The sequence below is a fragment of the Equus przewalskii genome, chromosome 5 (genome assembly GCF_037783145.1).
Source record: "Equus przewalskii isolate Varuska chromosome 5, EquPr2, whole genome shotgun sequence".
In the NCBI taxonomy this organism is placed as follows: Eukaryota; Metazoa; Chordata; class Mammalia; order Perissodactyla; family Equidae; genus Equus; species Equus przewalskii.
The window spans coordinates 1,568,937-1,641,025 of NC_091835.1; positions in this window are offsets into that span (position 1 = coordinate 1,568,937).

Genomic DNA, 72,089 nt, shown 5'->3' on the forward strand with positions numbered 1-72,089 from the left:
TACACCTCCAATGAAAATCTATTACTATGGTGTTGCGTTGCAATTGGTAGAATCAAAGAGTGGAAGTGAGAAAGGCTCAGCTTACTATTACTTCCAGTTATTCAACTGGGGAACTTATGCTTCCCTTCCCTGAAAACTGAGGCTCTGTAAATGTGGAAGTCCTAGTTCCTAAATGGGGACTGCTTCAACCAGGGGTAGACTAAGAGTCCCGCAAAACTTAAACCTACTTCTGCCATCTGGTCACTGTTGGCTCCTCATGCCAGTATATCAGCAAGCAAAGAACAGAGTTATCATACTGGCAGTGCCAATCAGTCCTAATCAGGGTGAAGAGGAAAGACTCCCTCTACATAATTGGAGTTGGGAGGAATATGTTGGACAGCTGATCCACTGTGATATCTCTTAGTGCTCCTATGCCAAGACAACTACAGCAACCACTGCCTAATAAGGCTTGATCACCAAGGACTCAGAGCCCCTTCCCTCAGTGAGGAGAGTCTAGGTCATCCCATGAAGTAAGCCACCTAGACCTGCAGAAGTTCTAGCCAAGGAAGAAGACATATAAAATGGATGAAACCATAACAAACATTAGATTTAATAGTGAAATACTTAAAATGATCCCCCTGGGATTCGGGATGACACACAAATACCCAATATCACTTTGTTGTTAGTTGTTAGTGCTGTAGAGTGGCTTCTGACTCCTAGCGATGCTGTGTACAGCAGAGCAGAACACTTCCCAGTCTTTTGTGCCATCCTCTCACCTTCTGGCGCTATATTAGACAATGCTCCACTGCTATTTGTAGAGTTTTCATGGTCAATCTTTTCCAAAGTGGGTGGCCAGTTCCTTCTTCCTAGTGTGTCTTATTCTGGAAGCTCTGCTGAAACCTGTCCACAATAAATGACCCTGCTGGTATTTGAAATCCTGGTGGTATAGCTTTCAGCATCACAGCAACATGCAGCTACCACAGTATGACAACTGACAGACAGGTGGTGTGGTCTCTGACCAGAAACAAACCCATGTGGTGGGGTGAGAATACCAAATCTTAACCACTAGACTGCCAGGGCTGACTCCATTATCACTACTTCTGTGCAACATTGTACTGAAAGTCCCAGCTAGTGTACAAGCCAAGAAAGAGAAGTAAAAGTATGTAAATATTAGAAATGCAGACATAAAATTCTCATTTTTCACAAATGGCCTGGTTGTGCTTAGAGAAAACCCAAAAGAATATGCAGAAAACTACTATAATCAATAAATAAATTTAGCAATATTTCAGGATACAAAATTCATATGAACATAATTGTATTTCCATATTAAAAAAGAAAATATAACTTATATGAAATAATATAGCTCAAATAGCATAAAAAAGCAAAAAGTACCTGGGAATAAATCTAACAAAATATGTAGAAGACTGCTAGACTGAAAAATATAAAACATTATTGACAAAAATTAGAGGGCACCTAATTAAGTGGAGGAATATAACCTATCCATGGACAGGAAAATTCAATATTGAAAAAAAAATTCCAAATTTCTCTATAAATTCAAGCAATCTGAATGAAAATACGAGAAGTTTTGCAGAAATTCAAGATTATTTTAAAATGTTCATGGTAATGAAAATATCCAAGAATAGCTAAGGTAATCTTGGAGAAGAACAAAAATGGAAGACACATTATCAGATATCAAACCATATTATAGAGTTATTTTAGTTAAAGTAGAACTGTATTGTTGTAGGTATAGACAAGAGGCCTCATGAAACAAAATAGAGGGTTCACAAACAAATTGTCATTATTCAAACATCTAATTGATGACAATATGATACTGAGGAAGAGGGTGTAAATTATGGTCCTCTTAATAAATGGTTCTAGGTAACTTGTATATGGGAAAATAAATGAATCCTGACCCCTTCTTCATAGTATTCACAAAAATTAATCCAGAAGGATATAAATGTGAAAATTTTAACTGGAAACAAAAAAGTTTCCAGTGGACTTGAAGTAGACAAAGATTTTTCAAACACAATACAAAAAGTACTACCCTAAAGGAAAAAATTAATTAGACTACTTTAAAATTTACAACTTGTATTCATCAAATGTCTCCCTCAAGAGTGAAAGCCTTAGAGTGGGAGAAAACATTAGCAATACCTACAACCAACAAAAGACTCATCTTACAAACATATGAAGAATCTGTAAATTAATACCAAAATGACAGAAAACTCATTTAAAAAAAATGCATAAAATAACTGAAAGAACTTCACAAAAGAGCAAATCAAAATGGCCAAAAAGCGTGAAAATAGACTCAATATGATTTGTCATCAGAGAAATACAAAATAAAATTCCAGTTACCACTCCCCAGCTACCAAAAAATATACAGTGACAAAGCAGATAAGCGTTGATGGGCATGTGGATCAATTAGAACCACAAGCAGTGTTTGTAGAAATGTAAATGGTATGATTAGTATACCCACTTTGGAAAACATTTTTTCAGTATTCGTTAAAGCTAAATATACTCATATCTCAAAGCTTTCAAAGGAAGGAGTGAGACTAACTATGGTCTAAGTTCTCTTCATATAATGTCTTCTCTTTTTTTACCTGTCTCCCTTTAGACTTCTCTTCTAACTCAATCTTCTGCCCATTCTCCAACCTCACTCACCTCCTTACGCTACATTCACAGATCATTTCTCGTAGTTTTTGGCTGACAGTCCCCTGTTAAGCTGATACATTATCTTGGGGTTCATATCCTGCTTAAACTAGTATGGTCCAGTAAAACTTTCTGTGATGATGCTAATGTTCTCTCTGTGTTGTCCAACATCGTAGATCCTAGTCATAAATTTGAACACTTGAAATATGGCTAATGTGACTGAGGAACTGAATTTCACTAAATTTAGATAATTTTAATTTAAAAAACTTATTTTTTAATTTTATTTGGGGTATAATTGGTATGTGATAAACTGTGAATCCTTAATGTGTGCAATTTGATAAGTTTGGATGCTTGTCTACATCAGAGAAACCATCACCCCAACCAAGATAATGAACATATCCGTCACTCCATGAAAGTTTCCTTGTCCCTCATGGTAATCCTTCCCTTCTGTCACTCTCCAGGATAGAGGGAGCACTGCTTTTGACCATAAAATTATCAAATTAGCAAGAATTTACTTATTTGTAAATTAAATTAGTCATTGACACTGAGAGTTCATGTAAAGTTTCTTTAGTTCAAGGAGAAATGAGAGAAATCTATAACAAGAAGGAAGACTAATGATAGGAATCAAATATGAAGAATATTTATTGGAATATATATTATACTTGTAGCCATGGGTTGTTGAGGAATAGCATGAGAAAACTGGGTTGGGGTGATAAACGTGAGATGGAGAAAGGAGGCCATTGCCTTCTACTGGTTATCAAAGACAAACTGCTCATTCCCTAGGACTAGCCTTGACTGTATATTCTCTACATTGTTGTGGTCAAAATTAGATGTGTGCCTTTAGCTCATTAGAACTGACAGTTATTACCATTGAGAAACATCTGTCATGATTTATTTTCCATGTGCTTCACTTGCTGTCTTTCAGAGCTACTAATGAGGATGAAAATAGTCAATTCATGGACAAGTTCTTCTGCCCTCTTAACTTTTTGTGCTCTTTTTGGATGAACCACACCATAGTTAATTCCCATTAGTGATTCCCTGTCTACCAACAATGCGGGAATTTCATAGACATATGCCAGGTAAAGCTTGAAGGTTCATAATATGGAAGGCAATTATGATAGCCATTTTGCATTCACTGAATAGACACTGAAGTGGGAATAAAAGGAAGTTCCATTTAATTTTTCATTATCTCAAGGAAAAGACAACCAAAACAGTGTTTTTATCCTGGCTGTGAAGTCCTTTTGAGCACCTTGAAGCAGTAACTGCTTGTTAAAAAAAATGTTATTTTCAAGAATGTTGTAACTCAGTGTGACTAGGTGACATGGGGTTTGTTGTTTTCAGTGTCCTCAAGCAGTCACACTGTTAGACCTTAATCATTTGTATTATCCTGCCTTGTCATATTGTTAGGATATTTTTCTATCTGTGTCCCTAGGAATATAATTAAAAATGTTATTGCAACATTAGAAAGAAAACAAAAATCTCACCTGTTATTTTATTTGGCTTCAATTTTCAGAGCCAAATTTTCATTTGTTGGTTGTTATTAAATTTTAATCCTTCATCTTTCTGTTGCAATGTAGATGGAAAAAGATAAAGTAAATGTTGTAGATAAGTTTGACTTTGATATTTTCAATAACAGTCATCTTATAGCTACCTAAAATATGTTTTTGCAAATGCATTGCTTGAAAATATCTGTAGTGGATTGAATGGTGTCCCCCAAAAGACATATCTACCCAGAACATCAGAATGTGACCATATTTGGAATAAAGGCCTGTGTGGATATAACTAAGGTAAGAATCTCAAGATGAGATCATCCTAGATTAGAGTGAGCCCTAAGTCCAATGACAAGTGTCTTGATAAGAGACTCAAAGGGAGAATATGGAGATACTGAGAGAAAGCCATGGAAGATGGAGACAGAGGCTGGAGCTGTGATGTCACTGGTAGATGCTGGAAGAGTTTGGGGCATGTGATAGGATAAGTCTAGATGGTCTTGAAGTGACTGTTGGTAGAAATATGAGCAGTAGAAAGTATTCTGGTATGGGCTCAGGAGGAAGTGAAAGGCATGGAGGAGAAAGGTTTTACCATCTTAGACAATGTGTCACAAACAGAATGTTAGTAGAAATGTGAATGCTAAAGGTGTTTCTTGTGAGGTCTCAGAAGGAAATGAGGAGTATGTTATCGCAAATTGGAGTAAACGCAATCTTTATTATATTTATTAAGTGGCATCACCTAATCATATTCTACTGTTTGGTGGAAAGCAGAGCTTGTAAGTAATGAACTTGGATATTTAGCTTAGGAGCTTTCCAAGCAAAGCGTTGAAGGTGAAGCCTGTTTTTTCCTTGCTGCGTATAATAAAATGAGCAAGGAAAGAAATAAATTGAAGAAAAAATTGTTAAACAAAAAAGAAGTAACATGTGATGATTTGAGAGATTCTTGTCTATCCAGATTGCAAGATTGGATGTTAAAAATAGGAAATTCACTATTGGAAAAGTGTACCCTAGGGAAAGAATCAAGGTTGTGGCTAGATAATCTTTTCCTGTAGAGATGAAGTATGTGACTAATGGATCCAATCATCTATCTCAGCAGAATCCGGGAATAGAGAGGAGGTTATCCATGAAAGATCTGTGGAGACCCTTTTGTCTAACATTGTGGATTCTCATGACATATACAGGAGGCTTACAAGGTTTTTGAGAATGTTATACCAGCAGAAACACTGGCATTTTGGACTGAAAGGGGCAGAGTCTAGATTAAATAAAAGAAGGTTGTCATACTTCCATAATTCTACAGGCCAGAAACAGGTTGATAGAGCTAGTTGGCTGAAAACATTTGTTATCCTTCAAGAAAAACAGAGAACTGACTCTAGGGGCAGAGCCTTGAGTGCAGAGGCTTGAACCATAGATTCAGAGGCAGAGGCTGGCAGATCTGTAGGCCAGAGGGTGATGAGGTTGTTGCTGTCACAAGCCCTGTGAAGAGAAACAGAGGCAAGGGCCCAGAGTGTGAAACCAGGAGCCAGAGAGGACATACTGGATACAATATCTACTTCTGGAAATAAGTCAACAAAGTATCTATGGAGACTATTTCTAGTACATATCACCTAAAATTATGAATAAACTGTATATTAAAACTCTTTTTTGTAAACCAAGCCAGCTCCAGAGCAATAACCAAGCTGTGAAGCTGGCATTTCCGTGAGGGCATCTGCCAATCCACTGAGCCTAGACTTGAACAGATACGTGCAGAGTGCACAGGAGAGAAACCTTGGGAGCTACCGGGAAGCTGAAACAGAGGCACTCCTCATACGAAAGGACAATGTAACTATTGAGTGAACTAGGGGAGGGGAACGCTGCGCTGCAGTGGGACAGGTAAGGACACTTGCCTGTCTGCTTACAGAAGTAAACGAGAATACAAAAAGTGTTAGGAAGCAACTACAAACAGATGTAAAACAGACCAAATGCACGGATTTAAAAATGAAACAGAACAGAATTCCTAGAAATAAAGAAATATATAAATTGAAATTAAATTGATGAGCATGCTGAACCTAGCTGGATGGAGGATTCAGAGTCTTAGTGAACATGGACAAAGATCTAAGGAAGCTGCACAGAGGGATCAAAAAGAGGCACATATTAAAAATGAGTAAGGAAAGTTGGAAAACTGAATGAAGAAGTAAAACATACATTTAATTGGAGTCCTGGAAGAAGAAAATAAAGGGAAGGAGGAGCAATATTTAAAGAGAATATGACTTAAAATTTTCCAGAACAGATGAAATAAATACATGAAGCTTCACTTTCAAGAAGCACACTGAAAGCCAAGCATAAAAAATTAAAAATAAATTCACAAAGCACTGAACAATTGAGAAGATTTTCAAAGAAGTCAGAGAGAGAATGATTACCTTAAAAATTAATAAAAATAAGTTCATATGTAAATAAGCAGTGACAATATAAATCAATAGCAACTATGTCTAACTTAAGAGTTCAAAATTAAGCCAGAATTATAGTTTTGAACTAAAACTGCAGATATATTTGGAAATGGTAATCAGAATTCAAGTGTTTCACAATCCTTTGACATAAATTAACTTTAGACCCTCTATGGTAAGTAAGCAAGTTAAAATTGTTCAAAGTGTCCAAATTGTATAACTTCCAATCTAATGAGGGGAGAGGGGATAAGAGTTAGTACTTACATGATGCTTAGTATGTGTAAGATACTGTTCTAAGTAGTTTATGTGGTTTAAACGATCTAATCCTCACAACAATCTGAGGAGGGTGCTTCTGTCATCCCCACTGTCAGACAAAGTAACTGAGGTGGAGAGATTAATTCACTTCCTCAAAGACATAGAACTTGTAAGCGCCAAAGCTAGGATTTGAACCCCTGCGGTCTGACTCAAAGGTAATCTTAACCACCAAAGCATTGCCTCTCTATAAAAATGAGGCAGTTAGAAATAAAGCCAAATGTAATCATTCACTCACTCATTCATTCAACAAACATGTTTTGAACTCTTACTCTGTGCAGGGTACTTTTCTAGGCAGCGGGGGCTTCAATGAACAAAAGCAACAAAAGTCCATGATTCCAGGGACCTTATGCTCTAATGGAAAAATGTAAATGAAATAAACACTACCCTTAAAAGATAAAAAGGGTCCAACTTAAAGGAAAGTATACTATTTCTAAAGAATTAGTTATACATTCCTTAAAAGAATCATAAACAACTGTAAGGGCATAGAAAATTTGAAATAAGCCAACAAACAGGTATAGTAGACAAATGTAAATAATAGGTAAATAAGAATGAAAAAAAATCCAGTGCTTCTATATTAATATCAGACTAAATAGACTTTTTTGGCAAAGTAGTATTAATTAAGATAAAGAGGTCCACTCTGCTTTAATAAATATTCAATTTGCCAGGAAAATATTCCAATCCTTATGTTCTATGCACTTAATAACACAGCTTTAAAACATATCAAGTAAAATTGAAGGAATTAAAAGGAGAAACTAAAAAAATTGATTTTAACATACCTCTCTTACTTATTGATAGATCAAGCAGACAAAAAATCAATGCGAATATAGATTTGAACAATGCAATTAACAGGCTTAGTCAAATAGGACATCTAAAGAACATTGCAACCTAAAAACTTTTCAAGCACTTATGAAATGTTTATAAAATTTGATCACATTCTAGGCATAAAACAAATTTCAAAAAATTTTTTCAAGACTCGGCACAATGAGAGCCACACTTTCTGAGCAAAATGACATTAAGTTAGAAATCAGTACCAAATGAGTATTTTAAAAATCATAAACTTTATGTTAAAGAATTCTTCCAAATATCTGATGGACCAAAGGAAAAAATCTCAATGGAAATTATACTTAGAATTAAATGATAATGAAAAGACTTCTTAGAAAACTCATAGAACGCAAAAAGTAGTTCTTAGTAAGAATTACTAAATTAAATCCATAAATTAGAAAAGAGAAAAAAATGAAAGCAAATATTTTTCTAACAAGAATTTAGAAAAATAGCAACTGTATAGAATCAAATAAAATAAGATAAAAATGACTAAATTAACATCCAAAAATTAATAGGATTATTAAAACTAAAATGTTTTTCTTTGAAAATCCTAATAATGTTGACAAACCTCCAGCAAGAGTGACCAAGGCACTAAGACAGGAGCATCTCTGGATAACCGAAGACTAGTGTGGCTGGAGCAGAGTGGGCTGGGGGAAGGGCAGGAGAGATGATCCACACAGTGACTAAGGCTAGGTCACAAGGCTTTACAGGCCACTGTAAGGAGTTTACTCTGGTGCCATTGGGAGCCGTTGGAATGTTTGAAAAGTAATTTCCACCATGGATAGTGCTCCTTCAGATACAACTCTATTCAGAGAAACAATGCAGGAGACATGGAGATAGTTTATATAGGATGAGATTGTATACAAGAAGCTCCCATCATTGGGTATAGAACATGCTAATAAATCAATAAATGTTTAATAAACAAAAGTGGGGAAAAGTATATGATTACAAATTTAGCTTGAAATTTCAGCAGACAAATATTTGAGAGACAGTGTTGGACGGCAAAATGACCACAAAATCAGAGACCTGAGTCTGAGTCTCTGGGCTTATCCAGAAAAAGCAGCTTATTTTCTATGAGTTTGACTTTCTTCACCTGTATAAGGGGAATAACGCTGCATTAGCCAGATGTTTATTTCAATAATGTGATTTAAGAAACAACCCCCAAATCTCCATGGCTTACAGCAATAATCATACATTTCTCCCTCATAAGTCTGCAGGTCACCTGGGAGAGTTCTCTTTCAGCTGTGAGTTATGTTCAGTACTGCTCTGTGTCTCTCATTCTAGGATTCAGTCTCGAAGGGCATCAATGACTGGGGGCATTTTCGTCTCAGACGGGAGGACAGAAGCTCTTCAAAGGGCCAGCAGAAACACGTGACATCTAAGGCCTAAGAACCAGTACATCACCACCTCTGCCAACATTCGTTTGGCCAGAGAAAGACGCAATGCAAACTCAATATACGATGAACTGAAATTGGAGAAGGAGTAAAGATAAAGAGCAAAACATATAAGAAATAGAATAGATTTTGATAATCTAGGAATAAACAGTTAACTGAGATCGTAAGTAGCAATGAGGAAACTAGTCCCTGTGTGGATGAACCAAAATGCTGAGCCTGAAAGAGTGCCAGCCGCACCCCCCTAGAAAGTTTACGTTACCTAGGTTAGCGTACTATTATGAAAGCCAATTAAGAAGAGGATAGTCAGCAGTGTTATTCAGAAACAGAGAACGTGAGGAGATAGCATGAAGTTTTTTAAGGCAAGAATATCAGTCATTGGTGACCTTTGCAAGGAAAGTTTAAGTCTATTTTTGTGAACTTTGTATAGGTTTACAAGACAGAAAAAAGCTTTATTGTCTAACAAAGACACGGTGTTGAAAAATTCAAAGATAAATTAATTTATCTTTATATTTCTCTCTGAAAACAAATACATCATCTGTAAGCTTGGCTTTGCTTTTAGATGTACCTGTGTTCAGTAGTTCTGATATCTACTAAGCAGCTGCTGAAATCTCAGGTAATATAATAAAGCGTCAGATAACTAGACAGCTTGTAACAGGCACTCTGATTAAATCAGAAGCTTCTTTTATTTCATTCGTCATTGATGGCATTCTTCATAAATGCATGTATCTACTTTCTTGAGAATGGAGGAGAATGAATGTAATTTATCTTTACTTTCCATTTGATGTAGTAAGGTACACATGTGAGATAAGAATTTGAGTAGGATGTAAATTCAGCTTAGATCATCATTCAGATTGAATAGATGTAATAACCTCAATCTTTGAGGTCATTCTGAAAAACAGAGTAAGGCCAAATTTCAGAAAATTGATCTGCTGATTTGTTTAGTGGCTATTACTTGTTTTTATGCAATACGTATTAAAGATAATTATATTCTTCTTTAAAGCTCTGGAACACAGAAAGAAAAGTTCTTATACAACAAAACAATATGACATTATTTTCTAAAGCAAATCAGATTGGCATATTTTTCATAATATTCACAAATGATGCCAACCTCCAAAGAAAACTAAGCGATATGCTTCTCTTCACAAGAAATTTCTCTTTTGTTCTCTCTCATTTTTCGTGAATCTAAGATTCTACTTATAGCCTGTCTTTATATTCACTGCAGTTCTCAATTCTATGATACTGCTATTTCCCAACAAGTTGCAGGGGCTCGCCTTTGGCAAACATTTGAGGTGGCACGGATGGCGCCGAAGCAGCTTCGGGCGGGAGATGACCGCTGTGGTCTGTTCAGAAGGCCTGGACAAGCCTTTGTATGATTGCTTCTGACTGATCAGTCCCCCCAGACAACCGACCCCCTTCCTCATCTCCTTCACACTCGTACACCTGGCAAATGATCACCTCCTAAAAAAATCCAGAATCAGCGTCTGAAACATCAACCATCCGCTGGAGTCTTTGAATGCAAAATAAACCAGAAGTGAGTGTTAAGGATTTTAGAGTCTCACAGAAGAGATGCTTAGAAGATGGCTGAAATCAGCTAAAAGTAGTGAAGCAAAGGAAAAAGCAAGAACTTTTAAATTACTAAGTGGTGATACCAAAGGAGATTAGAACTAAGAAGGGTGTGGACCATTAAGAGCCAGAAGAAAAACTGGAAAGATTTGTGATTTATTGCCTCCTCTGAGGATAGTGGAGCCAGGAGATGATTTATTTTTAGTTTTTATTTATGGTCTTGGAGAAGAGAGACTCATTAGGTAAGTATGATAAGTTTAAGTAGAGTTTGTATTTAAGGGGAGTGACAAAACAGTTGTAAGTGCACCGATTGGACGTCAAACAGAATGGGAATGAATTCTGCTTCAAGTCAAACAGTGCTCTTTGTTTGCTGGCTGAGGTTGTGACAGAAATTCTCCTAAAAGCTCATACAGTTTAATGAGTGTGCCTTCCTACATTCCACGTGGAAAGGAAAGCAATAAACACTGAATCCGTTGATACCGCAAGTGCGTGTTGGGAGCAGACCTATGCTCTTTTCTAAAATCAATTTAGCATTCACCTTCTGCTCTCCTCCGCTGCATTTGTTTCAGCAAGTTGCATGTTATTTCCTTCCGTCTCCACTATTGTTCTCTCTCCTGCCTTTGCCAAAGTACATGTTACCCTGCTGTTTCTACCCAGAGATCCTGCAGCCCTTTAACCTTTCAAAACCCGAATATTCTCCCACATATATGAAGGCAATGGAAACAGGTTTTGAAATAATATGCCAGGTAGAGTAATAACTCTCAAGAGTGAGAGAGAAGTTACATTTGACAGTAACGAGTACAATATTTTAACATTAACTAGATCCATGCAATGTCTTTGTATAAATATTGAAAGTGATGTATCACAAATGTGTTCCCATTATAGCCTTGCCCCCAAATTAGGTTTTTTTATTTGTCTTCAGAACATATTGACTTGGAGCTCTCAGAAAAACGGAATTGAATTCACTCTCTCCTGCTTGTTACCAAGTACTCTGGGTTGGTTATAGAGCATGATTAGTATTGATCCTGGGGGAAGGAAACTAACAGTGCTCTTGTTTGTGGAGTGAAAGAGAAATTTATTTTTTTTTTATCTATAGCTATCAGTTTTTAAAGGTGAAAAATCCATGTCTTCAGACTCACATTGCACTTTTTCTCTGTCATGCCTTCTTGGTGGAAATAGTGAGCGAAACCCCGCTCTAGACCTGCCACTCAAGTGCACTCTGGCAATTAATGATTTATTCTCAAAAAATGAGGATAAGATTTTATTTATATTATGACTACAACTCTTAAAACAAAAAATTGGTTTTCCGGAAGGTTTGGGCAGTTCGAAATGTGTTTAACTGTTGTTTAAAGGCAATATGAATGCTGTGGAAATCCTGGGTCTCAGAAACAGTAAAGCTATTAATTTATAGAAGAGACAAAGGATAGTGTGCATTTAAAAATAGAATTTTGGGCCAAATTAACTTACTTCTGTACCACTTGTAAGCATTTGGGATATTTTTCTTAAATGTTCATGTGGAAAAACTTTTGTGTCGTTGGTAAAATTTAACACTTTAACTGCTTTTTGAAATTACACTGGTTAAAAGATGGATGAATGCTTTAAAGAGACATTTTCATGTTTGAAGTTCATGTTACAGGCTACTGTAAAATGAATATTTTTTGCTCAGCCTTAAATTACAGAGTGTTATAGGGAATTTGAAGAAAAATGTCTTATACATGAAGGGTGCAGGTAATGACTCTAACAGAGCAAGATTCTATGGTGTCTCCCATCGATTCTGTTCAAAGAAAAGAGAAAATTAAGAGTAGATAATGGGAATCAAGATAGTACAAATAAATCAGACAGGCAAACCCTTAGGGTTGAAAGACTGAAGTGTTCTCTCCGAAGCTCCAGAGAATAAATCAGTAGGTGTATTCAAATATCTGTAAACAGCCATTAGCTGATTAACTTTAAATTCCCTTGTCCTGGGAGTGCTAGAGAGACACAGCAGAGTTTTCTGAACTGGGAAGCCTAGTAAATTTTTGGCAAAAACAAGGGCTATCTTTGCCTTACATCTTTATAATATTTGCAATCCCTTGCAGGCTCGGTTCCTTTTTCAGTCAACCCGTGGAAGTAACTCTACTGACCGCCTCAACACCCTCTTCATTGACCAATGAAGACCACCTTTTGCTCTTCTTTAAAAGTTTTCCTTTTGACTCCTCTTTAAAATATATTATGCTGTTCTTTTAGAGAATCTAATTTCCTTTGGTAACTAAGTCTGAATTGCCTCCACAGACTCCTTTTCCTTTTGACATCTCCAGACTGTAGTATATGCCTAAGATTCTGCCCATGGACCTACACTCTTTTTTCTTATTAGTCTCTTTCTTGAGATCCTTTCTTTTCTTCTTCTTTTTTTATGTCTTTGTATCAAACCTCCCATACAAGATCTAGGTCTTTGTTTTCCAAGTATTATTTTTTAAATCTCAAAATGGGCAATTCAAGAGCAAAAACCCTTCACTAAACTAAGTATGTTTTCCTTTAAAACTACGCTTTCTCCCTTATATTACTGTTTCTATTAAACACAATAATATTCTGGTGTCTCATGCTCAGCAGTTCAGTGCCTCCACTCTCACAGACTCAAAGGCTCACACATCCACTGTACTGGATGTGGCTCCTAAGAAATAGAGTCTGAGATGGAGATTTGATGCTGTGACTTACTGACAGAGAGCTCTCAGTAAACATCTGTAAAGAAGTGAGCGAGCAAAACAGATAAGGGAAACGAGTGTAGCCAGAATGTGGTCCTTCTTAAAGGGAGGTGGCGAGGTGCTGAAGCATAACACAAACCATACAATTCTTTTCCCTTGAGCACAGGAGCTGGCTTTGTACCCCAGTGTCAATCAGTAACTGACTACAGGCACCTCCAGAGATGGGGTGGGTAACTTTCCATGCAAGCCCACTACCACTCAGTGGAAGGCAAGCCACCTGAGACATGAGGTAGCTTTGAGCCTTTAGGAGATCATACTAATAGCAGCTGATGGATGAGTGTACTGGCCAGGTAAATGGGATGTGAGTGAGCACAGTGTCTACTACACCCACATGCACACATCCTTCTTCAATGGTCTAGCTCCACAATGCGTATGATATTGATCATTCCTACTGCTACCACCATGGTAATGACCCTCATCACAATCACCTGGGCTTGTGTCATACTCCACTGATTGATTTATTCTAAACCCTTCCTATTTCTAAACACAATACCAATCACAGCTTTGTTTAGATCAAATGCCTTCAATGATTCACCATTACTTAATGAAAAAGTATATATTTTTATTTCTATTAGCCAAGGTTCACTACTTATCTCTAGTCAACCTAGCTTTCTAGATTTTCTATGAACACATAACATCTGTGCTTCTCAAATTGGATTACCTCTTTCCTAACTATTTTCAAGAATTTGCTTTATCTATTTATCAACCTATCTATTTCCGTGTGTGTTTTACTCCATTTGAAATTCTTTCCTCCTATACCTCATATTTTTAATGACATAACTTTGTCCTAATTTGATTAAATATCTTTTTATTTTTTAAAGATTGGCACCTGAGTTAACATCCGTTGCCAATCTTCTTTTTTTTCTTTTTTCTTCTTCTTCTCCCCAAAGCCCCCCAGTACATGGTTGTATATTCTGGTTGCAGGACCTTCTGGTTGTGCTATGTGGGATGCTGCCTCAGCATGGCCTGATGAGCAGTGCCATGTCCGCACCCAGGATCCAAGCCTGTGACACCCTGGGCTGCCGAAGCAGAGCACACGAACTTAACCACTTGGCCATGGGGCTGACACTTAAATATCTTTCTTGAAATATGTGTAATGTTTACTTGTACACCTCCTGAGACATTTAGTACTCACGTGAGGCAGAGTGGATATTCATAAACCCATTTTGCTCCCTACTAAATTATAACCTGTTCAAGGTGTCTTTTAAGCACCTGTAATGTCTCTCACAGAGTGGCACTCAATAAATACTTGTCTAATTGAATTGAAGCACCACAAAGGAGTCTGTTCTCAACTGCTTTGTATAATTGTTAAGATATAGTTTAGGATCACACAGTAGAGTATTCTTAGTTTTTTAAAAATGTCTCCTTAAATAATTGAAAATCAGAAACCATCTTCTAGAAATTATCATTAGAAATCACTTTAGCGAATATTAAAAATAATGCATTAAATATATTAATAGGAGATTAAAGTGGCAGATACCACTTTAACCATTGATCAGAGTTATCATCAATATTCAGAAAAATTGATATTATATGCCTCCTGATATGATGGACTATGGCAGGCTGGCTAATCTCCAAAATAGCTGCACTGTACACTTCAAAAATGTCAAGGTCAAAAATGACAAAGAAGACTGAAGAAATGTTCCAGATTAAAGAAAACTAAAGAAATATGACAAATAAATGCAATTTATTTGGATTCTTGACCAGGAAATAAAATAGCGTAGAACACTATTGGAATAATTAAAAAATACATATGAACTCTGGGTCAGGTAGTATTGTATCAATCCTAAATGTTCTGATTTTGATAATTATATTCTGACTAGATAAGAGAAGTGTCTAGTTTTAAGAATACATACTGAAGTACTTAAGAATAAAGGGGCAAAATATTTTCAGCTTTTCCAAATGGATTTCCTTTTACATGTATGTGTGTGTATCTTTATACAGATAGAGAGAGAGATCCAGAGATAGAAATAGAGAGGAAGGGAAAGAGACAGAGAGGAAGAGAGACAAAGCAAATTGGACAAAGTCTAAACCGTTGGTGAGTCTGAGTGGAGCATATGTGGGGGTTCTTGTATTATATTCTGTCAATTTTTCTGTAAGTTTGAAATTACATCAAAATAAGAATTTATTAAAAACATCTAGTGGTGTACAGATGGACTTACATGATAAATTGTGTCTCACTTGACTGAAGCTTCCTTCACATATTCCATATTAAGACTGGATGGAAACATTTAAATCAGATTTTCATTTTCATTCTTCTCTTTTGGGGATTTATGTTGACTTGTGCTATGGACTAAATGTTTGTGTCTCCCTCCCAAATTTACGTATTGAAGCCCTAATCTCCAATGTGATGGCATTTAGAAGTGAGGCCTCTGGGAGATGATTAGGGTTAGATGAGGTCATAACGGTAGAGCCCCCATGATGGGATTAATGCCCTGATAAGAAAAAGAGAAGACCAGAGCCCTTTCTCTCTCTGCATGCACAGACCTAGGAAAGGCCACGTGAGCACAGCGTGAGAAGGCAGTGTCTACAATACAGGAGGAGGACCCTCACCAAGAACTTAACCTGCTAGCACCTTGATCTTGGACTTCCAAACTCTAAATCTGTGAGAAATAACTGTCTGTTGTTTAAGTCACTCAGCCTGTGGTATTGTTATGGCAGCCCCAGCTAGCCACGAGAACTTGGTTACTTCCTAACTGAGGCAGGGTACTGGTAAAAGCACTTACTGCCTAAGCAACTGAGAGACTATTGGAGTTGCCATTTACTATGTTGGGAAGGAATGTAGATGGAGCAGGTTTGGGGGTAGGAAGGTACGATAAAAGCTTATATTGCAACAAAGCTGAAATGTTGATAGAAATTATCCATTTAGTTTTTCATTTTTATTTTTTTACCATATCTTTTATATTAGAAATGCCTATCTTAGCCTTTGCATCAGAAACAATTTCTATAAATAAACTGAGTTTATTTAGGTCTATTAAATGAGAGCATGTAGAAAAATTATTGCTAAGAGAGAAGTAATGAAGACTGGTTCTGATGACAGGAATCATCTGATATTTTCCCAAAATTTTAATCTTAGAATTCAATTCAAAATATTCTTCCATATGCAAAGTTGTTCAATATTCAAGATTACTTAATTTAACAAAATCTCTCAATACCTATTTTCATGTAAACCATGTGTTAAGATTTTCTGCTTATTTTTCTCTGAGGCCTCAACATGATTGTATTAATTCCTCATTTCCCCATCATTTTTAAGTTTTCTTGAAAAACAAAACCAGATTTTATTAGCTGGTGCCTCTCAGTAAGAAAGCTGAAAAAATAACTTTCTCTTTGGGAGAGTAACAGATTTAATGGAATTTATTATTTTTATCTCACATTGTTTTTACTCAGTACACATTTTATGTCATGTTTTATTACTCAAGTATATACTTTAACTTTCACTTTATGATTCCTGTTTTCATTGTCCACTGTCTTGCACATAACAGCATCCGAATATTTCCTGAACTACTGCATACACAAATAAATGAGTAAATGATGAATACTTTTCTAACTTCAGCTCAAATCCCCACATTTGAAAGTTAGGTCCAAGATGAACTTTAATTTCAGTGTGTTTGAATTTGTTAAAATGATTATTCATGAATGCCCTACAGTCCCTTAAAATGGATTTACCTTGGCTTTGAGGATTAGGTATATGGCCATGGCAGGCAGGAAAATGTAGGGGAGTCGTCCATGTCTCAGCACAGGCAGAGAGGGGAACCCAGGTCTATAGCGTTGTGGCCGAACATGATTATAAAAGCCAAAGGTGAACATCGGTCATGAAATCCAGAAAGCCCCCTTAAATTGGGAGTATGTTAATTTATGAAATTAGTTACAGGGAAAAATACAATGTTTGAACGTGGAGGAGCCTGTGTGTACTCTTGGTGAATACTGTGATGTTTGAAACACTGCTCTACCTTTCATGGTAGGGATGTGGATGAAAGGATTTTTTTCTTTCCTTTTTGAAAATTATGCTTTTTACGTATCAGTTACTGTTCTATATATCAGCACTCAATCATTTGGTGATTTCAAACTATTTCCAAGGTTATTTCTTTGAAAATATTCCTCTAAATCTTATAGGTCTTGCAAACTGTATAGTTTTAAAAAACCAATCTATCATAGGCAAAATATGCAATGATGACCTCACCCATAAGAATGGTGTGAGCCTGGTGGGTATTCTGTTTGTCAAGTATTACCAACAAAAAAATAATCTTTCTGTTTGACATATTTTTCTTCAAGATGCAAAGATAGAGGAGAGAGGCCTGGCTGTGAGGGGCTGATCCCATTGCCGTCCCCAACATCTCATGGAAATCTGCTTTCCTTTCCTCTGTCCACTGTAGTCACTGGTGCCACCATCCACCTATCTGCCAAAGGCAGAAAACCTAGTCAGCTGGCATTTCTCCTAACACCCATCATCCTGCTGATCTCTAAATGCTGCTTGTTATACGTTCTCTGCATATCTTCGAGCTTTGCTCTCTTCGCCTTCTATTCTGCTACTGCTTTTCTTTATGGCCTCCTCATATCTCAATGAAATTATAGCAATAGCACCCTAATCAGTCTCTGTGCTCCAAGTCCCGTTGAATTCATTCCCTGCAGGGCGGTGGGAGAAAGAGAGATCTTCCTAAACTACTGTCTGAAGCTGTCACTTAATTCTTAGATTGGTCATACATCGCTCTGAGAATGAAATCCAGACACTTTGATGTGATGTACAAAACATTCGTCATTTTTGTTACTGCTTTACTGAAGTGGACAACAATAATTTGTTTATGCTTTTTTCTTGACCACCGTTAATTGCCTCTCTTATCTCGTTGGTACCAGCCAACCCTCTTCATTGCAAGTAGTACTGATACTGTTGTCAATCAAGAGGTTCTTCTCTCCTTTAGCCGAGGGGTAGCACATGACCCAAGATAAACCAAATCAATCAGATTCTTTCTGAAAATGAGAATTTTACATGGCTGTGCTGAACAATTAGTGTGTCCCCGTATTCATTATGTCTCTTTGCATTTGGACCTACTTTTACTCATAGTAGAATAACCTCTCATCCCTGCACTTCAATTCAAATTTCGCCTTTTTGGAAGCTTTCTTAATTCCACTGCCCTGAGATAGAGACACTCCATTTGTACTTTCACTGCAGTTAAATCTCCACGTGCTATTTCTAGCTTACATCTCCATACCCTTCTCCAGAATATTAGCTTCTTGAAAGCCAGGAGCAACGGAAGTACAAGGAAATAGAAGAAAGGGCATAAACTCAGTGGCAAATTAGGAAAATGAGAAGCAACAAACAGTAGGATGCAGAGAAATACAGTGTTCTGAAAGATTCTAGTGAGTGCAGCAAACCATAGCAGCTGTCTTCCAGGACCCAGAGGTACTTTTGGAGAAATCATATGAGATAGTTATTAATATTATTACTAAGTATTTCTATATTGTTCTCCTCCCAGGAGTTTGATAAAACTGTACTTCCTGGAGCCCTTGTGCTTTTGACCGATGAGTTATGAACGGAAGTTATTTATGTCACTTCTAGGCCAGAGCAGTTAATTGCGGGAGTGGGAACCTCCACAATGCCAGTCTCTCTCATTCCGGCATTGACGTCGATAGGGAAGGAGGCCGTTCCATCAGGCGGGGCAGCTGTGATTAGCAGACACACAATAGGCATGTACTGTGAGGGAGAAATAAATCATGGCTGTTTCAAGCTGAGATTATGAAGCTGTTTGTTAGCACAGCATAACTCATCCTTTCCCGGTTTCTCCTGCATGAAAGTGACTAGAAACAACATGGGATGAGCATTTAAAAGGACAAAGAAGAGGAAAGGAACTAAGTTGTAGACAAGTTAGCAAACCTTCTCGTAAACTGCTTAAGTCCGATTTTTATTATCCGTCATTGGTAAAGTGCAAGCAGCACTAGCTCTTCTTTGCTCCATTAAGAAGGGACACTTCTTTACTCCTTTGATGCTGGAAAGGGCACAGACAACAGTATTCACACTTCTCAGCCAGCCCTGTGTATTGTAAAGAGGAGTCATTGCATACACAGACTGTGTGTACAAATCAAATCACACATTTTTCAGCAAAGGAGGAGGAGGCAAAGAGCATGAGAGAAAGTGAGAGCAGGAGGGAGGGTGAGAAGGGCCGTGGGTCTTTTTGCCCACATTTGGCCCAGCCACTCCCAGGCATAGAGCCACTTACACGCCGGTGGTATGTCAGGGAAATCTATCTACAATGGGGGCATTTCACTCATCAACAAGCAAGTAACAAAGGTGTTTTATGACAGAAGCTGATAAAATATTGTTCTTATCCATCCTATAATCGTATCACACAAGCAGTTTCATAAAGCTCTCCTACGAGGCTTTCCCTAAGAGAGAGTGGCAAAGTGCTGCTGACTGTATGTGTGGTGTACAAAGAAACGTAAAATCCAATTAACGTTTGAAGAAATGCAATGTCTGAAAAATAAATCTATCCCTCAAAGCAGAATTGTCCAGCATTAAAGTAGTCCAAAACACAACCAGTAAATGTGGATAAATGCAGCAATTATGTAACACACTGATTTTTCTCAAATTCTTTGTATTGCTGGATAAGCACAACAAAGCCATCTGATTACAGTGAACAGGAAAGTGGAAGCCTTTTTCAGCATCTAGGGGGTGTAATTAGATCTCCTGGTTTGTTTCCAATCAGGCACCTTTATGCTAGTGGTTTGAATAATACAACTGCAAAATTTAAGTAGTTGTATTTAAAATTATATCAAAGTATCACTAAAAGAAAATGAAAAAAATTATTTTAATACAAATACACATTCATTTTAATAAGCACTGTGTTAGGAACATTATACGTTATCAATACTGTTGATTGATTCATAACCTTAATCCCATATAGTCAGCTGGCAGTACCTACCACAAGAGGGCAGAGAGTGAATGCTAATTTTAAGTCCCTACATCTCTCTATAAATCTACTACACCTTCCTTCAAGACTAGGTTTTAAATTGCCTCTTCATATAAGCTTCCTTGATTTACCGCAAATCCTTTAACTTCATAACTGTTGAGCTTTTATGTATGTATTCTTGTTATAAATGGTTTTGCACGTTTGATAAACATGTAAGTTTGTTCGTTTGCAAACTGGCTCTGTACAAGGAGGGCAAGGAGAGACCGAAGAAAGAGGCAGGACACTCCAGATTGGTAGGTGGCAGTTTTAATAAGCAAAGGAACTTACTTAGCAGGCTTCTCTTGGGTGGCTGCATGACAGGGCGGGTGCACCTGCCTACCAGAATCTTAAAAGTGTATATAGAGGCCTTCAATAAGTTCAGTCACGTATACTGTCCAGATGGTCTCAACAACACGTTGCTCTTTCAAGTCTGCATCCTTGAAAATGGCTCCAGCTGTGGGAACAGTGGGTGGAATTTACATTCCAAGGACAAGGAGAGGGCGAGGAGCCTCTGGTTGCTGAGGTCCTGCTCAAAGGTCAACCAGCGGTCATGTCCTCTCGATGACCTCCTCCAACAAAGTTTCTAGGATGAAAGTTATATATGCATCCCTTTTGAACACTGTTTCCCAGGGGTTTTTCCCACAGAAGACATCCAACAAATGTTTATTGATTAAAATTTACATCAAGAATTTTAACTTGTACTGGAATTGTAGACCCCACATTTTATTTCATGAGATTCTCCATTAAGAACACTAAGTTCAGGGGCCAGCCTGGTGGCATAGTGGTTAAGTTCACATGCTCCACTTTGGTGGCCCAGGGTTCACAATTTTGGATTCCAGGCGCAGACCTAGCACTGCTTTCAAGCCATGCTGTGGCAGTATCCCACATAAAACAGAGGAAGATTGACATAGACATTAGCTCAGGAACAATCTTCCTGAAGCAAAAGGAGGAAGATTGGCAACAGATGTTACCTCAGGGCAAATCTTCCTCACACACAAAAAAAGAACCTTAAATTCAGTTCCCCAGATAATTGGATACTTTGTTTGTCAAAGAGGCAGAAAAATAATTGCTGGTGAGTGGGAAAAACGTTACTGATAGTAAATCAAATAAAATTAGTTCCAGAGTAGAACTGTATCCAGCCAGGCAACAAGTTGTCTTTGTATGAAAAAAAAAAGTTGATGCATTAAGCGTATTGAATGATAATCCATAAACTAAAACAAAGTTTAAAAGTTATCAATATTCTTTCATTAATTTTGCTTCTATAATTTATTATTTAATGTGCAACAGCTATTGAATTCCAACTTGTAGTCAACTATATTTCGCTGCTTTTATGATTTGTAGAACTTGATCTCAAATTTCTCATATTTTAAGACACAAGAATCATAATAAGTAATACTTTTGGTATGCAGTTTAATTTTAGAAGTTTTTATTAAGGGCTTAATATCAACCTAACTCGTTAAGTAAAATGGAGATAAAATTACAGTCCATAATATCAAGAATGTATAATCTTTTGGAGAAATTAGACTTACATAAAGTAATTATATATAAAACAAATAAAAATATTGAAAAAATATAATATAAGGTGAATTTTGGTGAAATTTAACACCGGTGATACAAAGCTGTTGCTTATGAAGGGGGGTTAGCTACGCCAGTAAGTAGAAGGGACGTGTCCTAACAATGACAAAACTGGACGTAGGGTTCTGAGTTTAAGTTTTGGAAGAGCAGAAAAAAGCAAGTATGTTAGGGACAGGATAATTGCAGGAGCTAAGCCCAAAGATCTGAATGATTGTGGTGTATCTGGGAGATAGCAAGGAGTCTGGACTGCTGCAGACGGAGTCGTTATGAGGAAGGGATGGTTCACCTGAGTGGGTTAGGTAACCAGGGTCAGAACACGAGGTCGAGAGCTACTGCTGTGCTGCATGAGCTGCGCAGCCCGGGGCCAACAAGAAGCAAATGGAAAGATTAAACTTTCCCATCCCCCATCTCCCCAGCTGTCAAAGCTTTAATAAGGGATTTCTGCAGCAAAGGGAGCAGCCTAAAGAGATTTATGGCTCAGAAGTGGGTATTTTTCTAATTCTGGAGAGAACTAAAGTGAGGAGGTGAGTTCAAAGTGGGGGATTAACTCTTCTTGAGATAATACTGTAAAGTACTAAAGTACTAACACTGTTGTTTAAGAGATGGCTTTAAAAACAATGGAACACTTAAGAAGGGTTTCTCTTCCTTATTAGGAGTTTAAGTACTGTGTCTGAGAATGAGTTTTTGTCCATATGAGGTATGTGCTCATGTGTGCAGACAGAGATAAAGAAGGGAGAGTAGGGGCTGGCCTGGTGGTGCAGCGGTTCAGTTTGCACGTTCTACTTCTTGGCAGCCTGGGGTTCACCAGTTCGGATCCCGGGTCCAGACATGACACCGCTTGGCAAGCCATGCTGTGGTAGGCGTCCCATGTATAAAGTAGAGGAAGATGGGCATGGATGTGAGCTCAGGGCCAGGCTTCCTCAGCAAAAAGAGGAGAACTGGCAGTAGTTAGCTCAGGGCTAATCTTCCTTAAAAAAAAAAACAAAAGAAGGGAGAGTAGTTTTGGAAACTCAGGTACACACCAAGGAACACCCTATGTAAAGCACTTCTCTCAGTGTGTTGCTGGGCCTGACTCCTATTGGCTGGCCAAAGCCTGTTCGTTGTGAGAGTCTCTTTCCAACTCCCGTTCAGTGTTAGTGCTGCGATAGGTTCAAATCGGTCACGGTGGGAGGACTTATGCCACAGATATGGGAAAACCTAACAAATCTGGGTTTCTTTATTTGGAGATCTGGTTGTTAAACATTTGCCATCATAACGCTGTTTCTTGGGTACTTTTTCCCTTGGAAGAGGTAGGGGAAAGGTCATATTTAGTGGATAAAACCATTCCCTTGCATATAGTAATTCTGTCATTTTCCTTAACATTCTATAATATTTGATACTGCCAAACAACTTGGAAGCTGTGTTGTGGATATATGTGAGAGACAGGGCAATGAGATGAAGCCTGTGATAACCAATACTAAAAGAATGAAGGAAGATGTTCTTGTAACATGCTCATCTGGTGTATCATGCGTCTGCCTCAGTGCTGGCATGATTAAACAAACCCTCAGACAGGCAGTGGATAATCCTGTCTTCCTATGCCTCTTCTCCCATCAGTTGTCAGTGTTGGCTGTTTGCTTCAGGATACAAAAGGAGAGAGCACACGTGGAAAAGAAATATCACCTGTTTTCTCTGCTCCTTGGAGCACTTGGTCATGGAAACCGAGGCAGTCATTACTGCTGTTCACGCACTATTTAAGGTTCTTCCCCACCCCATCTCACGTTAGGATTGCATTTCCCTGCCCCTTTGTGATTAGGGTCAGGCAATACATCCCTCGTTTGACTAGCTCTGGCCAATGAGTTGTGCACAGAGGTGACATATTTTACTTCCATGTTAGCACACATAACTATTAATGTGATCCTCTCTAGAGATTTCTATCCCTCTGGCAATGTTCAAGATGGTAGATAATCCATTACCCTGGATCCCTGAGGGGCTGTGTTGGGTAGAGTTCCTCTGCTGACCTGCAGTGGACATAAAGTAGGAGCGAGAACTAAAATTTCATTATGTTACTGAGATTTCGTGACAGTCTGTTGCTGTCTCATAATCTAGTTTATTCTCATTTGTGCTCTTGCCTGGAGATCTGCCGCATACACAAGATGCCAAGTGCTGGCACTACTCTCTCTGGGCAGTTCTGCTCAAGAGGAAAATGCTCAGTCCACAGAGAAAACAAGCAGTTAGTGAAAACAACCTAGTGATAAATGTAACTATGGCTCCCACTCACTCATGTACGAAGCTTTAAAATTACCTTTCACAGGAACTTGGTATTCTATTGTGAAAAATCTCCCTTTCTAATATTTAAAATGTTACCAAAAAAAGTCCAATAATTTTTACAGATGAAATGTAATATATTATTTGACTTTAGAAAGTTAAGTACACAGAAATAGCTCTGAGATAAATAACTAGAACAAACGGTATCAAATGTCCCCTCTCCCCAAACAAAACTACAGAGAGAAATTTTGGTTTCAATTCACTTGCAGTGCTTCAGCCGTTCCATTTCATAAAGGTAAGTATGAAATAATATAAAATAAAAGGGAATCTATGAAGAAATTAACAATTATATTTATAATAAAAAGAGAGTGGAAGGAAATGATTCTTCACTCTAGTAGGTGAAACATCATTATATATTTATGAATCTTATGGTAACATCTATTTCCCCTGTTAATTTGGGAATAGATGATCTTAGGTTCCAAATTGTGAAATATCTTGATAAAACACTAGACTTTTTTAAAATATAACCTCAGTAGGTAAACGAGAATTTCATTTATATACATAAAAATATTTAGACTAGGCAAATTTTCCAAAATTCAAAATATTTGGTCTTTTTCAGCTCTGCTGGAAATACAAGTGAACGAGATTGTTGTGACCGCATTTAATAGAAATAAAGGCTTATAGATTTCTGCAAGCATAGTATATAAAAAAAAGTGCATTATAAAAATTCAAACCTGTTCAGTTGGCTTAAATTATACAGTTGATAGCTGATATTTGAGATATAAATAGCTTTGATTCTCAAAAGTTGTATTGTCAGCTTCAAAAAGCATAGCTTACAAGAAAAATCACAAGTTAATAGTCAACAGATCCCCTAGAGTAAAAAAGAGTACAAAGTATATAAATGGGTAAAATAGTTTTAGGGACCCTTGACTATAACTCTAACATTTGAGGGAAAGTTAATTAAGAAGATGACAAAATCATTAAATAATAACAGTTCTTGCTTATTCTACATCCCTGACTTCAGGGAGTTCTCAGAACTTGACAGATTTTCGAGTGAAAAAACTACCGTAAATGATATTAAGGGCAGCAATTATTTTATTTAGTTTAAAGAAATCGATGTACTTGATAGAACTATGTGTGTGTGTATGTGTCTATATCAATGTATTTTATACTTACAAATGTAGATAGATAGATAAATTGATCCCCCCACGATGAGTCGATTGTCTACACATAGCAGATGCTCTTTTTTTTTTTTAACGGATAGACACTTTTATTCTCATTTTATATGAAAGAAAACAGAGACAAATACTATTTGCCTAAGATCAAACTGTGAAGTAAATGGCAGTATGTGGAGCAGAATTAAAACCTTCTGTCTCCAAAGTAGAATGGTGGTTGCCAGGGGCTGCGAGGAGGCGGGCCAACAAAGAGTTATTGCTTCACGGGGACAGAGTTTCCATTTTGGAAGATGAAGAGAGCTCTGGAGATGGATAGTGGTGATAGTTGCACAATAACGTGAACGTACTTAATGCCACGCAATTGTGCATTTTAAAATGACTAAAATGGTAAATTTTATGTTCTGTATATTTCAACACAATTTAAATAAATAAAAAAATAAACACACAACAAACAATTCTGCTCTCTCCAGTTCCAGTAATTTTCCTACTATATTCTACAGAGAACCACTAACAATTTTAGCTTGCATATGATTCCATGGCTCTAAATAGAAAAGAAAGTGATTGCTTAGTCCATGTCCTCTCATGCATGCGGATGACACTTTGCTCTTGTGTTTGTTGTTGATAACCAGATCTGGGTACATGCACAACTTGATGGGATAGGCAGCCTTAGCGAGCACTGAGTTCCTATCTGCATGCCATCTCTACAATTCCTTTGTTACCAAGATATGGAATGGAAATACATGCAGTCTTCATTGAAACTATTAACAGGTTAGTAAAGATGTCAAGTGAAGGAAGCAGAAAGGAGAAAGGCACACATTGGTAACTAACGTGATGACATGGCACCCCTCCCTGCTGACGCATAGACCATTACAGCTGAAGGGAAATGTCAGTATCATTTAGTCCATCCCAAAGGAGACCTCTGAGGTCTGTAATCAGATAAATTTGGAGAAATACTTGCATAATTTACCCACCTCTCATCTCTTGGAGATTTATGTTGAAAATATATTCCAAATATCTCAGGAAAATGTTCAAATCCAAAACAAAAAACAGCTAAAACTGACATTTTCTAAACTTTATCTTTTCATTTTTTGATAAATACTTATTAAGTGTCATGTAACCCAGTTTTAAAATGCTTTTCTGGTACAATCCTCTCATTTTCTAGATGAGACTAATCGACAAAGAGATTGTCCATTATTTGAGGCAAATATTCAGTTACACTGGTATCTAAACATCCAAGTTATAATCCGCATTATTTTTACTGGACAACATACAACCTTATGTCTTAAACGTGATGGCAGGAAAATCTAATTTTTTTTGAGGAAGATTAGCCCTGAGCTAATATCTGCTGCCAATTCTCTTCTCCTTGCTGAGGAAGGCTGGCCCTGAGCTAACATCCATGCCATCTTCCTCTACTTTATACATGGGATGCCTACCACAGCATGGCTTTTACCAAGCAGTGCCATGTCCGCACCCGGTATCCGAACTGGCGAACCCAGGCAGCGGAAGCGGAACAGCAAACTTAACCGCTGCACCACCCGGCCGGCCCCAGGAAAACCTAATTTTTAACACAATTTAAGGTAGATTCAGAGAACTTATATTTTCACTTTCAAAAGAGTATATAGTACATTACCAGTATTTTACAGGATACATATCAAGCAGTAACTTCCTAACAGTTTTTTCATTGATAAAGATGCCTCCACACACAGCTTTATTTTCATTAAAATCCTTAATAGAATGATCATTAACCACTCAAGACCATAAAGTCACTAGTCATTTTACAGAAAGTGTCATTTTCATTGGTCTATAACAGAGAAGGTCAGAAGATTTCGTTTTCATGAATTATTAATAAAATCATTAATTATCAAATTATTGATTTCAGTTTTCTTTTACATTTAGTGTATGACACACTAGAAACTCATAAAAATAAGCAAGGAGCAAGCAGCCTTTCTTTAAGCAAAGATTCCGCAAAACTGTTTGAGTCAACTCTACCCATTGTGGGATGCATTCTTGTGGGTAAAAAAAATAATAATTAATGAATGTCTATAGTGTAACAGATGCAAGTCCCCGTTGAATTATGCAGCCACACTGCCACGAAGGCGGTCATTTCTGTTAGCAGCTTAGTGAGGAGTTTTTCATACTGTTTTCCTGTCTTTAAAAATATACGTAAAGACATAGACTTTTTTGTTTTTATTCATCTTTTATACGTTTTTATATTTTAATATATTTTATACGTTTTATATATTTTCTGCAAATTATTTTGTAACGCATTTTGAAATAATTATAGATTCACAGGATGTTGCAAATAGCCTACCTTTTAAACTTAACAAAATGATTGGAGATTTTTCCATAAAAATATATAAAACTCTACCACATCCTTATAACAGCTGAATACTCGTTAATAGTGTGAATTGGCTACAATTTATTTAATCATTCTGACAGTTATTTAGCTCGTTTTCAATTCTTCACATGAGAAAGGCCTGAGGAATAGCTCTGCAGGTAGGTTGAATCATGTAGGCAAGGAATTTGGATACACTGAGCTGGTGGAGGGAATGGAGCACCCTAGGACTGACAGAGTGAGACTGGGAGTAAGATGCAAGGAGCAGATGGCATCAGATGAGAAGGGGAGCTGAGGCAGGGGACAGATCACTCAGAGCCTCAGAGACATTGGTAACAAATTTAGATCTTATTCTAAGGGCCATGGGAAACCTTTACAAAGTTAAGCAGTGTCATAACACAATCTCCTATAATTTGTTCTTTTCAAACATAGGTATGGCTTGAGTGTGATCAATGGACTGGGAAGAGGCAAGAGTAGAGGAAGAAACATCAGTTAAGAAGCTATTCTTGTGGCCCAAACAATAGATGGTTTGGGTTGAGGTGGTGGAAGTGGAGACATGGACAGATTGAACATAAGTATTTTGAAGGCACAGCTGGTATGGATTAAATACAAGGGGCTTGGAAAGGGAAAGGTCAAGAATTATCCCCAGAATTCTAACATCAGCAACGGCTGGCAACAGTGCCATTTATTTGAAATAAGGAAACAGTGGGAATAATTAGATTGTGTAGGGTATGAATGGAATGGATGTGTCTTGATTTCATCATATAAATTTGGGAATGCCTCTGACAGATTCAAATGGGCAAGTTAGATATATAAATTTAGAGCTCAGAAAAAAGTCTGGGTAAAAAATACAAATCTGTGAGTCACTAGCATCTAAATGATTTTGAAAGTCACAGATATAAATGCAATCACCTAGCCAGAGGTAGAGAAGGAAAAGAAGAGGCAGCCCGGGACTGAGCTTAGAGGAACCTTAACATGAATAGTCAAATAGAGAAGAGAGCAAAGGAAACGGAGAAGAAGCGAGACGGTAGGAAGAAAAAATAAGACAGCATCTGTCCCTAAAGAAGAGAAACGGAAGAGTTTCAAGGAGGAAATAGTCATCTGAGTGGATCATTGCTAAAAATCTAGCAAAGCGATGTCAGAAAAACATCCATTGGTCATTAGTGATCTTAATAAGAATTTTAGTTGAAATATGGGTTTGGAAGCAAATATTAAAGTTGGTTAAGAGAAAATGAGAAATGAAGAAATAGAAACCATGTGTGTGTGTGTATAACATTTTAAAGAAAGAGTCTAGAAATGAGATTGAATCTAGAGGAGTTGAAGGGACATGGGGGGATTTTTTTTTAAACCAAGAATTTTTTCTAAACCGAGAAATATTTTAGAGTGGCTGTTTGTGATGACAGGAATGGTGTGCCACCATTGCTAGCTGACCAGTGAGGAGGTGGGTAGGGACTGGTGTTGCAGGAGAGGGAGGGTATCTGGAGAGGAAAGTCTTTCAGAAAGGGAGAAGGAATGACATCAAACTAGGATGTCCACACACTCTGGTTTCTCTGGAATAGTTCTAGTCTCCACTTGATGCACTGGTGTTACTGTTAGTACCCCTCCCTACTCCCACATCCAACTGGGAAGACCAAGCCCCTCTGGTATCCATGGAGACAACGGGGGCAGAAGCAGGTTAGAGCACAGATTTCACAATGGGAAGATGAGAATATCCCAGTAATAAGACATATAACAAAAGCTGAATTTGAAGTCTGATGGCCGAGGATCTTCTCTTCACAACTTCCTACCCTGTGGAAACCCGTGGACTCTGGATTCACAGCTTGAAAAACAGTGTAAGCGTGCAAAACACAGTCCACTAAATTCACTGATTGTGACGATCAGAGAGAAATTATCACTGACTGTACTCTCTGGCCCTAGTGAAGTTTCCAAACATTGTGGCAGTAGAAGCCAACTGCTTCTGGAGAAATAGATACTCCAATGACTCTGTTGGTTTGTAGTCTCCCCCAGGAGTAAAGTCTTCAGTGCTGATCAAATCTATGTCCTGAAGCTTGACGGGGTTTTTCCAGCATATTATTTCATAGTGGTTCTTATGAGTACCTTATGTCTTTGAATCTATAGTCAGAGCATCTGTGGGACCCATGTGAGCTCTTGTCAATATGTCTCAATGTATAGACGGTGTAGAGGGTACCTTTTCTATATTTACCTTACCCTATAGGCAAGGCTTTCTTGCATATGATATAGGAGTATAATTTTCTTACTAGCTTCTATTTTAATTTTGTACTATATAGCGATATTAGTGAATTAAGCAGAGTCTTTTCCAATTCATTACAAATAATAAGTGTGATTCATGAGACACATTATTGAGTCACTCTCTGAGGAATTCTTTCCACAAAGGATTCCCTCAATATGTCATCCAAAAGATCTCCAAATTACAATGTTGAGACGTATGGTTCAGCTCTACAGTATAAGCAGCATTATCTTTTTCAGGCTCTTGTTTCCATTCATGAAAAGCAAATCCCTCAATCACAACTGAGGACTTGGAAAAAATACAATTTCAAAATTGCCAAGTCTATAAATTGGCTTGTGGTCAAAAGGAAAGAAAAGATAAAATGAGTTATTAGGATACCTTGATAACAATGTTCCAGTTATCTACTGCTAGATAACAAAACCACCACAGAATATAGTGGGCAAAAGTGACAATTCACTATTATCTCTTGTAGTTCTGGAGCTTGACTCAGCTGGTTCTCACTTTTGGTTTCTGATGCAGTAGCTGTCACACAGCAGCCAGATCTGGAGCAGACTCAAGGCTTCACTGGGCGGCATGTCCAGGACAGCTCATTCGCATGGTGTAGCAGTTACCAATTTATTGACTCAGTTCCAAATTCTCTCTTTTTGCCTGCTCTGTGAAATTGCACCTGAGTCCTTTTAAATATCTTTTGTTTGCCAATTGGCCTTGTAGTTTTATGGGTAGAAGTCACTGGAGAGACATTGCAGGACAAAAGGATTTTGCTTCCTGCTTCAAAGTGCTTGCTCAACAGGCTTCTGCAGTGGGCACACTCCTCCAGCACCTGACTCCTACAGTGCATGGTGGGCAGCAGTGCCCAGCAGGAGCAGCATCGCCTAGCACACATCTTGGGCAGTTCTGTAGTGGAGCACCTCCAGTGGCACGCCTCTCAGAGAACAATCTTCCCTGATGCCCTAGAGGACAAATTTCTGGCAATTTACAGAAATTCTCTCCGCCATTCAGGGGCCGTGCCTTCTCCAACAAGGTCTGGATTTCAGCCCAGGCCAAGGGCAGGTGTGGGAGGGGGAGCCAGCTCTACTTTTGGCCTCTATCTCAACCCTAGAGGTAATGGCAATTACGTAACATACTATACAATATATCTGCTATTGTAGTATATGCTATATTTGCTATTCCTGTATCCTTTATATTCTCTTTGTTTCATACTGGTCAATGCCTCGTTACTCCAACCCTCTGTTATAGTTAACAATTCTTTATATTAAACCTTCCCTATTCAAATAATTGTGTGTTTTCTTTCTCTTGATTGAACCCATCCTGATATACACTGCCAGCAACTCATACTGGTTTTCAGCTGGGGCTCAGCTGGGGCCACAAGACAGCCAACCTAAGTTATGTCCATGTGGTTTGGGCTTCTCATGACACGGCGACTGGGCTCTAAGAGAACCAGGCAGGATATGCAAGGCTTCTTATGACCCAGCCTGAGAAGTCAAAGAATATCACTTCAGCCTCTATAAGTCAAACAAATCACCAAAGCCACAACGATTCAAAGGAGGGGAAGTAGCAAAGAATATGTAGTCGTCTTATTTGCATCTACCACACTATATGAGACTACAGGTGGTAGATATTTTTACATGGATACATCAAGTTAATAAAGTAATGTATTCATTTGTTATTTTTCTTTCATTCCTTTTTCCTCTCATTCATTCATTCATTCAATAATTCTTATCAAGTGTCTTCTCTGGGCCCAGATCTGGAAAAATCTTTCTTGAAGTATGAATGCAATATAAGACCTGATCTACCCTCAGCGAGCTTTCGATATTGTTGGTCAGGTAAAATTCCTGCATAGTTAGATGTTAAAACAGTAAAGTGTACCTCAAAGCATTAAACTGAGTGCAGTAAAGTACCAAATGCCCAAAACTGCAGTGAGACCAGCAACAGATCCCAGGGGTCCTGACTTGCAGCCCAATGTTTGATTTACCAAAAACAAAACAAAACAAATGTACAGTATCTAATTGAAAATAAAAAGTCTGCTCGCTGAAATATTTCAGAATGGGCATCCATCATTTTTGCATGTCACAACCATGTCAAGAAGTCCCAAGAGAAAGAATTTCTGAGCAAACATTTATTTTCTTTCCTTTGTTAAAAATTATGCCACCATCTCAATCAACAGATAAGCGAACTGCTGTGATTAGAAGCTTCTCTTGTATACAGCTGTCATCCAAACTGGATCCATTTTTGGCAAACCTATATTTTATTGGTTTTACCATTTTCAACTCAAAAGCCCAAAGGGACTAAGAATCACTTTACTGGATATCAGCAATTCTAGAGATATAGGAAAAGCAAACTGCAAGGTTTACCCCAAAACAGAATTGCAAGCATCAATAGGCATTTTTCAGTTAAAAAACTTGAACTAAAACTAACAGAGAAACTCTTAACTTTGCAAACGCCATTATGTTCTTTACATATATTCTAGAGAGTAATTAAATTCTAAGCAGCATTAGAGCTCTTTTTCACATCAGTGTTAAAAAGGCTGGAAAAAAATCTATCATACGGTTTTTTCCTAAGTGAAGAGATGAAAGCAAGTTGTAAAATGATTGTCTCACCCAAGACGCCTGCTAGAAGTAAGGCTTCTCTGAATAAGGATCAGGAAATCATCTTCTACCAAGGAAGTAACCTCAATTCCACTCAGGGAATTTGCTCTAGGAAGACAAACAGTTCCTTATAAACAGTTGTGAGGAAGACACATTAGCATTTAGAGAAACTCTTTTGAATCAGAGTGCAGAATGTCACCAAAGAATGATAAATTCTTCTGCTATATGTTCCTGCGAGCCTGGGTGATGAAGAAAAGAGTTGCCCAACAATTTAGAGTAACGCACTGAGCTCCCCAAATGTATCCTGAAACATTGGCCAACCTCAGATTGCTACAAAGACCCAGCATTCTTTCCAGTTCTCTTCTTTTATCTCTACCCTCTCTCTACCTCCTAAATGTCTTAAAATACCAAACTCATTTTAAAACATTCTAACAGTCATTTATTATGTATTTTCCTTCATCATTAAGGATGGCACTATTTTCAGAAATAAAGCCTGAATGTTGGCTTCAAATAAGCATTCATTCAAATTCTAATTAAATTACTTTGCTGAAACCTATTTGAAACAATTAGTTATTGGAGGCAGTAGTAATCAGAGATTACATACACTGAATTTTCATGCAGCCCAGATTTTCGAATAGGTTGTACAATGTAATAAAGAGGACGACTTAGGAGGTATTAGAAAAAAGAGATTTTTTTTCCACTTTAAACTGGTATTTATAGTGTATTTAACTTTAAATGTGTCTATATCTCATGTATGTGTGTAGGGGAGGGTGATGCATAGGTGGGAGAAGTTTGGATGGGCAGGAAAAAATAATAGATAGGCTGTGTGATATGCTTAAGGGAGAATGGATGCAGCGTCATATATTGAAAGCAAGAATGTGATTGTGACATAATGAGTTGAGGAGGGAGGAGTCTCCATGCTCCTGTCACAATTTAACTAAGAAACTCACCTGGTATTTTGGACTCACCCGTGCTCCCGGTCGTAGTGGTTGCAGACCTGAATTGGTGATTGAATTTTGTTTGGAAGATGATGACGAAGGTCATCAGTTCCTTCCTTCCTTCATTCTTTGGGCTTGTCAAGCCCAATGTTCTTATCCACGTCAGCTAATATAAGCCAAACTGGCTGGATAAATGTTGAGGGAATGAGAAGCCATTCTCTTAATAAGAGTTTAAATATGTAGCTCTTCCCGGTAAGAATGCATTTTGAACTAGATAATTGAAAGAGTTGAGGAGCAGAGATAAAAAATTAAGAGGACATTTTCAGGAAGGATATTAAAAATGAGTGAAGATGCAAAACACAAGTCTTTTGCCAAACTATTATGATGTAATTAGCTCTTTTATTAAAGATTTTATGGTTTTATTTTGAAATGTCTTCTCTTCTAAATCTAACCTCCTCGTTAGTGTAATAACCCGCATGGGATCCAATTGCATCTCTAATGACCGAAATGCTTAATAACCACATTTGAAAATAGTCTCCTTTCTTGTTCTTGCTTACAGCCTCTGCTCTCGTCTCCCATTGGGCCATTGTCTACAGCACTGCAAGCCTCTGAAGTTATCCAGAAAAACGTGCATCTAATTGAAATAAATTCAGGGTCACTTATTGTGGCCTTCAGTGATACCCCATAATGATCAGGTGACATCACGTGAAATGTTCTCATGGAATTTTCCTCCATTGTTTGTCACCTTTTTATAAAAATTCTATACGTTAGCTAGCTAGTCCTATATGTTACCACTATCTATCTCTCAATATAGATAAATGGAGAGACAGATGGAGGGAGCAAGGGATGGAGAGAGAAAACCACTGTCTTACAAATACATTTATTCCTTGAGATACTTCTACGAAATGTATATCTATGCATCTTCCATCATGCTTCTTGTTACTGTGTAGTATTCTGAGGATCCTACCAAGTGATCAAGTACTTCTTTGCTCTAACAAATTCTTTCTTTTAAGTAAACTTCACTAACATATATACAATATATATAATATATGAATATAATATATAATATACAAATATAAATACAGCGCCCTGTAATGCATGTTGGGATTTTTCTACCTCATGTATCTGAATTATTCTTTGGCTACAGACATTCTTAGACTTTCTGGGAATTGCACTCCCTCAAATGGACAACTGTAAACTAAGGCTCCAATCGAAACATCTGCCTATAATGGGAATCGAATACAAACTAAGTAGCACAAAAAGGTGCCAAAGTAGAGGAAAATAACTGCTGCTCCAAACTTAACTGAGTTTGCAATGAGAGCACTTTCTGTGCTCATGCATGCAAACTTTCATTGGAAGAAAATGATGGAGACAATAATGTGGGGGATACTGAGATTCTCAGTATGGCTATTTCCAATTATAACCTTATTGATGAGCGTCACCATTTTGTCTCCTCATCCACTGGAAGCTTGGCTTTTAGGCAGGCTCACAAGCTAGAAGGGAAAGTCAACTCAAAAGTCAGATTGCTCAAGGCTCCATGTGATGTAAACATGCTGAGTCAGCAATCAGCAAACAGATTACGTAATTACCACTCCTGAAGCAAGCGCTGACATGTAAGTACTGAAGTATTCCTGCCTCAAGCTCTTCGCTTAATTGCATCCAACTACTGAAAGGTTGATGCTAAATCATTTGTTTTCAGAGTGTATCCTTGGTTTATCAAGAGAATATATTAATTTGTCCATGAAAACATTTGTGCCATTGCCATGTTGTCAGGCAAAAAAAAAAAAGAAAGAAAGAAAGAAAGAAAAAAAAGGAAAAGCCTTTCATTCAAACATTAAAATCAGAGGTTCCCTGTAGACACAGCATGAAAGCAGTAGGCCTTTTAAAGGCAATTTAAAGGTGACCTGTTCTTAAAACACTTTCTTTGCACATTTCACACAGATTTCAACTTCTGCCACCTCAGGAGTTAGTTTTTCTGGTGTTATAGTATTCAGCTGTGACTGTGTGTCATCTGGAGCATGCAAATCTCTTCCCTTAAAACTATTTTGGTTCATGAATAATTATAAATCATCCCCCAGGAGTCTGCATCATAGAGGGAAAAGAAGACATTGTTACACTATTGAGAGCCCCCCTTTTCCTCTTTGAAACCCTAGAACAGTCTATATTAATAATGGAAAACATTTCCTTTAGCTACAGAGGGAAGAACTATTTCTTAACAAATGATGATTTATCATTTTCGAACACAAAGCTGCATGAGCAAACCAATGAAAATGGCTAAAAGTGTAACCACTTTGCCTGGCAATTATATATGTGACAGATTCATTTATCTACCAGGATAGAGCCTTAATTTACACCAGCACTCAACAGTTAATTGTTGAAGTGCACTTTTCTGCAATCACACTGGAATTTTTTGGCATATCCTGAAACAGAAAACATTTAAATAAACACCTATGCCATTAATTATCCGATCAAAACAACACTGAAAAATGCCAGAGAAAAAGAGATAACAGAAAAAAAAGGTAAAATACCATTACTGTGAAGAAATTAAGACATCAATTATTGAATGATTAAATGATATCATCATGTTATTTCTGAACAAATAGTTGATGAAGTTTATAAACAGTCCTTGCAAGAAATTATTAAAAATATCTTCATAACAAAGGTATTATTTCTACCTGTTTATACTAATTTATAATTAAAACATTACTAAAAATCTTTAAATACAACCAAAACCTTACCAAGATATTGTGGTATTGTATATTCTTCTCTTCTTCCGTTTTCTGTCCTATGTACATTTATTGTCATACTTCTAACATATTTCGTGCTTTCCCTAACCTATGACTTAGAGAAACTCTCCTATATGAGTGGATTTGCGAGAAGAAAGATATTCCATCAGTATTAGTAGTGTTCATGCTGCTTGACTAGTGACCATAAAATATGGGGCAGGAATTTCATAAATTCAAAAATTGTTTATATATTAAGTCAATAAAAGTCATAATCAGAAGAATTTGAATAAGATGAATATTTAGAAGTTTCTCATCATATTTAGAAGCTTCATATGCATTTTAAATATCACATTCCCTGAATATTCAGTGAATTCCTTAGAGGAGGTGGAGGGATTCTCAAAGCAATAAAGGGGTGATCTGGAAAACCTGGGGCCAGACAACCCGGGGCCAGACAACCCGGGCCAGACAACCCTGAACATGAATGCTGATTTTCACTTACTTTGTGAGTAGTCACAGGCAAATACTTAATCTACAAGCTTCAATTTCCTCAACTTTGTTTTTTTTTATTTTATTTTTTTGAGGAAGATCAGCCCTGAGCTAACATCTGCCGCCAATCCTCCTTTTTTCACTGAGGAAGAGTAGCCCTGAGCTAATATCCGTGCCCATCTTCCTCTACTTTATATGTGGGATGCCTGCCACAGTATGGCTTGACAAGGGTGCCATGTCCGCACGCGGGATCTGAACTAGTGAACGCTGGGCCGCCGAAGCAGAACGTGTGAAATTAACTGCTGCGCCATTGGGTCGGCCCCTTCAACTTTAAAAGGAGGATAATAATACTTTTCTCATAGGTTGTGTGTGTGTGCGTGTCTGTGTGTGCATGTGTGTGTAAGACAAAGAGGGATAACAAATGAGCTATGATACTGCAAATCATCCATGACGGTCCCTGATCTCCAGCTGCTGCTCAGTACAGGCAATTATCATGGCTTTCCTCCACCTCTATGTACATCCCTCAGATTTCCTTCAAGATTATCAAGAATCCAACCAATAGATAGAGAATAGCTCTTATGAGCCAAGAGTTTATTAAGTGCTACAAAGATTAATAAACCACCATCTTTGTACAGAAAAGACCGTCAAATTGTCGGTCTTTCTGCCTGTCTACTCTCTTTCCTGCCTTCCTTCCTACCACTTCAGAATGTATTTTCCTAGATCTTTCCGAGAACTGCCAATTCTCTCCTACCGTGTTGCCTGTCAGTGAGTGAGAAGCCGCCTCACTGCTTCCTCAGATCCGCAGGGTCCCATCTCTTGATCCAGTGCTTTAGAAGCGCAGTCTCAACTCTGCCATTGGGCTGTTGCCCTTTGTGAGCCATGCTTAACTCTGATCCTTCCTCCTCTAGGGGCAAGTGGATGTGCCAGGTGCCCCAAGGATCAGAGATGCATTTTTCTTGCCCAGAGCCATTATATCAAAAGCAGAATCCAAAGTCATATCTAAGGAAGAAAGAGAGGGAAGCTATGAATGTCCACTCGGGGATTTAAAGGAGCAGTAATTTTCCTGCTACTGAATGTACCTTTTCCTCTAAAGCAAGCTTTCAATATGGGTCTCAAGAAAGAAATAGATTTGTATATTCATACAAATTGAGCTTTCGTGTTGACTTCATTCTACCTCCTCTTAATCTATAATATGTATATTTACTAAATTTTGCTTTGTTTTTTTAAATCAGGATATTCAGACTGGATATAATTTTATGCCATCTGGAATAAATGCTTATGTTGCAGTTTTATTTTTACTATGAGGAAACTGACCTTAAGGAGACAAGACAGAAATAAACTAGCATGGCTTATACATCTAATTTGTACAAGGCCTTAGAAGTTCTGCCTATAATAATCTTCATTTTACAGATGAGGAAACTGAGGCTCATAGTGCTTCTGGGACATTTCTAACGTCATGCAACTTAATAACCTACTAAGTGGAAGAACTGGAATTTGAACAATGTTCTGATACTAAAGTATTTTTTACATCACCCTTTGAAGTAGGAGAAATCTGCTACTTAGAGAAGTCATGTGGCTTGCCCTCAAATAGTCTAATAAGTTGGATGAGGTAAAATTTGTAAGCTCAGTCTTCTGTCCTGCATTCTAGTACTTACTCCACCATGTCAAAATGTCTGGAAACTTCTAATTTTTGTGTGTGTGTGTGTGAGGAAGATTGGCCCTGAGCTAACATTGTTGCCAGTCTTCCTCTTTCTGCTTGAGGAAGATTGTCACTGAGCTAATATCTATGCCAATCTCCTCTATTGTGTATGTGGGATGCTGCCACAGCTTGTAACTCCCCGCCCAGGATCCAAACCTGCAAGCCCCTGGCCACCGAAGCTGATTGCGCAAACTTAATCACTACACCACTGCGCCAGCCCCTGAAACTTTAAAATCTGAGCTATTTCTAAAGCCACAATCACCATATAATAAACTCTAAGAAATCTCTTGATTTTTTTTTCTTTTTGAAATTTTCTTTACTCGATTTCTTTGTTGCAAGTTTTACTAGGCTTAATTTTTCAATGTTAATTTGTTTTTAGGATTTGTGAAAGGGATTGCTTTAAAAATAAAGTTTTATTGAGGCCGGCCCTGTGGAGTAGTGGTTAAGTTTGCACACTCTGTTTCGGCAGCCTGGGGTTGATATGTCCAGATCCTGGGCATGGACCTACACACCGCTTATCAAGTGGCGGTGTCCCATAAACAAAATAGAGGAAGATTAACAATAGATGTTAGCTCAGGGCCAATCTTCCTCAGCAAAATATATATTTATTTTTTATTTATATTTAAGTAAAAATACAGTTATAATTAACTTTTATTAGAGTTTAAGTTCTGGACATGGGGAAAGCTACATGGTATACCAACATTAAGTAAGGATGGTCATTATGTGTTCTTGGAGACTAGAGACATATTACAATGGTATAGACAAAAATGGCTAATGAGAAACTCACATATGTACCACTATCTTACATTTTTTTAACTTAAATAGCTCTAAGTAACAAAAATCTTTTAAAAATTTATTCCACTGCAATGGAGAATTTTTATCTTTGATTTTTTTGCTCTTATTCAGTGTATCACAGGTTTCTTTGAGAAATACATGAGAATGCATCAAGCTTTTAGCACAGTAGCATGTGGAGATGCTCAATAAAGCTTAGCTTCATTGGTTTACAAAATATATTTCCAAGATATTTAAATTGCTAATTATAATAACACAATTTATTGGAACTGGAAGAAATATCAAAAAGCAAACCATGTACAAAAACAGAAAGCTAGACTGTTACTTCACACCATATACAAAAGTTAGCACAAACTGTATTGAAGACCTAAATATAAGAGATAAACTATAGAACTCTTAGAAGAAAACAGGCAAATCTTTAGAATCTTGGATTTGGCACTGTCACCTTAAGCATAAACAACAAAAGAACAAATAAATAAATTGGACTTCATCAAAATTCAAAACAGTGCGCATCAGAAAACACTCACAAAAGACAAGACAACCCACAGAATGAGAGAAAATACTTCAAATCATATATCTGATAAGAGTGTAATATCTATAATATAAAGAAGTCTTATAACGCAACAACAAAAATACATGCAATCTGCTTTAAAAATGTGTATAGGAGTTGAACACACATTTCTCCAAAAAAGATATACAAATGGCCAACAAGCCCATGAAAAGACGCTCAGCGTCATTAGCCATTAGAGAATACAAATCAAAATCACAAGGAGGTACCATGTCACACTGACCAGAAGACTAAACAAACAAAACGTGGAAAATAACAAGTGTTGGCAAGGTTTTGGAGAAACTAGGACCTACCTACATTGCTGGTGGGAATGTGAAATGGTGTAACCACTGTGGAAAACATTCTGATAGTTCCCCAATAAATTAAGAATAGAATTACCATATGACCCAGTAATTCCACTCCTAGGGTATGCCCCTAAGAATTGAAAACCAGTCCTGAAGCGAAATTTTGTACACAAATATTCACAACAGAACTATTCATAATACCAAAAGGTGGAAACAACCCACATGTCTATCAACTGATGAATAGATGAATAAAATCTGGTATAGCCATACAATGGACTATTATTCAGCTGTCAAAATAAATGCAGTACTGACACAAGCTACAAAGTGGCTGAACCTTGAAAATGTTATGGTAAGTAAAAAAAGTCAAACACAAAGGGACACATGTTGTATAACTCCATTCATATGAAATATTCAGAGTAAGTAAACGCATAGAGATGGCAAGCAGATTTGTGGTTGCTAGGGCATAAGGGAGACGGGAATGGGGAGTGACTGCTTAATGGGTGGAGCATTTCCTTTTAGTGTGATGAAAATGTTCTGGAAATAGTGGTGATGGTTGCACAGCATTATGATTGTACTAAGCCACTGAATTGTACACTTTAAAACAGTTAAAATGATAATTTTTGTTTTATATTTTATCACAATTAAAAAAATACACACACACTTCTTAATGCATGTAATGTCTATAACGTATATATTATGTGTACTATCGATGTCTATGTCTATGGTAATGTAAATGCAATCCTCATGATAGTTACTGATAATTTGATAAGAATATTTTATCATAATCACAGTTCATTATTTACCCACTTAATTGATGACATGCTGTGATTACTGATCTCTCCAGTAAAGCTGATCTTAAGATTCAGTTACAAGTTATGAAATGTCATGCTAAAATACTTATTTACATCGAATACGTGATTCACAACGAACACCAAGGACAACAGCAGAGTTTTGAGAATTTTCCATGTTTTAAATGAATAATTATTCCTGCCACTTTGTTAATAAAGACACATACTATAAGAGAGAATGTTGATAAATTAAATATCCACAAATAAAAATCTTACTTTTGTCTACTCCTAGTCTGATATTTTTTCCTCTGGTATTTTTATTTAATACTCATTATTTGCTAACATTCTACTAGTAAGCAAATAGATACAATGTAGTTCCCTACTTTAAAACATCTGAATATACTTTATACCGTAAAAGCAGAGTTCACAACCATAGTTTTATTAGCTCAAATTTAAAGAGGTATATATAGAAAACCTGTAAGCCTGTTGCTCTTGACACTCATCCAGCTATATATTTTTATTATTAAATTAATAGAAAATAAAAATAGTACATACTTAAAAATATTTTAAATACAAAACTGTATACAGTAAAAAGTGAAATGTACTCCAACAAACCTCCCATCCACATGTAATTTTATTTTTTTCAGATTTTATTTTTTTTCCTTTTTCTCCCCAAAGCCCCCTGGTACATAGTTGTATATTCTTAGTTGTGGGTCCTTCTAGTTGTGGCATGTGGGACACCGCCTCAGCGTGGCTTGATGAGTGGTACCATGTCCGCGCCTAGGATTTGAACTGATGAAACACTGGGCCGCCTGCAGCGGAGTGCGTGAACTTAACCACTCGGCCACGGGGCCGGCCCCTACATGTAATACTTTTAAACTATCATCCTGATAATAACGAATACATCAGGCATTTACGACGTGACAAACACTATTCTAGGCACTTAATATGGCTATATCTGATATAATCTTTGTGACAATTCTGTGAAGTATTTAATATTATTGTCACTTTATTTATAGGCAAACAGGGTCAAAGAAAAATCATGATGTAAATAAGTTTTGAAAAATTTCTCTTTTTTAAACCCAATTATATTTCAAAATCATTCCTCCTAGTAGTACACCAATAGCTACTTTTTATAGTATGTTCGGCAGACACTCTTAGCTTCTTACCAGTATCAGTAATCCCATTGTCTAAAGTAATACAATTTTCAGTTGGTGAAATGACCCTCAGGATATCGACTATACCTTTGCAGTTAAGCTTGGCTACATTCTGACCAGTAAGATGTAAGAAGATATATTTTCCTGAAATTTCTAGATGTTTTCCTAAGAAATGGCAAACCCCTCCCCCGATTCCTTACCCTTTTCCTCTTTATGCACTACTCCATTCTCCATCTTGAATGTGGTTATTTCCAAGCTGGACCATGAGGATGAGAAGTCATACTGTATGAATGGTGGGGCAGTGAAATGGATAAGCTTTGGGTCCCTAAGGGCTTCATGAAGTAGAGATGGCATACGAACCCTACATTCATATGAGAGAAATAAATTTCTCTCTTGTGCTATCTATTTTAATTTTATTTTTGTTTTCTTTTGTTTGTTTCCTATTACTTGCAGCTGAATTCAATTCTAATTAAACAGTCTGAATTATCCAAGTATTCCCCTATTCCCCATATTCCTGGATACGTAGGTTATCTTCAGTCTTCTTTTTCTTTCTGCTACAAAACACATTGCAGTAAATTTTCTCATTTTTTCCTAACGTAATAGTATTCTAGTAGTCTACCATTTTAATATCTTCCTGCAATAGATTCTTAGAAGTGGAGCTACTAGAGTAAACAGCGTGCACTTTTAAAAATTTGATAGCTCTGTTCTGAAGGTGGTACCAAGTTCCAACAGTATATGAGATTAACCTACTTCCCACAGACTTTCTAACACTGCATATACCTTTTTAAAATGTGTTTTCATTTTTGTGATTCTGACAGGTAAAAATACATTTATTATTCTAAGATGTATGTCTCTAATCACTTGCAAAATTGAACTCATTTCCCATATTTACAGAGATTTTTATTTCTTAGCCTACTAATTGCCTATTCACTTATTTAACTATTTTTATATGACAATGATGGTTAGAGCTCTTTTGAGATACAGCTATTAACCCTTTATTTTTTTACTTATGTGGGAAACTTTTTATCTGTTTTAACTTATTTATTTTTTGCTGAAGAAGATTTGCCCTGAGCTAACATCCGCTGCCAGTCTTCCTCTTCTTGCATGTGAGCTGCCACTGACTGAGGAGTTCTGTAGCTCCACACTTGGGAACCAAGCGTGGGTGGCTGAATCAGAGCGTGCCGAACTTAACCACTGGCCTCTGGAGCTGGCCCTTTTGAATCTGTTTTAAAATTTTGTTTATATATATCTTATAATGTTAATAATTTGAATTTGTATTTACATTTTTTCCTTTATAACTTTCAGTCAAGCTTAGTAGGAAGAGAATTACAAATAATGTTCTCTATATTATTTCTAAGTAAATTAAACTCGTTTTAAAATGTAGACTTTACAGACTTTAATCTTTTTTTAATTTTTCTTTTGGTGTAAGAGGTAAGACAATGATCTAATTTTTTCCTTGACTAGATAGACCTTGCCCCAGTACAATTTATTGACCAGTACATCTTTCCTTACAGATTTACAAATCTCATGTTTATCACATGTATTATGGTAAAATGATTCATTACTCTGAACAATGCCATATTTATGAAGCCTTGTAATCCATTTTGATATCTAGTAAAAAAAATTCCCTTCCTTATAAATCTTCTCTTTCAATTTTTTCTTGGCTATTCTTGAATAATAATAAAATTTAAACATATTAATTATTTTCCGTGATCATCTAAATTTCTTATTTTTCTTTATTTAAAAAAGCACACTCAAAAATATCTCATAATAATCCATTAACTTTTATGCATATGGCATTGAAAAATGAAGCAAATACTTCTGCAACAAATGGTGCATATTAGTTGTTTTGTTAAAAAACAAGGTGAAATCAGGCATCCTTAGGTCAGCTACCAGAAAATCTCTGAAAAGACATCTACTTCATCGTACATCCAGAGTCCAGGACTTACTGCGCAGTCTTAAAATGTTGATCCTGTTGGTTCCTATCGTATGTGCGTACATTCTCTAGATATGCCAAAATGTATACAAAAAAGTGTTGCAGTTTACCTCTTGATCTGCCCTTGGGAGTTCTTACAAGAGAGATCACAGGTCTAATAAGGAGGCATTTGATCAGGGAGTCCCCTCTGCTGTTGCCTCTTCTCTCAGTTTCCAGTTCTGCTACTCTTATAGAGAGAGTCTGCCGGAGACAAGGATACTGGGCAATCTCTCAGGAAGACTTCAGCTTTACACGGACCTTCCATTGCAGCGGAGTTTGCACCAGCCGATATGCTAACGATTCCTATCACTCACCAATAAGATAGGCAGTTTTTCTACTTCAATGGAAAGTATAATATCTGGGTTTGATTCCTGGTTCTGTCATTTCCTAATTGAATGAACTTGGAAACATTTATGACTCCTTAGAACTTCAGTTCACTCATCTGTAAAAGGAGAATAATAATGTCGCTTTGCCAGGCTGAGTGTATTAAATGAAACAATAAGCGTAGATGCTCGGTATCATGCTGACGTACATCACACTCTCAACACACAGTGCACGCTCATACTATTGTCACTTGCATATCTGCCCAGTCATACATCTCACATCATAAGTTTGGACACATGATCATACTACTAATCTTCAGGAAAAACAAATTAAACCATTCTATTATCACAATAAATTAAATATTCATATAATATATACACGGTATAAGCAAAGGTTTGAACTTAAGTCAAATTTTTGAAAATTTCTACATAAAAACTTTCAATTCTCAAGTTCTATGAAGATTTAAACATATTACATTCAATATCTAGTCTAAAGAATAGAAGCTACTTATATAACTGATGGTATTAGTATTATACCAAATTTCAGAGGAAAGAAGCAAAATGTATACCTTTTATTTTGATGGCAGAGTGTAGATTTGCCAGAAACTGGTATTGATTGAGAAACAGCATGGGATCCTAAATAGAAAAATTTAGCTTCAAATAAAAATATACAAGCTATAAATTTGGAGCTACTGAACCTGTCTGAGATTCAAAAAGGCACGCTTAAATGATTTATTTTTTTATCATACAAAATGACTCTCAAGAATTTAAAAAGGAAATTTGGCATTTCCAATCAAATATGTGTATTTAAGTGACTAGTTATTCCAACACCATTGTGCATGTTGAAGAGAGAATACATACTGAATGGATCATAATATTCTAAGCAAATTTACAGAAACTAAGTCAAATACCTGATGAAGAGTTTCCAAGATTTCTTAAAAAGTAAAGAACATTGGTGTCGTATCTAGACAATGGGACATTACTCAACGCTAAAGGAGAAATGAGCTATCATGCTATGAAAAGACATGGAGGAAACTTAAAGACATCTTACTGAGTGAAAGGAGCCAATCTTAAAAGGATACATACCGTGTGATTCCAACTATAGGGCATTCGGAAAAGGTAAAACTATGGAGACAATAAAAAGGTTGCCAGGGATCGCGAGGGTGGGAGGTGACTAGGTAGGGCACAGAGGATTTTTAAGGCGGTGAAAATGCTCTGAAAGATACCATAATGGTGGATACATGTCATTATACATTTGACAAAACCCCTTAGAATGTACAACACCAAGAGTGAACCCTAAGATAACCTATGGACTTTGGGTGGTTATGACGTGTCCAAGTAGGTTTATCCTTAGTAAGAAATGTACCACTCTGGTGAATGATGTTGATAATGCCAGAGGCTATGTATGAGTCGGGGCAGGGGGTACATGGGAAATCTCTGTACCTTCCTCTCAATTTTCTTGTAAGCCCAAATCTGCTCTAAAAAAATAAGTATGAAAAAAAGAGCATTGGAAAAATACTATAGGAGTCGGTGGGAAAGGGAGAAATTACAGTTATTTCTTAAGTATATTAGTGGAAGCTTTTTTGTCCGTAGGAAGTACGAACAACTTAGGTTTTCAGATTTTCACAGAAAAAGAATCCATAAACAAAACAACCTTGAGAGACAAGCATCAAAGCTTATATTTTTCTTTTAGACATGGCATAATATAAATAATTAGTGTATTCCTCAGGAAATGGGATTTTGTTTCTTCTCATTTGTTGTGTCTTGTTCAATTTACTTAGTTGAACAAAAAGCCTTCAAAAATCTTTCCATTTTAACCACTTAAAAAAGTAGTAATCACCTCCAGTTTTTGCCCCTGTTCTTCTCCATAATAAGGTTAAGTTCAGTTCAAACTACTTATATAAGCAAAGTCGATATTTCTTTGTCCAGCCTTTGCCCGTGAAATCGACCCATGTAAACCCCTTTTGTAATGCATGTCAGAAGGAAAATGCTAACCCTCTGCTGATATCATGACCAAGTTTTTACTTTTAATAAGCAAACTTTTTAACAAATATCTTCATTTTGCTTTGCAAAACTTTATTTTATATTTAGAGTATTTCTATTTAAAAGAATAACCCTATTAACATTTTCTTATTTGATCCTGAAACTCCCTTGAATATTCTCCCTCTCTCTCCACTCGTGCCTTTGTTTTATTCTAGGTTTGTGGTAGTCATGATGTAGACTGTGCAATGAACAGAAGGGAGGCCTCGTTGCCTTATATAATACCCACTCCTTTCTCTTTCCATCCCTGCCAGATGATCTTTCTGAAACCTGATTCAAACCTTCTCATTGCTGTGGAACTTAAAAACTCCTGATTCCTTTACCTCTCTCAGCCACACACACACATACATACACACACACACATTGCCTAAGAGATAGAGTCAACAATTCTCAGCATGGCAGAAAACGCACTTTCAACAGCATCTTCCGTAACTGTCTTAGAGGCAAGTCTATGCTCCAATCAAGTTAATTTGCTCATTTTTCCCCAAACACAGCTGGCATTTTCATATCACTGAGTCTTTCTACCTGTTGTTCCTATTTCCTGGAAGTTTCCTTTTTCCTTATGAACAGAACATTTTCTATGGAAGTTTCCCAGACCTCACAGGCAGTTTCAGGTGCCCTTTCCTCTCCCCTCTAAGCGAATTTGCTTATCCATCACTGTGTTTATCATATGCCATACGTGGTTTTATATCAAAACGTTTGTTGCCTCTCCCGCTGAGATAATTTCTGAGAGGCTCCCTGTTCTCTATCTGATGGAATGAGTGGGGCATGGACACGTACTACTTCCAGAGCAGAGCTTTGGCAGAAGGCAAATAACTTTCTCTAATTCTCTATTTCCCCATCAGTAAAATGGGACAAAAAAAGAAAGACATTATAGCTAAACTGCTTAAGATAATTCTCAGAACACAGTAGTTGCTTAACAAACTCTTAAAATATTTTGATAATTGTGTAATGATAATCATTACTTTCCAAGTTAATTAGAATAAAAAAGCGTAACATCAGTATGACTAGCCAAAGATGAAGTAGAGTAATAATTATCTGTAACCACTCATCATTTTCAATGCAAATTTTGTACTTCTAATAGTTTTAGGTGAGGATATTTCATCAGACTTTATAGGAATTATGGAAGCCCGAACTAGACAGAAGTCATCGTGGACTAGGTCTCCAGTGATTCTCTAATATAGCAGAATAAAAAATAATCAGATGACCACCCAGCACTGGACTCTAGCATTGCACATGCGAGGATGTACGGGACGCGCCTCCCTGGGTAACAATACCAGCTGGTATTTACCTTTAGCATTAATGACATCTGTTCACTAAGGGCTGACATCTGGAAAGGAAGGAAACTGGAACCAATCCCAGTTGATCAGCTCTCCAATGCACTGTGCAAAATAATTTTAATTATTTTCAGTTTTAAGATCAGGAAGAACATTCACACAACGACATGTTATTCACCGTCTCCCACAGAGCGTGCATTGTCTACTCTTCTTGGAGCAAAAGAATGACAAAAAGGAGGTAAAAGCAGATTTGTTCAGATTCTAGAGTAGAATCTATCTTCTGAACTAAGGTCATATTTGGCAACAACAACCATTGTCCAGAAAGCAATAGAGCCAACATATGAAAAATGTTCTTGAGTTCTTGCATACACAGAACTATAAATCACTATTTATGAAGTATCCAATTTATACCAGTATTCTATATGACCATCACAGCCAATAGCAAATAAAATAGTTTTAAAAACTAATTTAAATCTTTAGGGCTAAGAGATGTGATTTACTTTTTAATGGAAGAGTCATTGACAGTTTATATATCTAACTAATCTACAAGATGGATATACATTTTTTTGTTTTGTCACATGATAAATTGAAATTTATTTCCTGCCTTCAGAGCAGTGTTTAGAACTGACTGGAATCTGGATTGAAAGATTAGTCTGGGTTAAATTAGCTTTGTTTCCCTCCAAATAGAAAGGGAGTGCTCATTGTTTATAAGAATAAATTTATTGAAAATCTATTAGCCCGTACTCCAAATTCATTAGGGCATATTGAAATCACAAAGAATATTCCTCTGTTTATTCTTCCTTCATAAAGAATCAATAAACAGCATTCTATTTGCATATAGTTTTATCTTAACAGTACCTTATTGTATATGTTTGCTGGATCCTGATCTTCCAAGGGCATGGATTAATCCAGGGACAATCTCTCCGTCACTCTCTCTTTCTCTCTCTCTCTGTTCCTCTCTCTCTCCCAACTTAAAAGACATGGGTAGAAAAATGAGGCTATCTGAGCAGAATAATTTAGGAGCAAATAAGGCTGTGGCAATTGTGACTATGATAAGAGAATCTTGTTAGTGACATTACTCTGAGATTTAGTCTGAGAATGCCCCAAGAATGAAATAATCCTAGACAAGATAACACGCATTAAATCTAAGTAAGTTCCTTTGCTTATTAAAACTGCCACCTACCAATCTGGAGTGTCCTGCCTCTTTCTTCGGTCTCTCCTTGCCCTCCTTGTACAGAGCCAGTTTGCAAACGAACAAACTTACATGTTTATCAAACGTGCAAAACCATTTATAACAAGAATACATACATAAAAGCTCAACAGTTATGAAGTTAAAGGATTTGCGGCAAATCAAGGAAGCTTATATGAAGAGGCAATTTTAAACCTAGTCTTGAAGGAAGGTGTAGTAGATTTATAGAGAGATGTAGGTACTTAAAATTAAACACGGCAGAGGAAAAGCAAATATGAAATTATTTTTGGAGATAAAAGAAAAAGTAATTGAGCACTAGCTGTTCATAAGATATTTAATGGTGATGATATTGAATAGCTAGTGCTATTTATTAATAATGATAGTAATAATAATAATAAGTAAATAATATTTATCTACTGCAGTACAAAGATCAGGTTGAAGAATAATAAAGATGTGTATGGCTAGACTTGGGAATCCAGTATGGGAGAAATTTTGGGGTTCTCACATGAGAAGTTTAAGTAAATAACAGAAAGTCACTGTAGGCTTTTCAAAGGAAAGATACTTGGGGCCTACATAGTTCAAGAAGGAACAAATCTTCTGCGCTTCAGCTATTAGGCAACTTCTCTATACACTTTCACTGGATTCAAGCTTCCACGTTCCATTTGAAAACAGGTATCTCCCTGACAGCGCCAGCCACCTCCATGCTAAGCCCAAAGGAGACCTGCGGCTCCAGAAGCCATAGTAGTTAATGTGTTATTGCCACACACTCATTTCCATGCCCACACTCCTCTTCAACAATTCATAACTGGAGCACACCCCAATCCCTGCCACCCAACAAAACCTGCCACTGACTCTCTGTCTTTTGGATCCAATCACACTCTTCCAAACCAACAACTTGCACAGCCTTCAACTCTTCTCCTCTAGGGCAGCCAGATTAATATTTTGATAGGTTTAACCTTCAAAGCAAAAGTTTCAGCATTGATGGTATGGGGCTTTGGGGAGAAATATTATTCCACAGGCGACTAGAATGCATGTTCCATTAGGCAGCTCTTATTTTCCCTATGTTTTGTTCATTATTGTATCTCCAGCACCAAGGACAGTGACTTCACATATTGGGCTCTTGATTAATAACCAAAGGAAAAAAGGAAGGAAGAAAGGAAGGAAATGAGAAGGAAGGAAGGAAGGGCAAAACTCAGTAACACAAAGACATGGCAGTATTGTTAAGTATTTATAATAAGCTACAAATTTAATCTCTCAATAGATAATCTGGTTACAATCAAACTTGGAATCTAAAAGAACTTTAAAGGTCATTAGTATACTAGTTCTCAAGCATGAGAGAAGCTCCCCTCCACGGGCACATTTGGAAATGATCATTGGCATTTTTGGATGGTACAACAACTGGAGGATACTACTGGAATTTGATGCCCCAGGACATAAAGATACTAACGTGTTACAATATGTGGGACAGTCCTTCACAACAAAGGCTTGTTCTTCCAAAAACCCAATAGCACTCCCATTGAGAAATACTGAAACAAACCTATCCCATCTTTATACTTAAATCCTCTCTATAGTAACATTGTCAAGTGGTCTTCTAGATTATACACCTGGGCCTAAAATCTCCTCCTGATGGAGAACATGCTAACTCCAAGCTTCTTAGTTCCCTTGAGAGTTCTTATCAGTGTGAGGTACAACTACACGGTGGAAAGTGTAGTCAAATGGACACGAGCTTAAAAACTCCAGCATTTCCCTTTCCCACTTATATTAACTCCAAAAATTTATTCATGTAGCTTCCTAATTCTTATTTCTTCTACATGACACCTCATCAAGTCATTCAAAGATAGCTGTATATTTCGATCTAAATCTCTTTACTCCCAACTAAGCAATCCATTCTTTCAATTTTTCACAATTTTATTCTATTCTCATGATTCTGCTTTTGTCTCTTCTTAAAAGTTTCTAGTTTCTCTAAATCCTGCTTAAATTGTAGGTCCCTGAATTAAACCAAATATTCCATATGAAGCCTGAATCACACAGAAAAGAGGGGAACTCCTACCTGGACCATTCTAGATATTTGACTTCTTTTAGTGCACCCTGTAATTACTTTATCAATTTTTGCAGCCTTCCTTTATTCTTTACTCATACTGAAATTAGTATAGACAAAATTCCCTGTTTCTTTTTTCCCCCTATATGCCCCATTGGAAGCCGCATCTCCACAATTCTATGCTTGCAGAGTTCGATATTTGAATCCAGTTTTACTCTTATAATCTTCATTTTATTGGATTCCTTTCATCAGTCCAGTCTGTAAAAATTTTCTCTCATTCAATCTATTTTCAAACCATCTCAGCATTATTTCTTTCTAAATTTGATGTATATACCTTCAGCTTCCTTACTGAAAACCCAGATAAATTTTATTAAGGCAGTGCCTGGTCAGAGCCAAATGACAAGCCATAGGACACTCTTTCAGCTGATACACAATCGCTATTTCTCCCAAGTACTTACCTAATAAGTTTCTCCTTCAAACAGTTCAGCTCACTCCATCTTGGCTGCACAGATATTACATATATTATCAAATATCCAGCCGAGCTCCAAATATAACTTGCCCACCATATTTTTCCAGGCCTCAAAATTTAAATGTTTGTTTTAAAAAACTGTAGACATGGGGACTGGTCCAGCGGCGTACTGGTTAAGTTTGCGCTCTCCGCTTCAGCAGCCCAGGGTTCATGGATTCGGATCCCAGATGCAGACCCATGCACCACTTATCAAGCCATACTGTGGTGGCATCCCACGTACAAAATAGAGGAAGATTGTCACAGATGTTAGCTCAGCAACAAACTTCCTTAAAAAAAAGAGGAGGATTGGCAACAGATGTTAGCTCAAAGTCAACTTCTTTACTAACAAACCAAAAGCCAAAAACCAAAAACCAAAAAAAACTGTAGATGTGAATTTGACCTCTGTTGCAGCTTGCTAATTACTGATTATGCACCCTGATGTTCACAAACCAATCTTTTGTTACCTTTTATTACCTGTTAGATAAACTTGCCTAGTATCAAAGTCAAGTTCACTAGGCTATAGTTTATGAAAAGTCTTCCAATTCTTTTTTGAAATACAAAGGTTCTATCTCTAATCTTTTTTAGCCTCTCTCAGTATCCTAAATTATCCACTATCATAAAAAGTAATTCAATGATCTTGACTGGAGTTTAGTGGCATCCTAAGAACGTAAATGTCTCAACCTAGAAGACAAGCCCATTCCAGGCAGCCAAGTCTTCTTAGAATCCATTCTATGATCTTGGACTTCAGTTCTGTACCAGAGTAGTTCTGAGTTTTAATTCCAAAAGATCCTCCTTCTTTTTAACTGAAAATGTAGCAGCTAAATAGATGGCAAGGAGTCCTGCTTTCCCGGGGCCAGCTGGCATAAAGCAGAGACTGAAAGTACAGGCTTTGAAATAACACTAGCTTTCCATCAAACTCTACCATTTACCACCATGTTCTAGCTCTGTAATCTTAGGAAATTTACTTACCCTCACTGGACTTCAGTGTTCTCATCTGCAAAATACAGATTATCATAGCTACTGCACATGGTTATTGTAAGTACTCAATATAATCATGGATGTCAAGTTCAAAACACAGCAGTTGTCACTTAGACAGTGCAGCTCCCTTTCATCAATGTTTGATCAAAGATCCTGTTTGTTTTATCTCATTCTTGATTATCTTCTCACTTCCATCTCACAATTAAATATTAATCTTTCAAATATCTGTGACAACATTTTAGTCAAAGGGATATGACAGATTTTGTACACTTCTCTATTTTGATGGTGGAGAAAATGTTAGGATCACAAGAAGGACATAATTAGGGATATTTGGTGGGGGTTCCAAAGAACAGAAAAAGGCAGCTGAATAGACATGGTATGCAAACAAAGATTAACATTGCCTGCTTCTCAATTTGGGTCACATGTGCTTGCTTCTTCATTGCAGAAGAACAAGATGCTTTATACATTGATGATTTTGGCAATAGAAAAACTGAATGGGTAGGAAGTTCAAGGAGGAAAAAAGACATCAGGCGTCGATATATTAATTTTAAAATCTTGGCAAAGGGCTTTTATTATGATGAGAGTAATAAACCAAACATGTACAACTGGAAAATAATAAGTCAAAATCTTCCTAACTATGGCCTAACCAATGTCCTTCCTATTTCTATTCCAAATGGGCACGCGAGTAGAATGTTCTGAAACATTTTGACTTTTTGAATAAAGTATGTAAGGACTGCAGAAGGGGAGAGTGGGACAATAGGACAAGAGGCAGAAATAGAAGACACATTGAGAACTACACTGTTGTGGTGCAGTCGGAGGACGGCGACGACTTTAGGAAAGTCATGGACATTCAGGACCTAGATCGCAAACAAGCCGGACTGGGAGGCATCACCCAGGCAAAAAGACTGTGCCTGGTCCAAGAGAAGTTTAAACTCGTAACTAACTTTTTCATTTGTAAATTGAAGCACCATGATCTCTGTAATCTTTCCTCAATGTTCGTACCATAAAGGACCATATTAAATGAAGTCCTTTCTGCACTGCTTTAACTAAGCCTTATTATGGATGAAGCTTCTTTAAAGTTGAATTCTTAAAAATCTATCTATTCAACTATGTCTATCTATCTATCTATCTATCTATCTATCTATACCTCTATCTCAATTGTTCCACATATATTAGTGAAAATAAAAATATGCATATACTTAAAATCTCTAGATGATTTTTGTCGGTACCATTTTTTGCAGAGAATCTGAAACTAAGAATAAAACAAATGATGGAAAATCGCTATTAGGATAAATAAGCTACGGATTCTGATTATTTTTATTTAAGAAACAGTAGGGATAATTGTGGTTTTTCAATTGGTACCTTTTGGATGATGAAGCTTTAATGGGAAGATAAATAATCTGCATGAATCAAGAAAATGGCCCCTGAGTGCTAATATTGTTCTTTTTTGTCTTTGGCTTTTGTGAGATGAGCCAATTCTAATTTTAAAAAGTTACCTGGGAGGACAAATGTAATAATGTCTTGAACCCCTAGGCAGAAAAGCACCATATAATTACATCTTTAAAATATTATTACCATAGTTCTGTCCTAAAGTTTTTGTTTCTTACAGGGAAATATTTTCGTAGGTGAACCCCCTGGATACCCTGCATTTTCCCCTGTGTTTAGAAGTGTTTAAAGTGAACTGAATATAGTCTCTCAGGGAAGCAGAGTGTCTCCCTTTGGGAAGCAGCTGGATTAGGGGCACTTGACCTTTCTGAATTGGGTATGCATAAAGTGCCAGTAAAGATCTTAAAGGAAAAGAAAGGAAGCTGACTGGAAATTCTGTCTCTTAAAACCTTCGATACCTTTGTTCACTGAATTTGTTCCGATTAACATAGCTAAATTCTAGGATCTAAAATGAAGATAATTTCTTGTTGAAATTAATATATTTAAGAATAGGAGCCAGATGACAATTGCCATTCCTAGAAGCTAAGGTTGCTTGTTTCTGAAATAATTTATTCATTACTTCAATAAATGTACTCTCTGTATTAATTACTGGTGACACAATGGCAAGCAAAACCCAGAGTTCATGAGCTAGTAGCAAGATAGACTCTAATCAGATGTAGTGTTACAATCATTTCAAGGGCCATGACGGAGAAGCACAGTATTGTGAAAGTATACAGCAGGCGTCCTGACCTCATTGGAGGGGTGGTGGTTAGGGAAGGCTTTTCTGAAGAATATACATGAGTCAGTCAATATTATCTCATTGGTTTTAGCATAAGACATTTGCCCAGCTAATTATGTTTTTCTTTGTTCTCAGAATACCTTCTATGACAGGTTAAATAGTAAGTGCTTAGTTACAAGACAAAGACAAGAGAAACCACTTTACACTGGAACTCTCCAATCCCCCTATGGAACTTACTGAGTAGTTAAATACATGGTGGCTGGCCATTACAAAGTATTACTATAATCGGCTCAACGATGAGCAATTAAGCTTTAACTCCTAAAGAATGTCACTGGAATTAGTTAGATTGAGTCCTGTCTTATTCTCCCTCTTCTCACGTTGTGAGTCCTAGAAAAACCAGCTGTATATTATTTTCATCTACTGATTGAAAATGCAGTAGTCAATAAGATAGTGTTTTACAAACAATTCCATGGCACTCTGCCCACATAAAAATAGAAGTGGTCTCGCCTTCTTATCAGCAGTTTCAGAATGCAGCCAAAGGCTGTGTTGTAGAGATAGGGGTCCTTCAGCGCCTACACAGGCCTCCACAGCAGACTGCGGCTCACTCACCCTTGTGAGGAAGTTTCCCCTGGACGGGACTGCTTCCCTTCTGCAAAGAGTGATAGCCGTTTTTGTTTCTGTCATTCAAAATATCTTTCTTTTCCATTTTTAAAACACGGGGCACATGAAAGATGCTATGCAAAGTCAAATTCATTTTTACAATCTCTGATGGCATCTTCACCCTGTCACTGCTATTCTGGGATTTGGCAGCCGTGACACGAAGAGCAGCGGGGAGCACGATGAGATGGCAGTGGCCGCGCCCAGCACCAAACCCCGCGGCTTCTGAGGGGCACGTGCTTCACCTTCCGACTGTCCGTTTGCAAAATCTGCAAATAGCCTTTTAATGCCAATGTGTAATCAGTAACTTAATTTTGCTTCTCTTTCACTCTAGACTTTGTAATCAGAATCCCCAAAGGTCAGTATTTTTTGTGTTGAAATAGATTACTTCTCCACAACCTTAAAATGATAGACCTATCAAAGTTTTTGTGAAGGAAAATTTCAAAAGGGTAATATTAATGCTGTGGTTTGGGATCGTTTCACATTCATACTAAATTTATAAGCAAAGTCCACATTTAAAACTAAAAAAATGATAATGAGTTAAAAATAGCTAGCCATGATTAACATCTTTCCATCAGAGGTTCTTAAATCCTAACAATTTTGTTTTTGGCATGTGATACTGAGATCTAAGACTACCCAACTGGTAAACTGCCTGTCATTTCTACACCCTTCCCCCAGTGAGGAAACCAGGATTAAGTAATTTGCACAAGGTCTAGAAACAATATAGCAGCCATTCAGAGAGTATAATTCAGCACTCTTCATTTGAACAGTTTGATCAGCATAATCAGCTCTGTTATCTCTCTGAATTAGATAAGGTTGTCTCTCTTGCTGTAAAAATGCTGTAGTCACACACCACTTTGATGGTCTTCCTAAGGTCAAAAATAATCCCATTAGAATGGGTTCGGAATATTAATCCTTTTGATCTCAATTTTTCCTGTTATCCACTATAATTCTTTCTCCAACTCGTTAATTTTTTCAATGAATATTTATTAAGAGATATTATACGTCAAACACTCTACTTGGCCCTAGTCAGATTTATAGATCTTTATTTAAAAATTCTTGCAAATTTAAAACATATTTATTTACAGCGTTTTTAATTACACTAATTAGAAAGAGGAAAAACAGAATTTTGGCTAACAGTCTTCAAACTAGTTCTTTTTGGCTCAAGAAGTGAGGGATTTCAGGATTCTCTCTCCTGCTTTGCCCTGTCTGTCCATGAAATGGCTCTCCCAGTTCCTGAAACTTCCCCCGACATCTGAGGTCTATGATCAGACACTACAAATGAAGTATGAGATTTTTCGCATTTTCTCTAGATAAGGTGATATTATGACCTGTGGCAACAAAGTGGATGGAAAATGGGAATAAGAAGGTAATAGTCTGGAAATGCTAGTGAATTATTCTGAATTTTTAAAATTTGACAAGATAATTCAACCTAGTCTTCTCAAGCCCTTCCCCATTAAAAATTAGTAACACAACCCATGATATTATGACTCTGCTCAATTTTGCTTTTTGAAGAAATCAGGAAAATGTTAATGTCAAGTCATGAGGTTCCTGGGGCTGGCCCAGTGGCGCAGCGGTTAAGTTCGCACGTTCCACTTTGGCAGCCCGGCATTTGCTGGTTTGGATCCCGGTGTGGACGTGGCACCGCTTGGCAAGCCATGCTGTGGTAGATGTCCCACATATAAAGTAGAGGAAGATGGGCATGGATGTTAGCTCAGGGCCAGTCTTCCTCAGCAAAAAGAGGAGGATTGGCAGCAGTTAGCTCAGGACTAATCGTCCTCAAACAAAAAAAAAATGAAGAGGTTCCCTGCTGACCCATCCAATATTTCCCAGGCAGAGAGAATCACTGCCATCTGCCATCCATGTTCGTGTCAGTGTGTGTGCTCCTGTGTCCACAGTCCTATTGCTGTGTTTATAACTGAGTCACAAACATATGCTTTGGAGCATACATTTATGTGTATTTCTTCACTAGATTCAAGCTTTTTGAGAAATTTGATTTTGTTGTATTCATCTCTGTATTTCCAAGCCCTAGTACAATGCCTGCCACATAATAATAATCAAATAAGTAATTGTGGATTGAACGAAATGAATTACATTGTTTTCAGCTCTCTTGAACGTTTTCCTCAGATGTAAGAAAACTTTCACTATAGATAGTACCCTTGCCAGGTAAGTTGTGGCGGTGGATCAATTCATGCTGGTGCAGAAGCTGTAGAAACTACTGCTACAGCACTTGTACTGCATCCTTCTCATACTACGGATATGACCTATGACCAGTTTCCCCTCCCTTGATAGATCTTTGGGAAGAATCGTGTAACGTCTAACTTACTTTGTTTTGCGATAACTGAAAGAAAGACTGTTTCTCTGCATTGATAAGGAATTTTACAGATCCTTTGGGCTCCTGACATAAAGATTAGAATCTTCAAAGATGGAGCCAGTCGAGTCCCATTTTCTGGTTCATCTTTGCCAGAGATCTGGGCTTGGTTCAGATTAGAAAAAGGGTGTCAAGTAAGACTCTCAGAGTAATATCTTAAAAGCTCTTGGATCCGCCCTGGCTCTTGCTGCCACTGCTCCACCTGCTGTGACTCTCGTTCTCTGAGTTTTGCATTATTCTCCTGTGACTAAGCCGCGGGCTTCCTTCCTTTTTCCCCAGCAGTGGGGTTCCAGTCCATACTTGTGCACTCAGTTCACTGCTTTGATACCCTAATAACTGTCTCAGCCCCTCTGGTTTCCGAGTCTTTCTTAGACTCTTACAAGATCAGGTGTCCTTATAAGATTTATACTTTTTAGCATTTTTACTGCTACCAGTTCTCTTTCTGCTTGGACCTAAAACTCATAATCCTGTGCTCTGCTCAGTTACCACTATTTTTGCTATTATTTACTGCTCATTTCAAATATGGACGACCCTCCCCCTTGACCAGATCATTTCCTTTTCTTATAACGTGACACCCTAATGCCCTCCTAAAATGCCTGATGCTCTCACTTGTTCTTTCAGCCCTCTGCTCTCTGGACCCCAGGCATCCCTGGAAAGGTTAATTCTGCAGTTGACTACACTTAATTGGCATGGCCCAGTTCCAAAGTCATTCCCAAAAGACAACAGAGCTAGGTGCTGTCCTGAGAGATTTCTGGACACCCGGTTCCCCACCAGAGAAGACTTGCATGCAATCTACGGGTAAATATATGAACACTGAAGCTCAGAACTTCACACAGGAAAAGCTCAAACACTTGTTCTTTGATTCTTCTTTTTCTGGCTGGAGTTATGTAAATTATGAGAAATCATAGTCTCCTGGAACATGGAAATGCTAGATGCAATGTCCAACACTGCCTGCTTCTATAGTCTCTGAGAGAGAGATCATCTCCCACACTTTCTTTAGAAACTTGTTTGGTAGTTAAGGGTTTCCACATATGGCTCCATCCGGTCTGCCAAGTGATTTGTCTGCCTCTCTGGCGTCTGTGCCGTTAAGGAATCACAGGCGTACTGCACTAGGTTACTGTTTGACCAAGTGTTTAGTTTTACCTCATCTATTTTTTTCTCATCTCTCAAATTCTTTCTCATGTGTTCTTTATTTTCCTCAGAATGAACATAGTTTCCAGTAATGAGTTTATCAGAGTCACAGAGAGAAGGGAGAAATTTTCTTTTAACTAATTTATTTCGACCATTATTTACCCAGTTGCTTACTGGAAATCATATATGTTTATTTGTCTTGAAATCCATAAAGAGAACATATTAAAGTAGTGAATCATGCACCCCACTGACATTAATGTCCTTCTCTGCAAGCCTGTGAAGCCATTCTGAACATATGCATAAATTCAGATGTTGTGATCTAATAGCCTGGGGAATTAGGCAGCCTTTTTCATTCAGTTCTGTAAATAAGAAGGAAAAGACAAAATGATTTTTGTCATTAAATAGTACCCTCTTGTCCAAATCCCTTAAAAGAATAGTTCATTTTTCTAAGTGATAAAATGTTCAATTGATTTCGTTTATAGAGCATTGGTTTCTTATTGAAATTTAACATTTCAATAAGAATATACTTTTGAAATATGTAATGAAGGAAGTTGGGGCATAAAATATATTCTGATTTAGTAAAGTCTGGGAAACACTAACCAGAGTAAGGATTCTCAGGTACTTAATTTTGTAATTAAAATCTAATATTAAGGTAAATATTTCTGGAAATGGCCTAGGTAATAGAAACACCATTTCAAACCCAAGGTCAGTCTGTGCATCTTTTTTTTTCAGTTGAAATGAAAATGAGAATTATAGTATATGCCAAACCTAGAGACTGTGTTCTTCTTTAATAAGATGGTAAAAAAGCGGATTATTTGAATAGTGTTTGATATAATGACATATATTCAGTTATAGGACTATTACTTTTATGTAGTTAGGTTGAAATTTTCTTTTTAATAAAACTGTGGTTGGCATTATACAGCAGCTTTTTAAAAAATGTTCTTATTTGTTAAAATTAAAAGTTTGCAAACCTACAATGTATACGTGAAATCTGAAAGTCTGGGAACTACTTTTTAGAGAAACATAGGAAAAGTGAGAAAACTGTCATGGATTCATCTTGAAACATTAGAAGTTAAGCTTACAGTTATTTACAATATTCCTACTTCTCACTAGCAAAACTCCAGCAAAATAAAGGTACTGTTAGCAAAACATTTAAATTGAAAACATCCTTGCAGATTGCATTTGCATTTGAATGGTTTTACTCCCTTTATGCTCTCAAAAGGCATTCCATTAAGTATTAATGCAACATTTTGCTCCTGTTATTGTTCACTTTCACTTCTGTTAAACATTAACTTCTCAGCTTATACAAGACAGATGTAGATGAGAAATGGTGTTTAGTGATACAATATAGCCAATCTCAAGTTATCACTTCAGCTCCAAAGCACTGCTTATTGTGTAATGCAGGCAACTGAAAAGACGGACACTATTCACATGAAGTTATCACCAATATTCTCCTTTGCCTACCACAGCATGCTTCTTTTTTATTATTTCTTTCAAAGATACAATCCCTGGAATGGATGTAATTGTAATACAAAATAGAAAACATTCTATACGAAGCTCTTTTTTGCCGCTTTTTCTAGCGAAGACAGAAAGTATAATAGAAATAGGCTTTCTAATCAAGATTTGCCTTCCCTACAGAACAGGACATTAGTTATGTAAACTATTTCAATAATAAAAGCCTTAACTGCAAAGCTTCACAGACGACTAATAACAAAAATGATTATAACTAGGAGTTTTAGAACTTTAAAGTTTTACTTGTCAACCACTTACATATACAATATTTCATTTGACTGTAATATTGGCTAAAAAGTCAACAATGCATTTTGACAACCTTGGGTAGCTGAGCAGCTCCATTGAGGTCTTGCCTCAGATAATGAAATGAACGGTGTCAGATCGTTTGGCTGTGATATCAGCCCTTCATGAGCAATATTACCTTCAATAGGTTTGTGTTTTTATTAACCTCTTTGAACCTCAATTTCTACATCTGTTTTGTGGCTATGTCATAGATTCGATTGGTGGATGCAAAGTGATAACGTAACACTATTTCCCAACGCAACATATAGTAGTAGGCTTTCACGTGATGGAAACTGGATATTAAGGAATTCATTTTTCCCTCCACTTCTCTATTTGGGAGCATATTCTTTATCCAGGAATTGAGTGGTGCAGGATCGGCCATTCTCCCCTTCAGTTGTAGATACCTATTGCCTACTTCATGACAACTAGTGGTCTGGTCACTGTGAAGACAAAAGTACACAAAATACAACCCCTACATTCAAAGGATTTTCATTCCAGTGGGTAAGAAATCCACACAAACAGGTAATTTTAGTATGGTAAGGTAAATGACTGGATTTATTCATTGACTACTGTATGAACACAAAGGAGAGAGTTTCAATTCACGCTGAGAATTAAGAAAAGCTCATTGAAGAGCACGACATCTTGGCTGGGTCCCAAAGAAGGAATATAATTTCTCCAGGCAAATAAAGATGGGAAGACATAATTTTCTATACATCAGGTCTAAGGCACAGGCTGAAAGGAGAAGAATGAATAAAAGGGACCAACTCTGATGAGTATATAAATCTCTATTACTTTTGGTGGAAAGTGGTGTAGCTAATATTACAACTAGATAAAATATTTCCCTTCCTCAGCATGGATTTAGACTTTACCATCACTATGAATTATTGTTTTGGGGAAGTGTGTGTGGACACACCATGGATCCAATCATTACAACCCAGAAGCCTAGGGAAAATGAGGAGAAAGTTTTCCACCTCAAACTTAGTGGGGAATCTCCAGACAATAAGTGGTCTTGGAGTGCCCAAGCCTGTTCAAGAAGGCAGTCTAAAGATCCCAGCTCCCTGCCTCCTGCTCCTCACACTTTCCCATAAGCACACAAACACACAACTGTATATGTCACTTTAGACTAAACCACTAGAGCCTTAGAAAATTTACTTCATTATGTCATTGGAGCTGAAAGATTGAAGTGATTGGGGTGGGTCCATTATGGATTTTGTGATGCTCCTTCCAGATCCCCATTCAGGGAAGACCTTGTTTCTCCAGTTGCTGGGAGTTCTGTCAGCAGACAGCCCCATCGGGGATTGCTTCAGGATCAGAGAGCCACTTTGCTCACAGTTATGTCCCTACCAGGAGACTCATCTCCAATGACTGACTGATTCAGAAGTGCAAGTATGATGTAGGATTATAGAGGAGTTTGTCCTGGCCACCACTCTGTGGGACCATTCTAAGTTCCATAGCTTCCTGTGGGTTTGCTAAAGGCATTGGGTCAGCTTCACAGCTTCACTTCTTCCTCTGCCCACTTCTGCTTTCTTCTCTCTCATCTATGATGCTGCTTTCTAAGGGCATCTCTTCATAAGTATCCTGTATGCAAAATCATACCTCTGAGTCTGATTTCCAGAGAACCAACCCACAACAACCGTTTATCAAGACCAAGCCACGTGGTGAGAAAGAATCCCTGAAGAAGGGTAGAAGCTTTGTAACAAATACTTTTTTTTCTCTTTTGGAATTCAAAGAAATTGTTGGCCTTAAAACAGATGAACCTGGCTAGATGATAATCTACTTTTGCTTTTTGTTCAATTCCCTTGGACTATTGTCAGTCATCTTTAGCTTACACTTGTCTATGCTTTTTCCTATATTGTGATTACCTTCAGTAACCCCGTGCCTTGGAAATTTCTGTTTTACTCAAGTAGCTGTAGAAGGTGATTTGGGAGGAAGAGACTAGGATGGTAGAAGTATAACCTTTTCAATGTCACACCTATGTTACCATGCCAGGTTCATTTTTGGCCACCGCCCAGAAAGCCAAACACTCAGACAACGAGATTGCAGCAGAGAGAGGGTTTACTCACAAGGCAGCCATGCGAGGAAGTAAGAGCATAAGTCTCAAATCTGCTTCCCCCAAAACAGGAACTCAGGGATATTTATGAGATAGAGGGGCAAGGTAGTCTGAAATGTGGAGATAGGTGATGGGAGGTGAGGAGAGGTGAGGTAATTGATGACGGGCGCAAGTGTAGTCAGACGCCACGCCTCTTCATAGGACCCATGCTCACAAAATGGCAGTGTTAGCATGATCTGAGGGTGGAGTTTTTAGTCTCTTGATGTCAAAAGGTCGCCTATCAGACATCAGAATGGGCCCAGTTGATGAGCTGGTGGTCTCAGTTGGTCTGGAGTGGACAACAGCTCACACACCCGTTACCTTGGTGACCCAGACTCCAAAGAGATGTTATCTATAGGAAGCTGGTCAGATATCATGTTGCCCAAACAGCACAGTTAACAGTGAGCAGGTTAAACAGCTAAAAGCTGTAATCAGTAATTGCAAAAAGGAAAAAAAGAACACTTTAATTCCTAGCTACTTAATCATCAATGGCTCACTGTTTGCAGGTTTCACCTATGCTGAACACCACCAGAATAGTAACAAGTCACACCAAAGGGGACAACAGTCCCTGAGTTTCAGATGTCGACCAAAAGAAAATTAAGAGCTAGCCTAGAGTGAAGCTGAGGGTGACAGGAGGAGCAAAGCACAGACCAGGAGAAGCAACAGCCAAGTAGATGAATCAGGAGGAGAGGACGCACATATTCTCTGTCCCTAATGTATGTGGAAGGGAAGAGAGGCTGGAACTTCTGTTATCACTCATTTCACTGCATTCCAGACCCTGTGCTAAGGGCTGATAACAGAGCATTGAACTAAACATACTTGGCCCTTAACATTTATAAGCATTTTGGTGTTATTCCTACACAAAATGGTGATCCATGTTTTATATTCCATGGAATGTGGAAGTATGGGAATGTGTCCTGATTCCACTCGCTGCAACACATTTACAAAGGTACTCACACAAACTTATATGCACTATATAACACAAGCCTGGAAAATCATTTATTATAAATGTAGTTTATCAAAATATTTACCATTATATTACTTATGTATATTACTCTAATGTGTTTATTAAAATATACATTTTTAAATGCTTTTTTTAAATTAAAAAGCAATGTGTGCTATTGTAAGGAACCAGAAAATATAAATAAGCAAAATAAAATAAAAAGGAAGCAGAGATAACTATTATCATAAAATCATTTTCACATTGTTGGTCATCTACAGTATAAAATTTAACATAAAACACTATGCATTTTTATGTGATGTGTTTTGAACCAGACTATGTGACTTACATTTAATCATTAATGGTTAACAGACATTTTTTGTAATGTCTATAATGTATTTGTGTAATTACATATCTGTGTCCTGCTTTGTTTCAGGTTATAGATAAAACTATACACTGAACACATGTAATATAATATAATATTATATATCATATTACCATTGATTGTATGTTGCATATAAATTATGTATTATTGAAGGTAATTAATTATATATTAATATTGTATTTGTAGATATATAATTTATTAATTCTTAACTTGTGACTATAAAATTGTAAAAAAATATGGTTTCTCCAGCAGATTTTTTGAAAATAATGATAATAGTTGTGAATTGCAATGTTTCAAACTATGGAAGTTTGAGAACAGTGGTATTCCACGTGCATTTAGACCTTGTCCACGACCTTCCAGTTAATCATTATTTCTTGCTAGAATTTATGAGCTGTGTCATAAGACTTAACTGGCCCATTATCACAATCTGTGCTTTACAAACAACTTACATATTTTTCTCCATCAACGTCTTTTACTTTGTTATCAGTAGTAGTATGACTTGGATTATGTTATCCTCTGGAATTCTCTGAGATCCAGTAGTTTTAAAAGTTTGTGTCTTCTACACAAAACAGATTACAAAATTATCTCACTGAAGAAGAATGACAACCTGATTCATATCCACATGTTTGGTCCAAACAGGAAGAAATCACATCAGAACTCTAGCCTCTATTTCTGCAAATGCAGATTTTGTCACTTCTGTCAAAAATAGACAAGTTCAGCAATACATTGTTTTCCATGCTAACTTTTTCTTCACCTATTACTGCTATTTATGACAGCAGATTTACATTTTTAGGGGGAAAACAAAATACTACATATCTTGATTAAGTCACATAAAATCTAGTGCACTTTGAGAGAAGAGAAATTTGTGATAGTTTTTTCAGTTATTCAACAAATATTTTTTGAGTATCTGCTAAGTCCCAGTCACTTCTCGTGTTGAGGGTACAGCTATGGAGTTAGATAAAACATTCCCCTCACTGATTTTTTGTTTTGTTCCTAATCTAAACACAGTGTGAAAGTTTAGCTCATATTTCCACTCATATGGTTCTATTACCTATTTTAGTTAGAAAAAAAAATCTGCCCCTCCCTACAAGATTTATTAGTGATACGTTTATTTCACTCTGACAGTGAAACCATTGACGAGAATTTTGTTGAGCGATACAGAATTGTCACACCACTTTTTGTTTTTTAAAACAGCGTGACTTTCTTGATTTTTAGGCAAGCATTGACTGGGAAAAATCACCTCCCTTCCATATTGCTACCAATTGTAATTTTCCTTAACCTTATGCTTCTCAGTTATGAGCAACATTTTGTGTGAGAAACTATTTTATTAATTTTCTCTGTATTAATTTTCTCCTATTATCTCTCTTTTTCTGCCTGGCTATTCTATTCCAATCAAACAAAAGAAGAATCTTGTGAAGATGTGATATAAAACACGACCATCTTTCAAATTAAATAATTTGACAACTACTGGAATAAGAGGAGATAATAGTGTCTTTCCAAAGCCAATAAAATATTTATAGAAATAAAAGACAATATTTAATTTTTGAAATTCTCTATTCTAATTGCATTTAGATTTGGTGAGACATGCCAATTTACATGATTGACTAAATACAGTAATCAAAAGGAAAAATATTACTCAAACTGCTATTCCATATTTTCATGAACAAGTAAAGTTAACGCTTTAAAATAAATGAGCATAAAACTATGTGTTCCTGGACATCACATTGATGAACAATCCTTTAAAAAAACTTGCTATTACATAAGGTAAGCTGGGTCCAACTAATTTTTTTTTTTATTTTAAAATCTTTGTAGCATCCACATCACAGGCATTTTCCAAAGCATTTATTTTAAAATACTTATATGGCCAAAGAGGAGAACAGTATCATGGAAGGCGATACTGGATAATTTTTAAAATGATATACTGTGATATGTTTAAAAAGTTTATATTCTTTAGCAGCAACTTGTCAAGAAGTTGAACCATCAGTCTCTTTTCTTTATGAAGAATTATCCCTGAAATGACGTGTTGAATTTGAAGCCTTAATTAAAGACTTAATTAGCTGGCAAGCTTGTTAAATTATGCAAAGTAAAAGCGCATGACGTTCAAATGGAACTAACTTGCAGTAGATTTGGACAGCAGTACATTCATCCGCCATATGCCATTCTCTGGGTAATTGACTTTGCTCTCCACATGACCTTAAATGAAAAGGGAAGCTACAACAGACAGGTCCATAACCTCTGAAGAACTAGAAATGCTGACATAGCCAACCCACACATTTGCATTACATACGCTAAACTAACAGACAATAGTATTTACAAGGCTTCACTAAATGCTTAAATCTATTTTGTGGACAAAAGGATTTTTAAGTTAGTTCACTTTGTGAAGAGAATAATTTAACCAAGTTAGCATTTTGTTGACAGAATGATGATGAAATTCATTTTGTCTACATAATTGATTGGACAGTTAACAGAAAGCATTGCTCTCCAGAATGAAAAATATGCAAGGTTGTCAAACAGCATTTCCTCCTTGGTCTCAAATCATTCTGTCAACAAAATGAATACACAATCCTTTCATCTACAGTATCGATGTGGGTGTTAATTATTGGGGAATAGGATGCAAAGTCAAATTCTTTTCTGTTAAATATTGATAGAAAAAATTTTATACCACCCATTAACTAGGCATTAATCTCACAAAAGGATTGTTCTGGAAAAAGCTTATATCTAATCTGTATAACAAGGTGGTGTGTGGTTCGTTTTCTTCACCTTCAATGCTACAGACATGAAATAAATACTTTGGCTAAAATATAAATTGAATGAATGACTAGAGTGAGAAACATCAGGAAACCATTGAGAGAGAGTACAAAGAAGGTTGCAAACAGTACATGATAGGAAATAGTGAAGGCTACATAAGAAGATCTCAACAGTAACTGTAAATTTACGTGGTTTTCCAGATGCACTTTTAATTGAATTAGATGACTGTATTATTATCCACTTAAGTCTAGAGGCTTGCACGATGAAGATGAGTGTAGTAGCAGGCGCTAATAATGGATCTATGCCATTCAGTTCATGCTTCTGCACATTTGCATATCACCTATTGTCAAAAAAGTCTTTGAGTACTCAAAATAGACTCCTAAAATATGGGTAGACTGGGCCATTCTCAGGACACATAATTGTTGGAGATGCTTTTTCAGACAGCATTTGTTTTAAAGTCGAATCTCTCTATTCTGGATATTGGAGCAAGAAAAATAGATCGGATACATTTTGTGAGAAGAAAAAACTTTTGGGGGTGGCTACTCAGAAAGTGAACTAATGTGGATCATATGTTAAGAATCTGTGATTATTTAGACTTGTAGTTTTTTTCCTTTATAAATCAAGATTATGGAAGCATTTCCTGTCAATTTTCAACTCTGTGAATCAGCTCCAAGTGAAAATCTCTAGCTAGTGAAATCTAACTTGGAGATGAATTATTCAGGATAGCCCACTTTAAAACTATCTAGATAATTAACATAATTAGGCTGATAAGGCCAGATGTTAACTATTTTGAGACATAGGGTCACTTCTTCCTTTATCTAGTATTTTGTGGTTTAATTGCAAACTTCTGCCATCTACCATTTTGTTTTAAAATTACAGACCAATGCCAATACTCAACTTCAGGTTCGGTGGAACGAATATGGACAGAATCAGGCAGTTGTATTGAGTGCTGTTTTGGAATAAACAAGAAAATTTTGCAGGTATCTACAGACCATTTGAAAGTGACTCCCTTGAGGCAGGAGTAAACATTTGAGTAGAAAACCAGAACATATTTAGTAGAAAATATACTTTGGTAGGAAAGTTGGAGAAATTGTATAACTGAAAATTGAGAAACCACTGATTGGTGTAAAATTGAGTCATACATGATGTAACTGTAAGATGAATTATTTTCTCCACTTCTATCTCCTGCATTTTCCTGGAAAATATTTTGCCAAATATATTCTGTGTGCATTTATAAATTGCTTATTGCCCATCTCAAACCAGTTGGATTTGGAAAAAGGACAAAACCAAGTACATGATTCAATTTCTCTATCCTTAAATTAATCATAATTAATTTGAGAATGTAGTACTCATATGATGCATTTAGGAAACAGTTCTAAGACCACATGATAAATACATGTCATGGTACAAGCCTATGCATTAAATACATACATTCTCTTAAATACGGCCTACTATAGGGTCTAGAAACATAAATATTAATAGAATTCAAAAATATATAGACTAGACAAGATTCTTTAATTAAGTAATTTAGTATATTTAAAATTTTATATCCATCTTTAATCAAAACTCTTCCAAGGATACATAAAATAAAACATGTTCACATGCATTTTTTTGTGGCAGAAAGTAAAACAAGGGTGAAAATATGAAATGGAGCCAAATATGAGATAGATACACATAGCACACTTCACATTTGGCTTAAAACTTTAAATAATTCACTACCTTTGTGTACAACTGTTTTAACACTCTTATCTTTTCCAGTATTCACACACGTACAAAAAAATTGGAGAGGGGATTATTATGTTCATTTATAGTGAGTGATAAGAATCCCAAAATTCATAGACGGTAAAAAACTGCCCCATCTCAGAGGAAATGAGCCAAGACTTTAAAGAAGGAACTGGTCCATAGACCTGGCTCTTCTGAGACAAGTACAGTTGTCTTTTCTTTCTATAAGATCTCTTATATAGTAGACACAATCTAACTAGCAGGAAGGAGGTAAAATTTCAGGTTAAATCTGGTGAATGGTGAATGGGCTTAGCTGATGGAGAGCTTAGTTGTCAAGCTGAAGTCCAACCTCAGAGAACAAGGTCTCAAGAAAGTTTCTAGAAGATGGAATGTTGGCGTCTACATGTTGCTTTCAAGATTCCCTTTTACAAGAAAGTTGTAATGAAAACAATATATATGCTGCTTGAGGTATTTTAACTTCTTAGAGCAAAAGAGCAAATGAGGGGGCACTCACCTCAATAACATTATTATTTGATAAATTTTCAGCGAGTTATTTAGAAATTAAAATAATTTTGCAAGACATAACATGTTTCTAAGTATCAGACATAGCTCAAATGAAGAAGGCCCTGGTTATTCAGGGTTGTCAGCAGCAACACGTACCAGGGATGTGGAAAGTTTCCTTGGCACTGAATGCACTCAATTCACTAAAAGGACAGAGAATGAACCTGATGGCAGCCATGGAGTTCAATTAAGTGGCACATAGCTGAACAAGATAAGATATTTACAAAGAAAAATAATAGTGAACTTAAGGTAAAGATGGCAACTTGAATGCATGCACCTGCTCTGCATCTTTTAGACACTCCTCTAAAGTGAGAACAAAGAGATTTATTTTTAAAGGCCTAGATCCACAAAGACTGGGAGCACAGGAAAAGAGACTAAAGAAACCATAGTTTTACTAGGGGCAAAGGACATAGACCTGAGAAAACAGAATCCTATGCCCGTGGTAAAAAAATCCATGAAAAAACGTGGCTTGACCCAGAATCCTCAGTGGCTCATGGATGAGCAGCACTGGGCGTCCAGGTTATCAATTGCTGCAAAGCAAACTATCCCCAAACTTAGGAGTGTCGGGCAACAACCATTTTATTCTGCTCACAAAGTCTGCAGACCAGGAATTCAGAAAGTACATGCGGGGACAGCTGTTTTCTGTTCCTTGATGTCTGGGACCAAAATGAGGATGATTTGAATGGCTGGAGGCTGGACCAGCCAGGCCAGAGAACCCACTTTTGAGGTGATGTTAGGGGAGAAAGATATATCCTCTACCCTCTGGGTTTTTCTGCCCGGGCTATGAATTAAATTCACGTGAAACAGAATAACAGGAGAAAATCAGACAAAGCTTTATAGCATGTATGCATGGGAGACACACAAGAAAACTGAGCAACTCACCAAAATGGCAGAGGTTCTCCTCTTAAATACATCAGCTAAAGACAAAGTGTTACCAAAAATTCAGTCTCTAATCCCAATGCCAATTCAAATAATGCGAACAGAGTCTTGGGAGAAAAAGGAAAGGCTTTACTTTGCCAGGCAGATGGAGCAAAGCAAAGGGCCAATGCCCCAAGAGTTGCTTGCTTCACATTAAGAAATGGGTAGGGGGTTTTTATTTGGGGTTTTAGGTAGGGGAGGGGGACCATGGACTTCTTGGTCAGCATTTTCCCATAGGCCCGTGTCTGGAGCCGCTTGCAGTGGAGGAGACAAAGGATTTCTCAGATGAGTGTCCTTAGTCGTTTATCTCCATGGCGGAAGGTAGACTCTGATGTCAGGAAGCCGAGGAGTTGGGCCTGGGAAGCTTCAGTTTCTTGATATTCTCTGGCCATTAGTTTTTCTGTAAAAGAAGTTCAAGGTGCTGAGATTAGCTACAACTTTAGTGGGAGCCCAGTGTGAGGTCATCTGGACTTTAACAATTTGTAACTTCTGTTTGGCTGTACAGCTCAGGGAGTCAGAGGTTAAAGAAACAAGCATTTACATATGAGTGTAACCAAGGAACCAGGGAATGGAAATGCGTGCTTTTAGTTTTAATCCATATATGCTGAGTTCACTGTAGGGGAAGCAATACCAGGGCTGATATTAACTAAGAGCCAGTAACAAAAGGAGGATGATGGGGGTGAGGGGACTCAGTTATGTGAGATGACCAGAAAAGCACCATCAACAAGAATAAGGTTGTTATGCAGATCTAAGTCCTTGCCTTCTGCGTTGATAAGTGTTTCTAGAGATAAGAACATCCCCTCTTCTTCCTGGTACAGAGGGAGACACCTTTACAGACAGAGATTTCCCTCACAAATGTAAATGTCTCTTACAAAGCGTAACTTCCACTTGGTTTTCAGAGCTTTTCCCACGTCTGCAGTTTTTAAAAGTAACTAGCCCAAAACAGTCCTCATGCCAAACAGACACACTGTGGGGTGGCCAATTCTGATCCCCCACAGCGGCTTCTTCATGTACAGCCTAATGACTGGGCTGGATTAGACAAAGAACAGCTTAAGCTTGGATTTTTGACCGAAATACCTAGATTTCCAGTCAAAATGTATTATCTCCAGTGTTATCAAGTCAGTCAGGTATTTTGTGTGATAATTTAGGACTCCAATAGTAAGTATTGCCAACCAGCAAAATGGAAGCTGCCTTTTATGACCCAGGCTTGGAAATCACATAGCCTCAGCTCTCCCACCTCTACTGGTGGCATCAGTCACAAGTCCACCCAGATTCGAGGGGAGAGGACATGATCCTCACCTCTCAGTGGGAGGACTGCCATGTCAGGGACTTTCTGAAGTGGGAATGAAGGATTGCGTTAAAAGAAACGTCCGTTTATGAAGCAGATACCCCTCCACTATCCCACACAGTAGGATATTGCTCCTCCCTGACTACAACAGAAGACTGGAGGTTCGTTTCCTGGAAAGAGTAAAACAGCTGTTCCCTTGCCTGGGAAACACCAACACAATTGAGAGCAAGGATATGAGAGGGAAAACAGAGGGCTAGGTGAATGCATGCACGCGGATTGTGACAGTCCCCAGGCCTCCTTCCACATAACTTCCAGCACACTGCACAGTCCAACCTCTCAGCAAGAGATTCTTTTCTGGGAAATCTGACCAGCCAGAGCTCGACATGAAAGTTCCTCAGCTAAAAAGCTCAGGCAAGGCAACCTACAGTGAAGCCACATCCACAAGCTCCACTTGCGACCTTTGAATCAATTATTAGTGTCCCAGCATCAGAAACAGGCAGCCAGTGATTACTGGATAGTTGAGGAAGTCCTCTTATATTAGAAATAAAGGGGAAAAAAGAAAATTGGAGAAAATGGAGCTATGCATAGAAAAGAAGAGTAAAAAACTGTTGTCAGTAATATTCTCAGTGATGAGAACAGATTTTGTAGCTATAAAAAGGACAAAAAGGATAATACAGTAAAGATTTATTTTGAGAACGTTAAAAGATTTGGGAGATAAAATTGAAGAAATCACCTTGCAATAGAACAATAGGACAAAGAGACAAGAGAGAGGAAATATAAAGAAATTAAAGTATCAATCCTAGAAGTCTAACATCAAAACACAAGAATTTAAAAAGGAGAAAAGGGAAGGAAAAATCAATAAGATAATCTAAGGAAATTCTCCCAGAAGAGAAGGAAGTAACTTTTCAGATCGAATATCCCCTGAATAGATTAAAATTGACATGCAATAAAGCCTACTGTCATACATCCAGAGTATTCAGGACAAGGAGAAGTTCCTACAAGTTTACGCAAAAGATCAGGAACCATAAGACCTTTGGACCTCTCGACAAGAAGAGTGGAAGCTAGAAGGTGGTGGGAGAATGCTT